Source organism: Copadichromis virginalis, linkage group LG12, assembly GCF_057382275.1.
Source record: "Copadichromis virginalis isolate Kocher_CV1m ecotype Utaka linkage group LG12, C_Virginalis_male_GT1.1, whole genome shotgun sequence".
In the NCBI taxonomy this organism is placed as follows: Eukaryota; Metazoa; Chordata; class Actinopteri; order Cichliformes; family Cichlidae; genus Copadichromis; species Copadichromis virginalis.
This window is the reverse complement of record NC_140629.1, coordinates 25,022,097-25,083,044: the sequence shown is the minus strand read 5'-3', so window position 1 is coordinate 25,083,044 and position 60,948 is coordinate 25,022,097. Positions and strand designations below refer to the sequence as shown.

Genomic DNA, 60,948 nt, shown 5'->3' with positions numbered 1-60,948 from the left:
ATATATACAAAAATGTCATTTTTATACTGGATATGGCAGAAATACATACCTGTATATACACTTTGCCAAAACAAAATCAGTCTGGAGTTTAAGTGACGCATCATAAGCATCGCTCTCAGATACAGAATATATGGAGCAGGTGATTAAAGCCTCCCACAGAGTCACTGATATCAGTAAGATGAGATGTCTGCGAAGAACCCAAAGGATACTAAAAGACAGTTCTCACCCCAGCTGCAGCCTGTTCACCCTGCTGCCATCTGGCAAGTGATACAGAAGTATCTGAAACCGCTAAACTCCAGACAGTTTCTCCTCTCAGGCTCTGAAAGTACTGAGCTCACCCTGTACACTTCACAAGTAATGGCTTTATTACTTTATCACTTGTCTGTTTATTCACTCATATTTAGTTTTCTGGAGGCATGCAGGGGCTTCATTGCAATTTCATTATGCAGCCTTGTGTTACACAATTAAAATGAGGCTTGAATCTCAAACTCCTCTGTATTAGCTCATTTGTATTAGCTCACTGATTGTTACAGCTGTAATCGCAACTAGAGAAACAACAGTCTTCAGAGAATTTCTCAAACATGTCACCAGCTCAAAATCATATTCCTGAGCAAACCTCACTAAATAGCTAACTGATCATCTGCAAGGGAACGGCTTATTCTGAGTTTCACTCAGGATTTAGAGTGTCACAGAAACAGCACTCGTGGGTGTTGCTAACAACCTTCCTATGGTCTGTGACAGTGGATTCATTTCTGTAGACCAGAGTGCAGCATTTGAATCATATCTATCTGTCAGACTCCAACCTACTCATGTAAATGCGGAGTCGTCTTCAAACATTAGGGTTAATTATGGAGTTCCACAGGGCTCTGTGCTTGGACCAAGTCTATTTACATGATACTTATTTCCTTTAAGCAGAATTATTATAAAATATTCATTCATTTCATTTCATTCTCTCCCACAGAGATTCTTTTCCTCTCTTTTCTTTCCTTCACCCCAAATGGTTGTGACAGGGGGGTAAGGGAGATTTTCCTTCTCACCATCTCCACGTGCTTTTTAATTGGAGGTCATCTGATTTCTCTATTTTTGTCTTGTTATTTAGTTTGTTTGATATTGTAGGTTCTGTAGCCTGCGATATAAAGCACACTGAGGCAATAGTTGTGAGTTGGGGATATATAAATACAATGAATTTAATTAAATGAGGAAATCTTTTCCCTTTTTTTTTGGCTGATCCTTAAGGGGTCACCACAGCAAATCGTCCATCTCACCCTATCCCTAGCACCCTCCTCACACCAACCCTCTCCATCTACTCCTTCAATACATCCACAAACCTCCTCTGTGGTCTTCCTCTTTACCTCCTTCCTATGTACCCATGTGTAACTCTGCACCTTAAAGCAAGAGATGGAGAAAAATACATTTGCAAACACTTCAAAGTTAAGCAGTTAATAAGAATGTGTTGGTGGAAATAAGGGCATGTCACTATTTTAACAGAGATATGAACAGTTTCATCCTTTGAATAGGCGTTTTATTATAGTTTAGTGAGAAAGAATGACACAATTTTGAAAGCTGGTAGGGAGCCTGAATTTTAGTAAAAGACAGTTCAGCATGGTAGATTCTCATCATCTTCATTCGTGAGACTTCATGGGCATTCCTCTGACTCAGTACACCCCCTCCCTGCTGAGCTGACAATTCCTTTTCTAGAAACTCTGGCTTTTATCCACACAGCCTTAGTACAAACTTAACATCCTCATATCAGCCTTTCACCTTTTTTCCCCTGCACCCTTTTCAAACTCTTCCTTGTTGGACACAGAGCCACTTCTAGTGGGGCTGAGCGACGTAAACACCAGTACAGTGATAAGCCTCGACTTGTTCCGTGCACTTCGACCCAGAAACATCTAAACTGTATATTTCACAATTATCATCAATGAGGTATGTTAGCGTTCCTGCAGAAGGAAAAGAAGGTTACCTGAGCTTTGCATAACTGAGGCTGGAATGGAAGATGTGCGTAAAACCAAATAGATTTTCCAGCTACAGTTACACCTCACACTAAATAAAAACATGTGTCCACTTTCACCTCATGATACCTTTGCTAATTTTAGAAAGGTAATTCTGGGCGTGGTTGTGAAAATGCAAAACAGCAAAGTTCAATTGCACTTCTCAGAAAGAATGGCTGTAAATACTTCCTCAGAAAATTGATTTACCTGTTTATTTGTCTCCATTTCTCTTTTCAAGAGGTTTTTTTTTTTGTGTGTGGCTAGATCTGTTACACAAGAGTGACATGATTTCAGATGGCTACATGCTATAACCACTTATTAAGGAAGGCTGGTTGAAAAAGTCCCTGAAGGTTGCGAAATCCATTTTTATAGACCACAAAATGGTTGCAGGTCGTAAAAGAGATTCATACATATCTAACCAGACGCACTCAGTCCAGCCTCTGCGGCCTGGCGCACACACACACCTACAGTGATCGTGACTCATTAAGAAAGTCCCACTCTCTGCTTTACAGGAGATCCTGGCAGTGACTCATCACAGAACATTCAGGACGGGTTTCACATTTTGGGGATGAACGCTGCCGGCTCTACATGTGGAGGAAGCAAGGAATAAATGTGTATTCGTGAAGGTATCTGTCCGTTTGTGTGTGAGGAAGCTGCATCATCTGGCTGTTACATGACAGTTCTTTACATTTCACCCTTTCACTTTGTTAAACTGAAACGGGAGTAGCTATGATCACTCGGGAGATTAAACCAAGGCAGCGCATGTGGTGAATGTGGATTTTGTATCAATTAAGAAATCTAAAGTCATACTTTTAGCTGAGTGATGCCTTGAGTTTCTCCCAAATTCACCCATAAACCAAAAGTATAAGAACATCAGTAATTAACTGGCAGGACTGCAGTGTAGGCACCAGATTTTCTAAATAAAACCACCGAAGTTCATCCCGATATAAGACATCTATCGTCCCATAACGATATAAATCACAAATTTTTTACATTTTCTGTAAATTCTGTGAAAATCGGGCAGCTCGACCCGCATGAAGTGTTTCCAGCTGGGCTTCGTGTACCTGGAGTCGAGTGTTTTAACAGATGCATGAAACGATACATTTTTAGACATAAGTTGTAAAGGCCGCTGTTTTCTTTGTGAGTATTTATTACACAGCGGTGCTGCGGGGAAAAGCCTGTTCTAACGTTTGAGTCTAAGGTTTATTTTTTAGCATCTGGCGGCTCTTTTTTGCTTCTCATCCATAAATACTCGGCATAATCTTTCACGTGATTCAGTTTATTTTGAAAAGTCTCAACAGGATCTTGAGCTTTATTGTGAAAAGTTTATGTGGAACAAACAAGCGGACACCTGATGGTTTTACCGTCATTGTTGCTAATGACAACGCATAAAAACAGGCGCTTGTCCATCCTTAGTGTGGTTATATTAAATATAAAAGAAAGAGAGAACTTTAAGAAATTAATATAGCCACTACAGTGACCATCAAAAAGATGAAACAATATTACTGTAAACAGTTTATTTTGCGACACCACGAAACAAACAATAGCGTAAAATGAAACGATAGACGTTTTTATATGTTATCCGATATATAGCGTTATATCGAACAGCCCTAGTCCAGATCCATCCACTCGTTGTTGTCGACTGATATCATACCACACTTGAAGTTAATCCATTCATTTGTGTGAAGCCTTTTTTTTTCTAAAATAAGAAAACCTCTGGCTCCTGGTGAAATGTTGATGTAATCCTGGAGGGTAATGTGCAAAGTAAATGACATTGCCACCAGTGGAGCCATAACACAGCATGGCTGAACACCAATCATATCATCTTGGGTCTTTAAATAATTCATTAGATTTTTCTTGTTGATTCTTGTGGAGCATCAAGGGCCTCGCTGATGTGTTTTTGATGCTTTGAGCCTCACAGAGTTAATATACAACGCAGCACATCGGGTGTTGGATACAGAGACAATACTTGTTACTGGGTCCTAATGACTGTAGTCTAGAGAAGAATAAACACTCCAAGGTTCTCTGCACACCAGTCAGCTGCTGTTTTTAATTGCTTCATGCACAAAGTATTGAACAAGCAAGTCATAAATTAGCTTGTTTTTACTTGGGGGCATTTCTTGGAAGCAACTCACGAACAACATGAGCAACCACATCTCAGGGGTCCTCTTTGCTTCACCCAACTCAAAGATCTGCTCAGTGACTATAGAGCAAAAGCAGTGGGAACACTGACTCAATCAGCTGTTGCCTTTTTGCGCTCTTCCACCATTAGCCACAACATTAAAACCGCAGACAAGTCAAGTAACATTGCCTTATTAGAATGCAGAGTTCACTTAAGACACATAAAACCCACCTAAACATTGTTGGAGGTCAAGCACAACACGCATTGTCCTCCTGGGAGAGGCTGCTGTCAATGTGTCAATGCCACAGCGCAAAGAATCTAACCAGAGCCAGGTGCATCAATCCGGCCACCAAACTGCTCAACTCCCAATCCAGTCAGGCATTTATGGGAGACAAGTCTCATCCTGAAAGGATTTTCTCCAGCTTTCCTAATCCAGAAACCACATGACACCCCCAGAGGTCCCTTGTGCCTGACCCAGTAAGTCACAATAGGGGTCTCACACTGTGTTAGGCAGCTGGTTTTAATGTTGTGGCTGACTGGTGTATAGCTATTAAAACAAAGAGAGAAAAACCAGGAAATAAAGACATTTGGACAAGACGACAAGTGCAACATGGGTTTATTGTCAAACTGGTTATTAAGACATGAACTCAATTAATGCCATATCAAATCTTAAACTCCGCTGTAGTAAAGTGCAGATTCACATCAAGTTGCCCTGGGTGTCCTCAATACATTTGCTATGTCTGCTTTTTTTCTTTTTAAACTGTAATATGAAATCCTAAGAATTATGAAAAGCCCTTTTTTAAAATTTCCAACCCACACATCTAAAGCTAATGTGCAAATGAGATAATTCACAAAGCTTTCCTATTCTGTATGTAGAGGCATCCTCCCACTCGTGTCTTCAACTCCTCACACAGCTGGATGACAGCTGTATAAGACAAACAGATCTACCCTTGCTCTGCTCTAGTTTGGAGTGTAGGTGTTGTCATGAAAGGTCTTCTGCAGTGATTGGTTGGTTGATATGTTGCTGCACGCGAACAGTGGGACAATGTTTACCCAAACGTTTTTTTGGGGGGGGGATAAAAATTATTAAAGAACGACAGTATTTAAAGGTCGGCCATGTATGAATGTTAAAGAGGTCACTTCTGTGTACGAGCCTGCACTCGCCAGCGGTTGTGAACTGTTAGTTTGGCCGCTGTGGTTTCTACTGGCAGTCACGTGCATTGTGGAATCTCCATGAGCGCCACTTCACCAAAATTCCCATTGTCAACAATTTGTGTAAAGTCAAACAAAAAACAAAAGCAAAAAACCCACTCTGCTTACAAGGAACGCACCGTGGGGGGGCACTCGCATTTCTTTCACACACACGCACTCACGCAAAAAAAAACAAAAAACAGTTGCTCAAATTCATTCACTCGTCTTACAACAATCAGTACAATGTTTTTTTGCACCCCTCTCCCCCTCCTTTTTGAGTGAAGTAGGTGGATACTGAAGAAAACGGCAGCAATGAGGTAAACACAAAAACTCATGAGAGATATTGCACAGACAAGTGCCGGCACAGAATACAACAGTCTCTCTTTCCAACAGCCTAGCCTGTGCATAGAAAGAATAAAGCACTTATGGTGTTTGCACGCATTAAACCCTTCTTGTAAAGCTTTGTTGTACACTTAAGTGGGAACGACAAATGAGTCTCGAATCCACAGCACTTGGCAGATGTCCAGATTTGCATGACCAAAAACTAGGTGTATTTGTAAAAGTACAAAAGAACTAAAACAAACAAAAAAAAAAAAAATTCTAATGACTGAGGAAGGGTCCATGACTGTTGGCAAACCAAAAATATTTTTTAAAAATAATAATAACAACCTGAACTCCCAGTATATGTAGAAATGCCTTGAGACTGAGAAGACGTGAGCAGGCAATGTTGAGACTGGGTTGCAGCCAGCATGGAGAAAAATCTCTCAAGTTTCATTTAATAAATAGAAGTCGATGAATATGCAAAAAAAAAAAAACAAACAAAAAAAAAAAAAAAAACCCTCAAGCAAAAATACATAAACCCCTTTGCTCAGTTCATCCAGAGATGCAGCTGTTTGTGTCAATGTTGCAATCCACTCCTGATGCATCCCCAAAAAAATTGGGCCAGTTAATCCAAATCATTTTAAGTCCATCCTGGTTAGTTGAGGACTTTTTGTGTGCACTTAATTCTTCCAACAAGTCCATACTCTCCATGTAGTTTGAATTTGCAAACCTAACCCACATAATTGTCTCTGTTTTTCAAGCACCCTGTGGGTGAGGCGTTGAGATTATGTTGCTCCTTTTCACACTTTTCCCCGTGCACCCATCCATTCTTCTCCACTCCTTCACAATCATTATCTGTGGAGCAAGACGAAGGCCTCCAGTTTCTCTGGGATGTTTCCCCGGTAGTCGAGGCCGTGCTTGATGATAGCCCTGGCGGCTAGGCACTGCAGAGTGGTGTGGTTAATGGGCTGGATGACATTCCTGGCCAGCTCCTTCTCATCCAGGAGGTCGCAGGCCGTTTGCTGGAAGGCGTTGGTGCTGTCGAAGTGAGTCCCGCAGGAAATGAGCAGGTTCATGATGTCAGGGTGACCGTTGGATGCCGCTATGTGGAGGGGGCTGGTGGATACAAAGATAATAGATCTGTAAGAGGATTATCCTGTACAACATACAAGCACACATGTCTTCTTATCCACTTTCTGCCATTTTCCCCCAGAACAAATCTAGGTGAAAACTAAAAGCTGGAGAGTGTGGGTGAAACAGAAGCGCGATATTTAAAAACAGACCTGTTGTCATCGTCATCTCGACTGTTGACATCTGCCCCACACTCAAGTAGGATTGAAGCGACCGTGAGGGAAGGGAACTTGCAGACGGGATAACGGCCCACGCAGGTAGTGTTGCGGTCGACTGCCAAGTGCAGTGGGCTGAAGCCATTCTTACCACATGGGTGGAGCTTCAGGAATCTAGAGATGCAACAGTGTCAGAATGAAAGGCAAAGAATTATGAATATGAACAATAAGTTTGATTAAACTAATGTTTTTTTTTTTTAAATCAACATTACTGACAGAATTGCAAAAAGCCTGTGGCAAAGGTCAATTAACATCCTGCCGGTTTGCTAAAAAAACGGTTGTATATGTGACTGAAAGGAACATTAACAAAAATCACTGTCACAGGAAACTTTTAGACCCTTCCAACTGCCATATTGTGTACAGAGACATATGTGACCTTTATAAACAACACTGAGGAGATTTTCAATAGGAACACACCTATAGATGGTCTCCTTCTTGAAATGGTCCTGCTCTGCAGTACATGGCACCTTCTCTAAAAGACAAATGAGGTGGAGAATAATTGAGAGGGCCTTGCTGAGCTGAGCAGGGTCAGGAGGCATTGGTCCACTTTGTTTAATGGCTCGTTCAATCTCCATCACACTCTTGGACAGTATCCCCATCAAGTCCTCAAACGACACCGATGTCCCCAAGAGCCCCTTGGCCCTGTCCTGCAGCATGAAGGAGAAGAGCTCAGCGAATGACAGCAGGCTGGAGGAAGTCATGGGACTGAGGGGGTCCAGGTTGCTTTGTTGCATGTCCAGCGCGTACTTCCACAGATTTATGCAGCGTTCGAAGTTTCCAGAGTCAGCATAGACGGCACCACGGTAACGGATGTAGTAGGAAGTGTCTGGGTGTTGTGGACCGAGGATTCGCTCTCGGATGAGCAGAGCCTGCATGCGCATCTCATCTGGGTCAGAAATAAGTCCATCCAGCTCTTCTGCGTTTGTTACCTAGAAAGCAGATTTAAAAAGTAGCAGAGTGACTTGTGACTTCAGCACCAAGACGCATATCGATATATGGGTCTTGGATTTAATCTATATAGCTAATTAACAAAGTTTTAGGCTACATCTCCAATACTAAAGACCAGAGTGTAACATTAAAGGTTTTCCCCAGAAAAATGAAAACATTTACTTTTTCCATCTTGATATCAAAATGTGACATCATGTGAAAAGAAAACCTATTTCAAGAGCTTTAAACACATTGCAAGCCCACTTTAAGGTGGTGCTGGGTAAATGCACTCACCTCTCTAGCATAATCGTATGCCATGATCAGCTGCTTGGGTTCCGGCTTCTGGATGATGTTGTTACTGTCCATGTACCTCAGATCCATGGCTCTTTTCCAGTATTTTAAAGCTCCAAGCAGATCTCTTTTTTTGTCTACAAACGTAGCTCCCAAGAGCTCCAGGGCATCAATGCGCTCTGTGTGCCTCGTCTGCAGAGACAAAATATGTGATTTATGTGATCCTCACACAACTCTACACAAACAAACTTTAACTGTAGGTGACAGGAAGCCTGACCTGCTGATGCGTAGTCAGGTAGTCTACAATATTAGTATGGCCTGTAACACTGGCAGAAAGTAAGGGTGTCATGCCGTAGCCATCCTGCTCCATGGTTGCGCCATACTGCAGTAACATCCGCATGATCTCCAGGCTGCCTGACTCCGCACAGTCGTGAAGCGCCGTGTTGCCTGTGAACAAAGAAGACGCATGTTGTGCAGTGAGTTAAACATAAGACCTAGATTAGCTCACAGAAGACTAGCAGGAATTCAGTTTGCAAATCCATGACTACATCCATCCTATTACCTTGATATAGACTTAAGGAATTTCTCTCTCCATGTTATCATAAGCTGGTAATTAAAAAAAAAAAAACATTTAAAAGGCTCAATGACTGATGCTAAAGTTCTTATGGATGCTACCACTTTACATTTATTTATTCCATAAGATGAGTCATATTCACTTTTTTTAGCGGTTTCATCAGTTTTAGAACAGAAAAAGAGAATCAACTTCTACAAAGGATTTGAGCAAACAGACACACATCACATGAAGTATTTTTCAGCACAACACGGACAAAGAAAAACAACAACAACAAACAAACCAAAAAAAACCATGCAACACAATAAAAAACTAACAAAAAAACAAATAAGCAGTTCAAAAGACAAAGACAAATATGAATGTCTAACTAGGAAGAGCACAAAATGCATTCTTTAAAAGTTTAATCCATTTAATTTAGTTTCCTTTTAATTGATAATGTTCCATTCCAGGGATACCAGAGATCTAGTTTAATCCAGTTTAGCAACAAAAATAAGACATCTCTCCACCTTGGGGGTTTCCCAGGAATTTACCAAACTCAAAACAAGGAAGTACTCCCAATCACACTTCTGTTTAACTCCATTCACTACTGAGACTAAATACAACTATTAAGAGTCAATAAGAAGAAGACAATTAGTCACCAAGCTTCGAGTACCTTGGTGTTATTGTGGTGCTGAATTTCAGAGAAGCTGTTCTGATAACAGTTTCTTACAACTGCAAACTTACAGAGTGAAAATGCCTGAAGCGCGCTTAAATTAGCATATCAGACCACCGTATGGACCTATGTGGTTCACCATTAAGGAAAACACAGGGCCAGACATTTGTACAACAGAAAAGTCTGAGAAACTCCACTGGTTCTTTGGACTGCAGGACGTAAAGGTGAGTCAAGGGCAGATAACTTCCATCATGAATTGTAAGAATATTTAGGGATGACCACAAACTTCCAATGCCACATTCCTCAGATAAAAGGGAGAAATTGCACTTTGTAAGGTGAGCTAAGCTATTGTTAAAAAGAAAAAAGGGAGAACCTATTACAAACAATTACAGTGAAAAATGAAGTTCCACCAGCAGTGTTTTCAGTCTTGACTTGTTTGCCTTCGTTGGAGGGTATGTCACATTGTCAGTGAAACCGTGCAAGAGTCACACAGTGGTATTGTAGCCAAGGAAAAAAACAACAACAAAAAAACAATAAAACAAACCCACAATTTGAAAGTACAAAAAATAACATTCAAGATCACTCATGGAGCAGAAGCAGGACCATTTCCACCACTGCTACATTTACTCAAGTCTGGCATGTTAAAAGTAGGTCACTCAGTCCTGAAAAATCAGGTTCAGTTTTCCCCAAAGAGGAAGGGATCTACAGACACACACACGTGCTTACTGAACTTTGAGTCCCATAAAGATAAGTAAATCCCTTTGAGGAAATTCAACACATGCCATGACTGGGAATTATAAACACTTCAAGCTCACCCCCCTTTTTTTTTCTTCTGGTTAACAGTGCGTTTGTTTTTCTTTCTGCTCTCTGAGGCTACTCCACACTCAGTCAGATGAGACCAAACAGGGTTAGTTTGGGATCAACCAGCAGTTATATTCTTTGGTTTCTGCAAACATAACATTTCTGGACAGAAAACTGCAGCAGCAGCAGCAGCGCTACAGTTTCCCCCCTCAGTTAAATATGTACAAGCAAAACTGGGTAAACAACAAGAAAGCCATGTTTATACTAAAAAATGGTTTAAACTGACGTTTGATTATATAATCAGTGTTTTAATGTGGTTTGGATAAATAACACTGATTGGAAAAACTTCAAGAAATGATTTAAGATTTGTTTGTCTGCATTAATCGATTCAAGATGACACCTCACCAAACAGGTTATTTACTGAAAGTCTTTCATGAACTGAAAAGTGATGACTTTTCTGAGAAGGAAGTGAGCAGGGCACAACTTCTGAAGCAGTCTAGTCATCTGTGATTATTTTGTCAGGACTGTTTTTCTCCTCTAACTTGCTCACTTTCCTGCCTAAACATAAGCTTTATTCTTTTTGAAAAGTTTCCAGTCATATCTAATAATAGAGATTTACCCTCTTATGTCAATACAGCTGTTTTGTGAAAAGCAGTGTAGAGAGGGTGGTTTGTGCCCTGCTCTTGAGTTTAGTGCTAGTCACAGGAAATTAAGTATAAGCTTCAACTATATAGTTCTGATCACACAAGAGCTAAAAGTAGGGACTTTAATGTGCCAATCTAGGTAGGTATCCAAAGGTCTGTGGTTGTAATTCACTGTAAAACCGTGAATTCAAGCCTACCAAAGCAGCCGTTTCCATAGAAAGAGAAAATAATGAACATCCTGAGCAGTTAAGTGCTTTTATTTTTAACCACATGTATAAAAGACAATGATCTTAAAGACAAATTCTTATTGTTCCTGTATTTAGAAAACACCATCCAAAGTATGAGCTTCCAGACACACCCTGACACACACGCACGCATCCAGGCTGACGTAGCTAGCTTGCAACTTTCCACTGTGAAACCAGAAGTTCATGATTTGCTGTTGAGTCATTTCATACAGGAAAAAAAGCAATTGCAAATTAGTTAATTTTGTCATCCGATAACAAACCCTATATTTGGATGCATGCGTGTCACGTGCATTTTGCCCATTTGTTGCTCGATTTTCTCAAACTATCTGCTATCGGCTCAAAAAAAAAAAAAAAGGAAAAAGAAAATAGGGCTTATCATCCATGTAGTCAACATTTTACTGTGGAAAGCTTTTTACAGACTCACCTTTGATGCTTTTCCTGTTGACATCTGCCCCTTTCTCCAACAGGTACTGCGCTATCTCCTTGTGCCCCTTGTAGCATGAAATCATGAGACAAGTATGGCCGTGTCTGTTGGCTACTTCCAGGTCAGCATTGTGCTCCACCAGGTATTTCACAATATCCAGGTGGCCGTCAAAGCAGGCCGCCCTCAGGGGCGTTGAGTTGGTCAGCGTTGTGCTGTTGACAGAAGCTCCGTGACCCAGCAGGGACTGGACTACCTTCAGATGTCCCGCTGCCGAGGCAGCCCAGAGAGGGGGCGCCCCCTCGATAGTCTCCCCGTCAAAGTTCACCGATCCACCGACCTCGACAGGAGCACTGCAGCACTCCAGCAGATACTCCACCAGGTCCAAGTGGCCGTACCGGGCAGCCATCAGGAGCGGGGTGGCCCCGTTTGTCTTCTCGCCCATTAACTTGGTCACCTCGTGCCCATCTTTGTTCTCCAGCAGCTTCTGAAGCAGCCGGAGCTTACCATCTCTGGCTGCGTTAAACACCGCGGTCTTTAAATCCATCCCCGAGACTTAAATTCACGGTTTAATGGTAGTTAAAAAAATGGCAGCGCTGTCTGTCAAACAATGGGGTCGACGACCCGTGGATGTGTAAGGTCGCTGTGGACAGGTGAAGCTTGGCAGCCTTTGTTTATAACAAGCTTCGACTTTCTAGCTAACTGTTAAACCAATGCGCTACCTTTTCTTGTTGTTGGGGATTAAAATCCGCAAATAGTTCATGACTTTCTAAATCTCCAGCTTTAAAAAGTTGACACCACTTAAATCTTAATCTATATTACTAACTCAGACGTTTTTAGCCCAGTTAGCAAAAGTGGCTAGTCAACTTCCTCGATCCGTTTAGCTAACCGACTAGCTCCGCTTAGCCGAACCACTCTTCACCGCTGCTCATCCACTGAGATGTCCGCTCCACTCGAGAAGCCCTTCTTCCTTAGATCTGTCCCCTTCGCTGGTCATTGTTCCCCAGCATAACGTTACTCCTCAGTGGGTTATTTATATTTGCTTTCCAAGGGCCGAAGCGTAGAAATCCACCCCCACCCGTTTACGCTGCTGCTGCTTATGCTAGCTTAGCCAGGAAAAACGACGTTCAGTCAAACAAGCGAGGGGATATCCCCCACTAACCGTGCCGCGTTTCTCTCTCACAGACACACCTCGTCCCCTTCCAAAAACCAACAGGCGTTACCACAAAAACGGCAGGTTACCAGTCGTCCACACAGCCGCTCAACAAGCTGGCAGGTCCGCCAAAGGAAAAGAAGGTAAACAGGGGAGGCTAACTAACCACCCACGGCTCAACCGGATGATCACGACTCGGTTTGTGTCAAATCACAAACCCGACGCAGTCTTTTTTTTTTTTCTCCAGTGGAGCACATGATTGACAGATGGACAGCCAATCAGAGAGCTGGAAGCCCTGTTACGCAGACAACAACAAAGAGTTAAAAGAGAGTGTTTTTCAAGCACCAATGAATTTTCTTACTACCATAGAAAGAGAAACAGAGGCACAGGAAAGACTCAAATACTGCACTGATAGCTGAGGAAGACACACGGTAATGCACATCCTCAGCAGCTTCCAGAGGCAGTTTGAAATTAAAGAGACAGCATGAAAAATGATTAAAAAAAATTATATTAATGACTATACTTATTTATTTATGTATGAAGTTATTCATTCAGTCTGATCTTTTATTTTTCCTTTAACTTATTTGTTAGGGTTAGATCAACTATTGCAATAAAAACGCGGGACTCACAGTCATTTGGAGATTCCAGTCCCACTAACATCTGCATCAATACCCTGTAATACATTAATCATATATTGTATGCTTTATTTATTTAGTTTGCAAATTATTGTTTTTTGTTAATAACTGTAATATGCTTGGTCAGGACAGTGAGACAGGTTGATGAGGCCAGACAGGATTCTTTGTTGACACTGATGTTTGCAGATGACATTGTGATCTGTAGAAAACAGTAGACAGTAGAAAACAGGTGAAAGAGAGGTTGGAGAGGGGGGAGTTATCACCTTTTTTCAAGCATTTGTCTTAGGTGAATGTAACTGACATGTATAGATAAACCACAAGGCATATAAATATACAATCATACTGAAAGTAAAGTTAAGTCACGTTTTCCTATATGGATATATATTTAATAGAATAAAATCTTGTATAACAATTTTTCACCATAAACTTAATGGGGATAGGTGTCTGATGAGTGTAGTAGCATATAGTTATTTTTGTACACATACCAAGGTCTTGTAATCATATGTAGATGTATGCATACATTTTACTGTATATAAACAGAGAACGAGTCCCTATTGATCTTCTAGTTATATAAATAACATCTACCACCTTTTTATTTCAACTTTTCTCACTTTGATTATGCACATCAGTTTGCCAACAGTACAAATGCACCAAATAATACTATAACTTGGGATATAGTTATAGTTTATAATAACAGAACCCAGAAAACATATCAAGTGTTCAAGCTGTGTTTACCCCTGCACAGCATCCACTCTTCTTTGACAATCTGTAAATATCTGTGAACTTATGAGACCAGGTGTTGGACTTCTGGGAGATGACATCTGTAAAAGTCCCATTCATGTCTGATTCTAGATGCTCAACAGTTCTGGGTGGGTCTGCTTTTTCATATTTATTCATTTAGCTGCAAAATGTTTTCAGTTGGAAAAAGGTCTGGATTGCATGCTTGGCAGTTCAGCACCTGGACTTTTCTACTATGATGCCACGCTGTTGTAATAGCGGAATTATATGATTTAGTCTCGTCTTACTGAAATATGCTATGTGCAGGATCCATCCATCCATCTTCTATTGCTTAGCCAGGTCTGGGCCATGCGGACAGCAGTTTCGGCAGAGATGCCAAGACCTCCCCTCCCCAGCCACTTACTCCAGCTCATCCGAGTGAACACCGGGGCGCTCTCAGACCAGCCAAGAGACATCATCTCTCCAGCGTGTCCTGAGTCTACCACGGGGCTTCATCTAGAGCTTTTCCACATTCTACTGTGAATAAAATGCAGGTTTATGAGTTTTTCTACACAACATTCTACACACTTCCTAAAGATCGAGCTGTGTGTAAATTTGTTTTTTAAAATGAGAAAAATAATTAAATAAAGAATAAGACTGCATGTGACAAAGGAAATAAACGGAGTCTTGACACCCCTGACCTAAAGGAAACCATGAACATGCTTTAGAAAATTGTGATGGCCTTGACAATATCACCCCCCTCAGGATAAAAGAAGCATGAGCAGATTGTGTTATCTAGAAACCCAACACCTCAATGTACAGTTTATTAATTAATGGTGACTAAATAAGTGCAGAATTTAACATTTAAACAAAAAGTTTATTCATCCATCCCACAATAACTTAACAACTTCCCACAATGCCTCGGAGCTAAACCTGTGCAAATGGAAATGCCAAAATTGCACCACATAAAACATGGCGACCTCTGGAGAGAGAATAACAGATCAAATTGATTGTTCTTGAAGTTTTTGTTGTTTTTAATCACTTCTATCCCAAGTAGGACACTTCTATAAACCTGGACAATAAAATGAAACAAGCTTTTTTGGCTTCTTTCAGTGGGATAATATTTGTACACTGAATTTTTTTTTCTTTTCCCATCCCTGACTGAAAAGGTTTAACATATAACCACAATCTTTTAGCTTTCGATCTGTTCTCATCTCTTTTCATATAGCTGTGTATAGTAAAATTATGTAGGTTAAAACAGCTTCTTTATACTTGTGCTTTAGCCAATGTCTATGTGAAAGAGATACATTTACAGTAAGATGTTTGTAAACCACAAATAAAGATCCACGTGATTCCTGCCTGAAAGTCAAACCACCCAGGTGAACTAAGCCCATAAACCATTGCATGTGACCTACACTAGTACAAAAAAACTGCTCACCGAAATTTGTAGTGAAACCCCTAAAAATAAACATGCATGTTTAAGATTTCTTTCTGCACTGCTAAATAAATGTCAAAAAAGGGTGAGATGAGAGTTTTGAAACATCAAATTATAACTCGTATTCACTTGAATTATCTTCTATTCAAGCAACAATTCTTCCGACCACACAAATGTTACAATATTGTTGTACAAAACCAAATGGACAGCGTCGGCTCAAAGAAAGACAGTGACTTAAGGAACTGGTGCACCTCTAACAGCTGGGATTGCCACTTAACAGACAAAACGATGCGGTTTTAAATACAAGAATGAGTCATTTCTTTTTTGTCTGCCACAGAGTCACACATGTAATAATAAAAAACAACAACAACAAAAAAAACCTACATCCCATATGTTAGAATTTATGTTGCACACTTAAACCGATCAATATTTCCCCCAATGTAAAAGAGAGCAAATGGAAACAAAGCAAAAACGTACTTTTAATTTATAGAGATTTTCTTTAAGGAATTAGGTTTGCAGTCACTCGTGGTATACCTTCTGCACTTTAATTCAATCCTTCAACCCAACAACCACCTTATGAACAAAGGGTGTCAAACTAATATTGGATTAAAGGACTGCTTACTCTCTGCAGAGCACAGCAAACTCCTTTCTAACTACTATCTAAAATGGCAAAGCCGATCAAAACAAAAAACACAACATCTACCATTTCTCACTTAATAAAGTGAGTTTTAGTAACACAGGAAAAAAATGCAACAGATTTTTCATAAACAAATCCAACCTTCGCACTGAGAGTGTGGCTTTTGAGAGCTAGTGCAGATAAAGACAAATATCTGCAGTATCCTTATAATATGACTACATTTAGTCCCAGTATCCACTTGGGTGCTTATTTCAGAGCAGTTTGGGATGAAAATTGGAACAGATCATGAAGACAGGGGTTAGAAAAGGACACATTTAAAATAAGAACACATTTAGAAATCATTTCAAATATTCAAATGACTTAAAGTTTTTCTTTAGCTATATGGCCGGTGCTTGAACTGCTTCAAATACAGATAGTTACAAGCAACACAATCAAGTCTTCCTCCTGTTTTTTTTTTAATCCTCAAAAACACTTTTAACCCACAACTATTTTTTCTCCTCAAGACTAATTTGCATAAAGTTGTAAGAACAGCTGTACTGATTTAAGAGGCCGCATCAGATTGTAGGACCTGGCCGCTTGATATGATTCAATTACAGATCAGCGCGGCTGTTCCTATGCACTCCATGCACACAAGCTCAAGAACAGACAAAGGAAGTGATGAGTCAGATCTCAGAGGCTGTTATGAGCCCACACGCGTTGTCGTGGTCTTCTTGTCAGAGAAGAAGCTTCGCAGCAAGACCACCTGGCTGATGCTGACCACCAGAAGGATAATGGCTTCTCCGATGGACCAGAAAGCGACGCGGGTATTGAGGTCCTCGGCGCGACTGCGTCCCTGGGCCTCACGGAGGCGAAAGTGTGTCTGATAGTCGATCACCGACTTCAGAGCCTCATGGATGGACACGCAGGCTGACTCCATCTGTAAATGGTGAAGATTGGAAAACAAAACTGATTTTAGATTTTTGGAAGATGGCTGAAAATATTTACTAAATTCATCCACCAGGAACATTAAATCTGCAGGGCTGACAAATATGAGTCTGTCACTTAAGGGAGGGGTGGTTCTTGTATTTATATCATTGGTATTCTTTTGGCAACAGTGGTTTTGGCAGTGCTTTTTAATTATATTTCCTTAGCTAATATTACAGTAGGCAGATGATATTTTGTGCTTTTTCTAGTCTGTCTGAACAGACATATATTTCAGTATTTGAACATCCCACATCTTGCTGTCTTTTTCTGCCTTTAGTTTTGTGCCTGATAAATGACAACCATCATTTACTTAATCTAATGAAACACAAAAAGGTGATAAGGTCAGACATTTCCAGAAGGAGGGGACTAACATCTGCAACATTTAGCAGGAATTTTCCCCCCATTATTCTAAAAAGAATGACTCCAGCTCAGCCATATTTTTAGGATGTAATCAGCTTCCCTGAAGTAATTGCACAAAGTTCAAACGGTCATTTTCTGGGTTTGTCTGGGTCTCTCCAAATGTCTTTTTTTTGTTTGTTTAAAATCGTTCTTTGGTAGATCACTGGTTAGGATCACCGTCTTGCTACATCACCAAATTTCAGCCTTCTTTTAGTTGATATTATCTTGTGAGAGTAGCCACAGTACTGAGATTTCATTTACAGATAAAGCTTGTCTGGTGACCCTTTCTATCTGAATAAAATAAACAAACTCTGCAAGGTGGCTGCTCTGCTTTTTGGGGGTTATTTATCACCAGGATTTATTTGCTTTTAATTTAAAGAAACTGTGTTGGTTCATTTGTGCAACCAGGATGAAGACAGGGTAACCGTTTAGGTTATTTCGCCCTAACAAATACAATGAAGGAAACATCAGTGAGAGAAACAGGCAGTTAACAGGTTTATGTGTGCATCCTCACAGTTTACCTGAGTAAGAGCAGTGACTCTGTTCTCGTTGGGGAAAAGTGGAGGGTCATCGCCAACCTGGAAGTCAAAGTAAACTGTCTTATGGGTGAAGGTGGAGAACTCATTGCTGAAGCAGAATTTGTAGGTGCCGTTCTTGGCTGCTGTGAAGGTAAAGCTGTCATATTGCTTCTTCATCTCCTTATAGAGTGTTGTGCCATCTGGGTCCTCCAAGCGGCAGTCCACATCGTAATGACCACCGGTCACCACCTGGGAATCGAAAGCACAGAAGGAATGAGTAACAAAGCCAAGGAGGGGTAGGATGGATACTGACAAAGTGTTTTTAAAAATATATATGGATAGCGTTTTTGCTTACAGGTCAGATTCTTTATCAATTTCATGTCTGAGTCCTACACATGTTTTCAGTGTCAGTGCAAATTAATCTGAACACAGTGTAGAAACAGAGTTTAAAACAACTGCCCCAACATAAGATAAGACAACCTTTATTAGTCCCACACGTGGGAAATTTGTTTTGTTACAGCAGAAAGTGGACAGTGAAAAGTTATATATCATCAGATTGTTATTACAGGCTAATTATGCACACAATTAAAAATAAAAACAATCACCCAGATTAATCTTCATTTATTGCACTTTTTCTCTTTTTTGGCAAATACACTTGAGGCACCAGTATGTGATTATTGCACTTTAAAAATAACACAACACTATGATCCTAATGCATACTTGTACAATAATTCCCCACTCGACCTGTGGGCTCGTCAGCCCTTGGTATTTCTCAAGCTTCTTGTATTCCTTCTTCTTGATTCACTTGGTATAGCTACATCCATCACCGTGGCCTTCTTCCTCTGATGGTCCACCATGTGGACATTATATTTGATTGGTTAACCATCACCAGTTTGTTTGTCTGCATCTGGAGGTCTAAATGGATGTTAGCTTGGGTTACTCTCAATCACCTTTGGGGTGTATCCCATTTTGACCTCCGGATTTCCAGACCATACTCGTCAAAGATGTTCCTGTATACGATGCCACACACTTGGTTATGGTGTTCAATGTATGCCCTGCCTGCTAGCATCTTGCACTCTGCTGTTATGTGCTGGATTATCTCTGGGGTATCTTTGCACAGCCTGTATGATAGACCTCGACCTCTAAGGATCTTTTGCTACCATGAGTAGTGTTTCTGTGCCGTCTACCCTGTCAAGCTTTAACCAGCCATTGGTAGAATCTTTCAATATCAGCCACTTCTTGTGTTTGTTATACACCCTGCATGTGTGTGTGTGTGTAGTTCTAGTGAAATGTTTAAGGCACATGTCACAGATAATGAACAAGATCATTTAATAGTATTTATTACTTATAACTAGGCCTGCTGCTACCTGGACACCTCTTATTAAATTTAAATATTTACCTGAAGATCTTTCAGGTAGAAGTACAGTAACTGAGTTGGTTTACATTTCTAATGTTTATCAGACATGCACATGAAGCTGTTCATGTCCCTGGGTTTTCATCTTTGACGCCTGATACAGATTTCAAGGGGACAATCTATACTCGATTTAATTTGGGGGGGAAAAACGACAAGGATGATTCGCATGGATGGGAGGGATCGAAAGAACAGACACGCACCTGGAACTCCAGGGTGCATTTGGTGCCCATGATGATGTCTTCGTAGAAACACTGTTTAGCGTTGTCTGGCAGCTCAAAAGTTAGCTCGGAGCCGAGCACCCACCCACAAAGCAGCTGGGCCCAGAGCACCTGAAGCAACACCCGAAGCGATCCGTGCATCCTGAAGACTGAGAGCCGACAGCTTCTAAGAAAAAAACTGTAAAAACAACAGATTTAAAACTAAAACCGTCACCGAAGGTGGCGAAAATACCGACAAGGAAAACCCGGACACTGATATAAGCGGCTAGCTGCTAGCTTAAAGCTAACTAGCGAGCTAGCTGGTCTTTATATTTTAGAGAAAGAAAGAAGCTCGGGATTTGTAATATGTTTCAATGGTTGCTGTGTTGTTGTTTTATTAGGATATAAGTAGTAACAGGCGTTAAAATAAATCCAAATATTTACGATTTTAGATTATGTTTTACTTAGAATTACCTACTCACCCCAGTCCTCACCCGGATGCAACTAATGCTAAGACGCGTATTACTAACGACACATCTCATTGGCCGTCATCCGTAAAAGCCCGCCTTTGCTTGCTCTCACTGGTGGAAAAACATAAAAGGAGGAGCCATTGTAACATCACGTGGGCCACAACCACGTAAGTGTGAGCAAAGCGTAGCTTCCCTTTTAGTACCTGAATCCAGGGCTCCAACGTGGCCGCCGGTTAAAATGAAAGTGAAGGCAGTTTGAATGGAGTAGAAATGCTGCTTAAGCCCTATCGGTATAGCATGGTGGTTACATTTATGTTACTTATAACCAAATTTCATTAGACACATTAAATGTTTCGTAACAATTTGGGATATTTAACCCCTATGACAGCGTCACACTCTGGCAACAAAACATCTTTTTTTGTTTGTTTGATTTGTCTTGTTTGTTTATTTCCTTTTGTCTTTTTTGTTATTACACTGTGCCTTAAGTTTTATATTCATTTATTTTTATATAATGACACAATATATAAGGAGTAAGGGGGTGAAATAATCTTTAAAATTTACCTGTATGTGGATGAATGTGTGAAGAAGTATATTTGGTTGTTGAAAGGAAAATTTTGATTTCATTTATTACTAGAAAAACATTTTGGCTCATTTTCTCAGTTGCATTATGGGTTTAGACCACTTTTCCAAACTACTTTGAGCTCTACTTTGGGTCCTTTCTGTATGGTGTAAAATGAATGCCTGACTTAAATATTAGTGGATAGTTTTCATTCACAATATGTAGTAGACTTGATTTTAAAGGTTATCGTGCCAGATAATGATCTATTTTCCCTGTGTGTTTAAAACAAATATATAGAAAAAATTGTTTTTAAAACATTTTTGCTGGAGTTGAACATTGCAAAGTAACCCCTAAAATCATGAAAAAGAAATATTGCTCTTGAGTACATATTAGCATTTCTGTTGTGAATTGTAAGAATGAAAAACAAAAACAAAACTATATCATTCTATTCATAGCAGGCTTACCTTTTAAATGTTCAGGACAGCTGTCTTCAAACCCTTGCACTTTTCCACTTAGAGATGTTATAGATGGCAAGGAGCCAGACTTACATCGATCCTCTTGCCTTGCAAATAAAAACTCTCCATGCCTTCATTATACATTTACATCCCATCCCTATAAGCATTTATATTTATCTCTCAATCTTTATGCCAACAAAACGCACACTGAAAACCATGCCAACACCCACAGATGTTGTATCATTTTAATATTCCCATGACACAACGCCCCTCATAATGTACGTTGAGTGCATCTTCCTGATAGTTGTGAAATTGCATCTCACCCTGAAAACAAGCTTCACATGAACATGCAGTGTGTATGCAGTGAAAGCAAAACAAGCCACAGAAATCAGTTAGATGGATTTTATGGTTGGGTTATGGTTAAGCAGGAAATAAAGCAAATGCATTATGAAGCAGGTGTCGAATGAAAGGTATCAAAAACAGTCAAAGGTTAAGAGGAAAGACTAGAGTTTAATTAAACGAAAGTGGGAGAAAGTAGGTGTGGAGAAAGGAATGACTTTTTCATCAGACACACTGGAACATCATTAAAATATTCAACTGTGGAACAGCTTTGCGTCTTTCACTTTCACGCCCCCCCGCCGCCTTTTCTGAACGTTGAAATGATTGGGTCGACGCTCACTCCATACCACTTGGGGCAGTAGTGCGCCAAATAATCGAAAGCCAGCTGTAAATGCGCCTCAATAAAGAAGAGAAGAGGAGCGCCGTAAAGACAAAACAAAGCCACACATTTCAACGAACAGGCGCTGGTCGCTTTTTTATTTTTATTTTTTGTAATCAAACAAATTTCATTCATTATTCATAACGATTACCGGCAATATCAATAAAAGGCTTGCATCATGCCGAGTAGTACGTCTTTGCTGGAGGCCGATGAGGGAGAGTCCGAGGTCCCACCGCCGCTCCTGCACGCTTTCGCCGGTATGGGCCTTGACGAGCAGCACGGCGCTCATAGCCAGACGCCCGAACTAGCTGACGAGAGCCTCCCCTTTCACCACCTCCCGCTCTCCCATTTCAGCCTCCTCGGTACGGTCCTCGACTTGAAGCCCTTGCCACTGCCTCGTCCGCCCTCGGGAGACGAAATTAACAAAACGGCAGCGGCTGAGGACGAGCCATTAGTTGCAACCGATTCCTCGTTGCTAACGCAGGCCCACCACCGCAACCAACACCTCCTTTCTGGGCCGGCTAGCTCCGGGATGGAGCACATCGAGACTGTGTTGCTATACAACGGAGACGAGCGGGACGATCCTGCGGTCGGCGGCGCTCTCCCGCCGGCTAACAGCATGACGATGCTACCGTCCGGCGGGTTCGGGGAGCCGGATTACGGAGAGGCCGAGACATCACTGTTGAACCGGCGTAAGAGCGTAAACACGACCGAGTGTGTGGCCGTACCGAGCTCGGAGCACGTCGCGGAGATCGTTGGCAGGCAGGGTGAGTCGCTTTCTTTTTGACTGCTTGTGGAGCTAACGTTAAGGTGCTAACGGAGTTTAGACTAAACTTTGTGGGGAGAGTTAGGCAGGACCGAATTAAGGGACAAAATAAAGAAACTTGAAGAATCGCGAGTTTATCTTCTAATTAATTAAAGGCGTGGAACAGAAAAGCAACGAGATAAAACTAAGTTATAGCTTAAAAAAAAAATCGTCGCGAAGAAAAGTGGCATAGTCAGCTACTAGCTTAGCATTCCTCCCCCTTCAAACTGGGTCAACAATAACACCCTCGCCCAACACCCTGAAAAAAGTTTACAGCTAAAGTTTTATTGGTCTCCGGAACCCACTCTGTGGCCTCGGTGCAGTAGCTCGCCTATATCACGGGTATGCTGTCAGTGAGCCTCCCCGTAGCCGTGTTTCGCTGAGCTAAACCAGCCTGGGCTTTGTCTCGGAGGAGAGGGCACCATTCTTTTGCCACATCAGCTGCAGGTTATAGTTAGCTCCGTGACATAACCGATATGATTTCAGCTAAACATCCCCTCGCTGTTCTTAGACCCTTATATGTGGTCTTTGTTTTATCTAAACTTTACATAGATGGCTGGACTCGGTTAGTGGGGCAGTGTGATTATGTTTGAGAGTAAGTTGGGGGATGGTGCACAGACTGCGGTGTTGACAACAACAGGAAATGGCTCTGGTAATGATGCTGGACTCTCAACCACTGCTGAATGGAATATTAAATTTATAAGCTATGCAACTTTTATGTGGCATTAATGACTGGAGACCTGTGCTGTAGTGCTTGTGTCATGATCTTTTATTAGTTCATTAGTTTATTAGGAGATGCAGAGTTTCAAGAGTTCAATGTTGAATCTGTGAAGGTTAATGTGGTTCCCTTATGTGTTTTTTAACTTGCCCATGTGACAGGCTGTAAGATCAAGGCACTTCGAGCCAAGACCAACACCTACATTAAGACACCAGTGAGGGGGGAACAGCCAGTCTTTGTTGTGACGGGGCGTAAAGAAGATGTGGCCATGGCTAAAAGGGAGATCATGTCTGCGGCTGAGCACTTTTCCCTTATCAGAGCCTCTCGGAACAGGACCGGCCCTCTTACTGCAGGAGCCAGCCTCGGGACTCCGGCTTTACCTGGACGGACTACCATTCAGGTCAGCAAGCTTGACTTTAAATGAAAAAAAAAAAAAAGAAGTCATTCAGGGGTTGAGAACAACCGTTAGGATGACTCTGTGTTATTAGTGTCAGTATCTAGGCAAAATTATTGTATAAATAAGGCTCTCTGTTGTGTTTTGTATTTTAAAGTGTGTGTAGCTAACCTTTATCGTTTTAACTGTACAGGTGCGGGTACCATATCGTGTTGTTGGGTTGGTTGTGGGTCCTAAAGGTGGGTATTTAATTTGTATTGTTTGCATGTATGTAACTGCTGAAAGTCATAGTTTTAAAGAAAGTCTCTAAAACAAAAATCAGAATTGCCCTTTAGCTTAATTATATGTTGTTTTAGCATAGATGGCAGGAAAGGTGTGAAACATACAATTTAGGACAAAAAGAGTCAGAAAAACAAATTTCATGTTAGTAGATGCAGACTAAAAGTGTTTTTTGGATGATATAGGCACTATGGGACTGTTCAGTTGTGTAGCTCTGCTATCAGGCCCCACATCTAACGGCTTTCTGTTTCTGTGTTGTCTAATGGATATCCTGTATTTCTAAAAGCCTCTGCATCTTGATATCCATCAGCTCAAGTCCAGAAGATTCCCTGTCGCTCTCAGCTAGTCTTTGTACACATTAGCACCTGTGTGTGGAAAAAGCCCTGAGGCTGATTATGATTTGCTCACTGTCTTTAACTCTTTGCCCTGTTGACATTACCAGCTGTGTGTCAAATAGCATGGGCTGTTTTTTTGTTTGTTAAACCAACCAAACTTGCGATAATACCTGTAGAGGAAGTGGTGACGTGTCAAAAAAAGTCACTGGAGTTGAAAATTTAGGATGAAACACTGCGTCACACAAACACAGAGTCGAGAGGTGTGCTGTGGAGTATTTACAAGCATCAAAATGCACTCTAGGATATTGTTCTCGGTTAAAAACACAGTATTGACATTTGATAAGGTTTCCACACTGGATCTGAATTCAGTGTTTTGGTCAGGTGGTGTGGATTTCAGCCAGATGAGTCAGTAGGCCAGCCTGTAGTTGAGCACTGTAATTACTGCACAGCTGTGCTGTTTCCATTTTCAAAGCAACACACACAATGATTAAATAGATCTGAGTGTGGGGCGCTGGTTTGACTCACTGGGTTGAGCAACGGTGATGCATATGCTATAAGGTTAATGCTGAGGCCCGCTTTTGAGTTATGTCTTTCTCCAAGCTTCTCTCCTGTCCTGTCCAAAAAAAAAAAATCTATAAAAAAAACAACAACCAAGAAACAAGTGTAACTGCCGTAAATGCACAATACTGTCGTTTAGAGCAGGGCGATATGACCAGAAATATTTATCACGATATACATTTGAAAATTTGCGATAACGATGTAACTGACGATATAATTGACACTAGACAAAATACTTTACAACTCCACAACTTTATTTGTGCAAAAAAAACCATCAATGTATTTTCACTTAAACAAGCAGCTGTTTTTTTATGTGCATTAAAGTTATATAAAAACTTAACAGTGCAAATTCCTTGCTGACAGTTTAACCAAAAGGCATTTCCAGTGGAAATTGGCCGACATATTCTCAGCATAACCATGTATAATATCCACGAAACTTAAAAAGAGGTTATACACACACAATACGGTAATATTATGTTGAAGCGCAGTACGTATCACTCCGCGAGACTCCTGTCTACGATAGCCGTAATGCTCCGACAATCCATCAAGCGGTGCGGGTTCGTAGCTTAGCAAAGTCGTACTAAAACATTCGACAGATTTTCGAGTGCGGTGTACCACATAAAATCGTTTCGAGGTCAGTAAACACAACCAGAATTCATACATAAGGCACATGGGATTATAAGGGGCACTGTCGATTTTCAGGAAAATCAAATGATTGATTTTAAGTGTGCCGTATTTTCCAAACAACACGGTAATAACGACGGCCCGCTAGCATGCGCTACCAAAAATAGTGCTTTGTTGTGTATCTGACGGACGAAAGCTAAACCAGTTCCACACCACTGAAGTTGCAGCATTTTTACAAACCAATTCTGGTTCATCCGTTTCATTTAACGATCCACTTTCGCTCTTCTCATTCTGCTTTTTCTGCCATGTGTGTATGTAAACAAAGGCACTGCACATGCGCGTTTTACCATATTCTATCGTGATATTTCATTTTCCTATCGTTGCCCAAAATTACACCGGTATCATCATGAACGGTATGATATAGCCCAGCCCTACTGTCGTTGTGATTAAAATCTTGAGTATTTAGCTGTGACTGCAGTTTCTGTGTGACTCAGCTTGGCCTATTTTGTCAGATTGTCAAGCTGCAGTTGTTAAAAGACAAACAAGTACACAGAGCTGTTAGTGATGCAGTCTGAGATTTTGATGGACTATTATTTGATTTATGAGATTTGTACCACCAGCTACTAAAAATTGTGTCCATGTGCCATTTGTTTGCTTTACATTGGTGGCTGCTCATATTAAACATGGACAAAGTTTCTGATCATGAGGTTAAGGTTAGGTGACACTTTTGTTCAAGCACTTTTTTTCTACTCTTGTATCTGTGTGACGTCAAAGGGGGGAGGGGTATATCCCCAATACAGCAATCTCACTGCTCTGACTATGAGGACCTAAGCCCCGCCCACGTCATATTCAGACTCTTGAAAATGTGAAAATGAACATATTATATCCACTTCAAACTATAACCGACAGTCATGTTGCAAAGTGAGCAGAACGTTGATTGAGTCTTTGTATTGAACATGTGTCTCTCATGTTTTGAGTGAAAGAGCTGGTCTGGTCATATCTTTCAGGAGCAACCATAAAACGCATTCAGCAGCAGACCCACACCTACATTGTGACGCCGAGCCGGGACAAAGAGCCAGTGTTCGAGGTTACGGGCATGCCGGAAAACGTGGACCGGGCGAGGGAGGAGATAGAGGCCCATATCGCCCTCCGCACCGGAACCTGTGGGGGCATCGAGGCTCCAGGTGTAGACAACAATGACTTTCAGTTCAACGGGACAGATGTCAGCTTCGAGACATCGGCTGTTTTGGGAGAGGCCGGATGGCTTCAGGCAGTTGCATCATCACCAGGCGGCGGTGGCTTGCTGCCACTAAACATCAGCGGTACTCAGCGAGTCAATAGCAATATCAACAATGGCGCCAGGATGTCTTCCAACTACCGCAACGACAGCTCCAGCTCCCTGGGCAGCGGCACCAGCTCAGCCGATTCTTTTTATAGCAGCGGGAACGTCAACCGACTGGCAGACGTCAGCCCGACCGGCCCGTTTAATGCCAACGCTAACAACAACAGCAATGGCGGCAGTGCAAGTTTCTGGTTTGGCGAGGGCCTTCTTCCCGTGGGGTCTGAGGAGCTGGTTGGGCTGGGAGGTGGAGGCTCCTCCTCAGGATTTGACCCATTAACCATTTCCACTGCCCATTCGTCACACCCTACTGCACAGCCACACATCTGGAGCCCCTTTGTGGACCACCAGCCCCTCCAGGCCTTTGATGCTCTTCAGTCTCAGGTAAGAGAAATTTAACAGCTGCAGTTTTATGGCCTCCTGTGCAGTTTTATTTTAGTCTTTTTATGGTCAGCAGCGTGCAGGGGGAGTTTGATATGCAAATTGCAGGCTCAGAACTGTGATTTATCACAGATGTGCATTTATAAGGATTTTGTTATAACATTAGAAATCCCTTAAAAAATGATGGTGGATATAAAACTTGGTAAGCTAAGTTAATATGTTGTTTCTCACTAACTTATTTGCCTGCATAGCTCAATTTTAACATAAACTTTTTGATGGTGTCCATTTATCTAATCTTCAACACCTATGATGTCTCCAGACAAGCCAGCCTGGGACACCCCGGCTCTCGCCAACCTTCTCTGGGACCGATGCCCTGGAGCATCCTCAGGCCCAGCGTGTTCACCGGGGACCGTTTGGCTCGGCCGGGGCTCTCGACGCTCACAGGTTCCCCTCTTACAGCTCAGCCTTCTCCTCCTCAAGTGAAAGCACCGCCTCCTCTTCCTCCCCTCCCGAATCCTCGCTCGCCTATCGACTGGGGCTCGGATCAACAGGGAGGGGACAGGATTTGTGCGTCCAGTGTATGAATAACCAGGCGATCGCCGCCTTGGTTCCTTGCGGCCATAACCTCTTCTGTCTAAATTGTGCCACCCAGATATGCCAGGGTCCAGATGCTGTGTGCCCTGAGTGTCTGTCCCCAGCCACCCAGGCCATTCAGCTTCACAATATGTGATTTTCTTCTTCTTCTCTTTTTTTCCCCTTAATTTCCTTTATAACTGATTAGAGATCAGCCTGCCCAACACTTATGGTTCATGACGTGTGTGTGTGTAGGGGAGGGAAATACAAAACTGACCCCAGGTCAGTGTCTAAGTGTAATTCTCATCTGGCTTCCTTTAAGCTGGTGAAGCAGAGTAGGTGAATAAGGAATGATGTTGATTTAGGGCCGAGGTTAGGGTGCTGAGCCCGTTCACGTGCCTGGTATTGTGAAGTCTTCTTCCTTGATTGATCAACGAGAGGGTTCGAAACCCTCTATGTAGCATTGGGGGGAGGGTGGGGTTGGGATAGATATATTTTTTGATTCATATTTTCTTTTTTGTCCTTAAAATCTTTAGTTATTGTTATTTTTTTGTACCTACCTATAATTTTATTTGTTTTAAATTGAGTTTGAATTCTATTGGCCTTTTTTGTCTACATCTCAAACGTTTTTTTTCCTTCTTTAAAATACATTGAATTATGGCCAAGACCCTTTGCCTTTATTTTAAGTAAAAAAAATAAATAAAAAAAAAAGTAGAGGCAAATGAGTTTCCATGAGTTCCACATGTGACTGTATAACTACACTATTAAGGAAAAATAGTGTTCTTCTTGTTACTTAAAAACAAACAAACAAAAAACCAAGTTAATGCAGTAAATCTGATACAGCGTAGGTCGTCTTTTCAGAATTCATGTTTCCCAGATGATTGGTGCAAATATCATCAGGCTACCGGCGCACACCTGCGCGTCTTTAAAAAGGATGTTTACATTCAGTAGGACTTGAATGAGAGGTTTTGAGTACTGCTAATATAATAACAGTGTAACACACACGGACACACACCCGCGGCGTGTTTTGACTTTATTAACTACAATTTGAAAGTTGTCGCACTCCAACGGCAATCTCTCGTTGCCTCATTTCTTTATTCTTTTCCCAGAATAACACCGACAAGTGAGTAACTTTTTTTATTACTTTTGGGGTCGAGATACCACTTCAGTATCGCCACGTTGCTTTCCACTTATACTTACAAACTGTTTACGGTAAACTTGTGCCTAATTCCACTCTGAGTGTAAACAGAAGTAAACCGGTTCAGCGGACACATGGCGTTGCTCTCTTTAAACAAACTTGTGGCCTTTTTTTGGGAAGCCAGTAATGAATTCACAACACTATCTTCAGATCCAGATTTTCGGGCTCAAAAGAACACAAGCTGACAGACCGAAGTCTTAATATATTTGTCGAGGTTCAGTCTCCCAAGACGCTCCTCGCTGGAACAAATCTTGTCTCACGAGGACGCTTTCTTTCGCTTCCTATTTTCCCAAGCTGATATCGAGTGTTGCGTTCATATTTTTTGGCACCAAACTTTCTTATTTTGTCCATTTCTGTTGTCACATTTCCCCACCCCCACCTGAGTTTATTTACTTCTAATTTATATGTCCGTTACGACCTTGTATGGAAACAAAGTACTGTCTTTCAGCCAAAAACAGATATGCACAGCTTGTACCTTTGGAAACATTCCTCCTCCCTGTTGTTAAAGTATTTACTCTTACTTAAATCACACCTGGGAGCAAAAAAGAGATTTTTCTGAAACTATGAAGACAGCTGTGATCTGGAACAAATCCCTGTACTGTACAGGCAGGCTACTGATTCTTTTCTTTTTGTAGACATCTCAGTAATATCCTTCTCTTTCACTTGAATGTCGACTCGTTTGGACGGCTCCACCCCGTGGCTGTCTCTTCACAGCTTTTCGGTTGGAAGTCAGGAAAATGATTCCAATGGGATGCAAAACTGAGATGAAGGCCGCTCGTTGCTTCACTTTTGTAATCCCACGTCTCTTCTGCCAGGCCTATGCAAAATTCATCTCAGCACGAAGCACTAAGTGAAGCTTCTCGGGTTTCAAACAAACAAACTTTGGGGTTAAACTTGTAGACAGAAATAATCCGTCTGTTTATTTTAGTTTTTTATTCCTATTACATTTCAGTTCTTTAATGAGATGTTTTAACGGTACACACTTCACCTTTAACCAGCTCAGTTGCTTTTGTCCTGTGCACTACTAAGCACAGAGCTTCCCCATTATCATATCACACTATTGACTGGCCGGGACAGGCATGTTATCGACTTTCCTCTCACCTTCTCATCTCAAATCGTAGCTTTAAATATCTGTGTCTTTAGACTAGTACAGGACAGAATGAGCTCACGGACACTTTTAAAAGGGGGAAGCACTGGAACGAGTTCAGCTCGGACTGCGCTCGCACTACATTAGGTCAGTGCTGTCTCTCTGGTGTGTGGACACTGGATTGCAGTCCCTCTAGCATTCCAGCTGTAAACAGTATTTTGGGAGTTTTTACACAGCTTTGCTCCGTTTCTTTTTAATATCCATCATCTTGGCTTTCATAACAAAATGCAACCAAACAAGTCCCGCTTCTGCCCCCCTCTTTGGGTCATCCATCCGTCCCGTTGTATTCTCAGCTCTACGATGAGCCGATCTCCTTTTAGTCTTTCTCTCTCTGAGGGAATGCAATACACTGTCGGCCCTCAGTTTATTGATATGAATCTATTTACATTTTTGTGTATGTATTATATAATGTTACTGTTAATGACTGATAAATATACAGAACTTATTTTTATTTTGTTACATTTCATATATACATAAATATATATATCTTTAAAATGTTTACAATAAGATTTTTGTAAAAAAATGTTTCTTTTTTTTCTTTAATTTTCTGAGTGATTAGGTGAACGAAGAGTTGGAAACACAGACATGTTTCCACGCAGGAGAGTGTCAGTGCTGTCTGCTTGTAGTCTAGGTATTAGTTTACAGTATTGATCATAATAGTATTGATAGCTGCCGTTTAAACCTAGTGGAAAATGGAATGTGCATCACGAGCATGTCTTCATAATTTACCGCCAATGTAAAGCATCACACTGCAACTGTAAAAAGGCCAAGGATCCAAGCTGCCTGTCATGTCTGTACACCACCAAATTAAGAACGGTATACTATTAAAATGTATCTTAGATTATCTCTATATAAATACATATATTGTTAAGCTGTACCAACAGTTCAAAGTATTTGCTAATTTTACTACTTTTGTTATGTATATGTAGGGGGAGTCTTATGGCATATAAATTCTTTCAAATTGAGTCAGGAGTTTAAAAGCAGACTATATTTTATAACGGCCTTTTAAGTTATTGTGGCCAAAGCACTGATATTATATATTTGCTGTAAAGAGAATTTAAGAGTTTTATTTTTCTGATATTAAAGTTACTTAATAAAGACTGTTTCATTTTAAGCCATCCCAGACTGCTGTCATTTTTTTCTTTTCATATTTCCCGTGGGATTGTTTTCACGAGGAGTTCAGATTTCATCAGAATTACAACATACGGGAGGATGTTTTTTGTGATTGAGTGGGAAGGTTCAGGTGAAATTTTAAGTTATTATCTCAAAAGTTCAACTCAGACTTCTAAGTAAGTTGAAATTTTGGAACGCTAACCTTGAAACTCTTATGAGAAGGGTTTTTTTTTTTTTTTTTTTTTTCCCACCAGTGGCAGAAATAAGCTTTCATTTTAACAGGTATTCCTGACGAAAGCAGCACCACACTCCTCACTAGTGAGCATTAATGTCCCTCAGGACCTGCAAAAATTGAATTATTGGATCAAGATTGCAGAAAAAAGAACGATGCAAAGTGCAGCCTTTGAAAAAAATATTGATATGGAGTTGGGTAAGCGTTAAATAGCACGAGGACTTTGTTCTTTGAATTCTGCTGCTCAGACTAGGGTGAAGTTAGAAATTGTGATTAGAAATTCCAGTTTGGAAACACAGCACATAGTTGTTGTTTTTGGTTTTTTTTATAGATTCAATAATTTGCCGCTCATCATCTCTGTAGATAAAGCAAAAAAATAGAAATACAGTGTGTGTGTCAGTGTTGGAGCGTTTTTTACATCCATTTTTATGGCTTTCTCTACATTACTTTTTCCATATGCTTTACAGTAGCCGTAGGGATTTTTGTACTTGTTTCTTTTATTTATTTCACACCACTCAAATATCCAGCCTTGTACAGAAAGAAATCAGATATTAGAGGCAGCACGACTGAACGTAAGATGTACACGACTGCTAACGGTTTTCATCAGGCAGTAAATTTGAAAAAGCCCACCCACATGTGCCTTCTATTCTTTTTAATTAAACATCAGCTGAAGTGCACGTTGTTCTGCTGGTATTATAAAGAATGTGTGTATTTACAGAATGCTTGTTGCCCCAGAGGTTTTGAGCTGTGACAGTTGGAAAACTACACGTGTAAATAAGGCAGGGTCTGCTGTGTCCTCTGACCTCATGGATGTCCTTTAAAAATCATTTTCTTGATTTGTTGTCCAAATGTCTTCTGTGACAAACGAACATGGAAAAAAATGGGTGCAACAGAGCAAAAAGAAGAATGAGGGGAGATATGAAATATAGCAAAAGTGCATTTGAATGAGGGGGTGGGGTCAATATTTACCCACTTTTCTTTGCAAAGGGCATCTCCAGGACACAGGTGGGATTCAGGTATGGGCTCTGAGTGGATGGGGTATTGAAAATCTTCTTTGTTGAAGTCATTTTTTTGTTGATTATATGCTTTAACTTGTTACAGCAAAAGATAAAACTGTTCTTTATCTTTAGATGTCTTCTTGTGTTAAAACTTCTACCACCCTGACTAAAGCACAAGTCCCAGCAGAGGAAAATCAGCCCCAAAGCATAACGCTGCCACCGTGATCATGATGTCCCTGTGATGTGCAGTGCTGTAGGAATTATGGCTACAAAGTTCAACATGGCCCCACATGCTTTTTAATAACCTGGTGTACACGGTTGCAAAACGTATTCAGGGTTGGATGGTTCATGTCTTGCCACTACAGCCCATTTAGTACACGACCATTGCTCGCCAGAAATTCCTGCAGCTCCCCTAATGCTGCTGTAGGCCTCTCAGCAGCCTCCAGACCAGTTTTCCCATCAGTTTTGGAGGGATATCCAGGTCTTGGTTGTGCCATATATATGTGTCTCCAATGATCGTGTGCCATGGCATACCCACGCACCCTTCTCTTGATTGATATATTTTTCATTACTTGTTTTATAAAACATTTGTCTCAACTCTTCTTTGTACACTTAAATCACCTCTTAAGATCAGAGGAATTATCAAAAGTGGAGCCAGTAAAAGTAGCAGCACTGAAACAGACATCAGCTGAGCTTTTCAATCCTTTGTTCTTTGTTGAAATTCAAAGTGTTCTTCTAACTTTAACTTGAGCTCTGGTGTAACTGTACACTCCCGTGTGTCTATCCAGGCCTTTTCATTAAGGATCACCTCATTTAATAATTGCTTTCTTATGTTGCTGTGAAAAAAAAGAACAGGACACTGTGTAGAGAATATCAGGCCATTTTTAATTATAGACTCTCACATAAGAAATACAGGTAAACTTTATATCTGCAATTTGTCATAGTAGTCAGCATCAACTCATGTGAGCTGTCTTTTGGCTCCTATAATAACCGCAAGTTATATAAAAACATCTGTCCACCTTAAAGCACAACATCATATAACGGACTCTATTCTTCAGCATAAATTCTCTATCCTGTTTCCTGCCATGCAATAGATTAGATCCATAATAAGAAGTGTCAAGATTTTAACATTTTTGAACACAGCTCTTCAAAATGATGGTGACATAATGCAAACAGGGATGAGGAAAGCGAACCACGGCTTAGTTATGGTTACTTGTTGGGTTGTGAAGATCCCTGTGAACAAAGAATAAAAGGACAGACGGACATTCGTGAAGAAAAATCCTTTTCATGAAGCTATGACTGAGCGGAAGTTTGTGTGTTAAAATAACAAGCGTGAGTTGATGGTTGCGAGTGATCAACATGTGACAACTTGCATCAAACAGTGCAACAGAATCCATCAGACGCGCTTTTCTTGACTAGTTTGTCACACTTCACCCGTTTCAGGTTTCAACCTGCAAGCGAAGTGGTCGTTTATTAGAGGTGGACCGCTAATAACCAGAGATTTATGTCTTTAAGGTGCCTTTTTTTAATAGGACGTGCTAAAATTTTTACATGAATTCATTAGATCATTTGAGTAAGTTACGTCTATGCAGATTCCCTCTATTTGCCTTTACTACAACACACAAACATCAGTACACAGCAGGTGCTGGTTTCTACTCTCTTCTGATGATAATTTGCATGTAATGCAGAGCAAATGAATCACTCCATTTTAAAAAGGGCTTTCTTTGACATTAAAATTCATGCAAACACTGACATGCATTTCGAAAGCAAAGTTATTTACATGGATTAAAGAGGAAAACAAAACTGCAAATCAAAAGAAGAGGAAAAAAAGTCTGATAAGCCAAAAGAAAAACTAAGATGTGTTTAAATGAAAAGTGAGAGGGCAAAAGGTGTCCCAATGCTGCATACAGTATGTTTTCATTACAAAGCATCACACGATGCTGCCTGATCACAGCCCTGCGTTAGCTGTAAACCAGCCTATTTGCTCTACTGTTCATTCGCCACCTCAAAACAATGGTTATTGAATTAAATCGAGGAAAAAAAGTAAAGTGCTAAAAATTTACAAAGAAAGGTAACAAAAATAAAACCAAGAAAATATATCAATATTGCTGTTAACCGCCTTAAACTCTCCTTCTCTTTGTGGGTAAACTACACACAGGTGACCTGGATAAGTGGGCTGCAAGTCATAAGGTATTTAAGTGCAATTAGGTCTAGGCCTTTAAAATCCAATTAAAGAAACCTCAGCTAACAGAGGTTGAGAAACAGCTGCCAGTGACTGGACTTTCATGCTGTCATGATCACACATTTATACCGTTTCTCAGTATTTATCGCTTTGGTTTGCCAAAACAAAGCCTGCTCATTATTCTGCAAGCACATCACAGATAAAAATCAGCAGTCTGCCTCTGCTCTGCTCATCTTATCGTACCCAAAGAATCTCAGCTTTTCTCTTTGTGTTCTCAGCACAAAAGTGAGGAGGTACAGAGCCCGAGTATCATGGCGGCATTATGGAGGGTGTATCTGAAACCGATGGGAGGCGACCATGGTTTAAAAGAAGACTGAATGATCATCTACAAAGGCCTCTTGCCAGAAATGAATCATTTGTGTATGCTTATGTGAATTTTGTTATGTGCAGTGTGTGTCTGGTGTAAAGCATGTTGTAACGCTGGTTTTGAAGTGCTAAGCTAACAAACGTTATTACTTATTTTTCAGTTATTCTTGAGACACCAAACGTCTGCTGGGAAATCTTGACTCTGAGCTTTTGTACGAATGTTACTTTGACGCCCATCTAAATGCAACATCTAGCATGACAGAAGGCTCTTCTAGTATGATAAAACACCCCGCCACAAGATCTCCAATCCAGATGTTCTGCTCATTGCACAGAACACTGTATAATAACTGGTGAAACTAGGACATCAGGACACCCATGGGCACAGACTTGCACCTATCACTTGAAGTCCAAACCTGTACTTTGACAACACCACACCAAAAAGCAAACAAAAAACCCCAAGTCCACAGAGATGTTTCAGTTAGGGAGCTGGAAGCAGTCTTCAGGCACGGGGGCATGTTGTTTTCTCCTGCAACATTTGTGGATGGGTGAGAATCGAGCTGGTGTTGAGGGGTTTCCCTCCTCTGAGTGTTGGGGATGCTGCTGCTTTGCTATTCAGCCTGACAGCTGAATGAACCTGTGCCTTTCTCCAAGTGTAAAGCAGTCTGTAACAGTTTAAATAAAACTTGACACAACACAAACCAGTAATACACAGATGTTTTTGCCTGCGTGTGATTTTAATATCCGTCAGTAGTGGGGTGGTTGTGTTGGTGAACATTCCAGTTTAATGGGGTCTGCAGGTCAACCTTGTGCATGTTTGGTGATTTATACTTTGAAGCTGTGTGACTTTAAGCCATTCCAGTCATTCCAAATTAAAGCCATCTATCAAAAATGTGGATAAGCATTTTTAATAAACTGCTTCCGCTAATTTAGTGTCACGAGCTAAAGTTAGGGCCACAGTGGACAGAAGGTGCTTTAAACACACCTGGAAGTATTTATTCATGTGGGACAGCTTCAGTTTCACCTTCTCTACCCAAAACAATTCACAGAGGAAGACTTTCCATTGCCACTGTATACTGCAGCGACATGCTGCTGTTACAAAGATCTCAGTCGAGAGGCTGTGGGTCTGCTATAGGCATAGTGTGCAGAACCTCGTCCAGTAACTGCAGAGCTCTATGCAGGTGGATCTCAATCCAGCAGGGGGTCTCCTTGATGCTCTGGCGTGGGTAGTCAGGCCCCCAGCCTTTAACAAAGCTCATCCTGAGAATACATAACCTCCGCAGGTCGTCCACACCGATTCCAGCTGCTGCTGACAAACCTGACAGGAGACAGAAAGACACAATTAAAACCACTGTGACAAAAACAAACCAACCCAAAATGCATCCCTCAATCAGGCAATTTTCACAGATGAATTCGGGACAATGTTGGGAACAAGTCTAAAGTATCCATGTCTCTGTACCAGAGCACAGCAAGGGGGATAGTGTGCTTAGTACACAGCCTGCAGGAGGCCAGAAAACCACTAGCTGTAAACTCACTGGACTATCAGAAGCAATATCCCCAAAAACTCTATGAATAAAAGCAACCATAGAGAATTCAGTATCTGAGCTGACTATACAGTGGGGCAAAAAAGTATTTAGTCAGCCACCGATTGTGCAAGTTCCCCCACTTAAAATGATGACAGAGGTCAGTAATTTGCACCAGAGGTACACTTCAACTGTGAGAGACAGAATGTGAAAAAAAAAATCCATGAATCCACATGGTAGGATTTGTAAAGAATTTATTTGTAAATCAGGGTGGAAAATAAGTATTTGGTCAATAACAAAAATACAACTCAATACTTTGTAACATAACCTTTGTTGGCAATAACAGAGGTCAAACGTTTCCTATAGGTCTTTACCAGGTTTGCACACACAGTAGCTGGTATTTTGGCCCATTCCTCCATGCAGATCTTCTCGAGAGCAGTGATGTTTTGGGGCTGTCGCCGAGCAACACGGACTTTCAACTCCCGCCACAGATTTTCTATGGGGTTGAGGTCTGGAGACTGGCTAGGCCACTCCAGGACTTTCAAATGCTTCTTATGGAGCCACTCCTTTGTTGCCCGGGCGGTGTGTTTTGGATCATTGTCATGTTGGAAGACCCAGCCTCGTTTCATCTTCAAAGTTCTCACTGATGGAAGGAGGTTTTGGCTCAAAATCTCACGATACATGGCCCCATTCATTCTGTCCTTAACACGGATCAGTCGTCCTGTCCCCTTGGCAGAAAAACAGCCCCATAGCATGATGTTTCCACCCCCATGCTTCACAGTAGGTATGGTGTTCTTGGGATGCAACTCAGTATTCTTCTTCCTCCAAACACGACGAGTTGAGTTTATACCAAAAAGTTCTACTTTGGTTTCATCTGACCACATGACATTCTCCCAATCCTCTGCTGTATCATCCATGTGCTCTCTGGCAAACTTCAGACGGGCCTGGACATGCACTGGCTTCAGCAGCGGAACACGTCTGGCACTGCGGGATTTGATTCCCTGCCGTTGTAGTGTGTTACTGATGGTGACCTTTGTTACTTTGGTCCCAGCTCTCTGCAGGTCATTCACCAGGTCCCCCCGTGTGGTTCTGGGATCTTTGCTCACCGTTCTCATGATCATTTTGACCCCACGGGATGAGATCTTGCGTGGAGCCCCAGATCGTGGGAGATTATCAGTGGTCTTGTATGTCTTCCATTTTCTGATGATTGCTCCCACAGTTGATTTTTTCACACCAAGCTGCTTGCCTATTGTAGATTCACTCTTCCCAGTCTGGTGCAGGTCTACAATACTTTTCCTGGTGTCCTTCGAAAGCTCTTTGGTCTTGGCCATGGCGGAGTTTGGAGTCTGACTGTTTGAGGCTGTGGACAGGTGTCTTTTATACAGATGATGAGTTCAAACAGGTGCCATTCATACAGGTAACGAGTGGGGGACAGAAAAGCTTCTTACAGAAGACGTTACAGGTCTGTGAGAGCCAGAGATTTTCCTTGTTTGAGGTGACCAAATACTTATTTTCCACCCTAATTTACGAATAAATTCTTTACAAATCCTACCATGTGAATTCATGGATTTTTTTTTCAAATTCTGTCTCTCACAGTTGAAGTGTACCTCTGGTGCAAATTACTGACCTCTGTCATCATTTTAAGTGGGGGAACTTGCACAATCGGTGGCTGACTAAATACTTTTTTGCCCCACTGTATCAAACAGTTGTGTTCTTCTGTTCACCTCCGTCAGGTAATATCCAGGAAAAGTCTTCAGGTGAGCTTACAAGTGATTCTCATCAACTACAAGTGAAGCTATTTATTAAACTTAATAGTAAGGACATTTTAAAATCAAAATATGTTTTTCAGATGATTGTTTTTCTTATACTTAGATGACAGTAAACTCAATATTGTGAGGTTTTGGATGTACAGACACTCAGATTATGTCTATATGAAAAGTAACACATCCAAAGATTTCCAGCTTCAGTTTTGGAGTGGGGTAGTCAAGACTCTACTGAGCAGGAGTCCATAAAATCATTTTGATTTAATTTCTGTTCATAGCATCAGTATTTGCAGTTGCTATATCTTACTAATAGCAGGAGCTATCCCTCCTACTGATCCAGGTCCAGGTATATTTCCAGCCACAGCTGCTGCTTGAGCTGCTGCTGCTGCTTGAGCCGTAGCAGCCTGCTGTTGCATCTGTCTGTGGCACTGACGCAAGTCGAATACCTGGTGGGACAGACGACACTCTGAATACTGTTTTTATTTACATTTCTCAAACCAAAATATATGAAAGCTGACAAGTTTATTACACAGGAAAAATTGCTGTGGACTGAAACCTGTGGCCTCACCTTGATGTAAGCGCTGGGGTAGATTTTGTGAACTGCGTCACCGGGGGCTCGGCCCGCCTCTCTGTCCAGGTAGTAACTCTGAACAAACACAGCATGGTCACTGAGGCATCGCACCCACACATCTCCCTCGCCTTTACACTCCAGTTGGACCCCTTTACCAATGTGTAGTCTGTCAGAAAAGAAGGAAAACATGAGAAAGAGAATGAACTGGAGTGACTTTCCCCAAAACATGGTGTGCACTTCCTATAAATGTCAGCTTTGCACTCAGAAATTACACATAAACAAGGCCTTGATCCATAGATCATTTCAAAGGTAAACACACAATGTGATTGTCATTTTTGATGTGGACACATATTTACACAAAACAAACAGCAATTCCAAAATCTACTTTCATTCAGCCTCAGAGGTAAATGTTTGAAATTATTCCTGTAAAATTCATGTTTATAGGAGACTCCAGCTGCCTCCTCTGATATTCCTCTATTATGCAACTCCTCACTTCTCTAAATCTATAGTTGAGGATGGCATGACCCACAGAACACCCATTGTCACATTTACAGGAAATACGCAAGTTGTCGCTTAAAATGTAGCAAAAAGTGCCAAACGTTATGTTTCAAGTCAAATGACTTCTCATGCCAGTAGAATAAAGGGTCTCTTTAAGTAAACAGGAAGGCATAAACGGAAGTTATAAGAAGAACAGATTCTTCTGAAATTTCTACCTACAGTCATGTGAAAAGACATTATTTTTCTCTTGGCAATCTTACTGCATCCATATGATTTAAGAGGGTACGTAGAAATTCATCAAATGGACTTTATTCTTTGATCACCAGCAAATGTGACCACCTTGACAAAAGCAGAAATTTTGGAGCATCCAGGTTTGTGACAAGACAATACTAAAGAGGACAGACATCAGCAGTGATCTTAGAGAAACAATTACTGCTGTCCATCAATCTGGGAAGAGTTGGAGGGTCATTTCCAAACAAATTGAAGTTTGTCATTCTACAGTAAGAAAGACATTAACAAGTAGAAAACATTCAATAGAGCTGCCAATCTTCCCTGGCCTCAAGGTCAATGCTCAGAGAAACTGCAAAAAAATAAAACAAAACAAAAAACCCCACAAACATATCACTCATCTAAGCATGATGTTCAAAACAGTGTGGCTTGTATGGAAGTGCTGCCAGAAGAAAACATCTCTCTACAAAGAACACGGCAGCACGGATTCGTTTGCAAAGTTTTATATGAAAAAACTGCCAGATTTCTGGAAGATTGTCCTTTAGACTGTGGCTATAATCCACAGCACCACATTTGGCATAAAACAAACAACATATTAGCACAAATACCTCATAACAACTGTCAAGCACGGTGGTGGTCATGTGAGGATTTTGGTGTGTTTTGTAACCACAGGACCTGAGCACCTTGTTCTAAATGAGGCAACCATGAAATCTCCTGTATAGCAACGTATTCTAAAGTCAAAAGTGAGGTTATCAGTAGGACAACTACAGCTTGGCTAAAAGGTCGTCATGCAACAGGACAATGATCCCTAGCACAGCAGCAAATCTACAACAGCATGACTGAGATGTGGATTTGGCCCAGCCAAAGTCCAGACCTCAAGACCAATACTCAAGAAAACCAATACTTAAGAACACCATACTCAAGACCTGCTTTGACAGGACCTTTAGAGATCTACACATAAACAAATGGCCACAAATCACAATAAACCGAATCAAAGGTGTAAAGAAGAGCACGCCAAAATTACACAATGATGTAAGAGACTGATTAAGTCACACAGAAAATGATTACTTTGAGTTATTGCTGGTAAAGGTGGTTTGCTGGTAAACAGTTGACTGGTGTGGTGCATTTGGTTTTTCACGTGGCTGTATGTAACATATGGTACTGTTCAGTTTCAAACATTTAACCAAAACTGATACAACTAATCTGTAAAAAATAGGGATGGGTATCGTTTAGGTTTTATCCGATACCGGTGCCAAATCGGTACTTTTGAAACTGTGCCGGTGCTCAAACAGTGCTCAAAGAATGGAGAACACCAACTTTGTCCAAAAACCTCTCATGTTCAGCTGGGTTTTTTGTAAAAAGATAACAATGTTAGCCTTTTCTGCAGCTATGGGGCATATATGGTATCACTCTTGGCTGGAAGCAGTGCTTAAACAATGGAAAAAACACAAACTTTGTCCAAAAACCTCTCATGTTTAACTGTTTTCCACTTTTTCTTTGGTCATTTTAGCCTTTTTGGCAGGGTGAAGGGAGTATCTGCCATCAAACAAGAAGACAGCCGCATGTAGCTATGATGATGTTTGCTAGTTCACCTTACCTGCATTAATGTAATAACGTGGTTAGCCTACTCAACGTAAATTACACACGAACAACATTAAGCTACTCACGCAGAGAAGAACGGCTGCTGCTGCATCATCATCCTCATCATTTCTGCTACACTGGCAGGGCTAGGGGCCAGGACTCTATTCTTCGGGTTTTTGGGGGATGTTGCTCTGGGTCCGATAACAGGCAACCCACCCGCAGTAGATGTGCACGGAGTGAGGTCTCGCAGCAAGCTATCAAATACAGCGCATTTCTCGGCTTTAAAAAAAAAAAAAAAAAAAAAACCTCTATGCGTCGCCAGGTGTTTCATTGGATTTGAGGTGTTACCTCCTTTGACAGTATCACAGTATCAGCTTAAAGCACTTGTTGCAGGCTGCTGAGTTTGCATATTTTGCTGTGAAGTACAGCCATACATTTGACCGCTTCGCCTTGGGCATTTTAATCTGTAGCTCTGCTCTAAAAGAACGTACGTACCTGGACCCGCCTACTATCCTCGGAAACGTAAAATGATTGGCTAGAATCTAAAGTGTATCACAGCTCAGGAAAAAAAAAGCACCGAAATGTGCGCTGCTTTTCAGTCTGGTTACTACCGTTTATGTCAGAACCGGTGCTATTTTACCCATCCCTAGTAAAAAAACAATACAAAACAAACAAACAAACAAAAACGCAAACCAAGCAAAACACGTTAAAATCTCAGTTCATTATTCTTGTTGGTGCCTACCTTGCTCTCTCGATAGCCTCAGTGCGATGTACATTACTGAGCTGGCCCAAACAGAACCTGTCACCGCCTGAGGGGTCCACATAGCCATCTACAGTCACTATGGGGCACGAGGAGGGCACTTTAAATGTCTCCCCAACCTGAACATCCATCTCAAAGTAGGCAATGGAACACCAGTAGTCAGGAGCTGAAACAGAGGGTAAGAAGATCTCAATAATTTCACATCAATAGAAATAAACCAGTTAATTCTCAAGGCTACATAAACTTTCTTATCTTTGAGTTATATATGTATACCGTAATTGTCGGGCTATAAGCCGCTACTTTTTGCACAAGCTTTGAACCCTGCGGCTTTTAGTCAGGTGCGGCTTTTCTATGGATTGTCCATGATTTTTGTCATATCGTAAGACGATTTGTTTTGTTTGTTCCGCTGTTGTACGGCACTACGTTGCCTGGCGGAAGGATCGGGGTTCAAGAGTGGTATGTTGGTCACATGTCTGTCCGCCAGGCAACATAGTGCCGTACAAGTAGCGCGAAAAACAAACTTCAAAGTAGTGCTACGCGTTCAGCGGGAGTCGTGGATGATGAGCGGCGATAAACTTGCGAAAAGCAAGTTGTGCTCAACTCTACCGGTGGATTTTGACAGCGTGGAAAAGTGTGAAAACATCCACGATCACCAACGGATTTTGAAGGGCTGGACTGCTGCATGATGAAGAGGAGGACACCGCCACGGCCCTTCAGAGGGTGTTCGACTCCGACACTGACAATGACAATGAGGATTATCTTTGGTTTTGAAAGTGACAACGAAGGAAAGAAGCTGAGAGTGGATGACGAAGCCATCCTGAGCCTGTTCGTTTCCGACACTGGAGAAGAGGACTTTGGTGGTTTTAGTGCGCAGGAAGATGATGGTGAATGACTGACTTTTCTTCTTGTTAAAGCCGTGTCACTGCACCTGAGCCTAAAAGGTAGTCTGAATCTATTTTTCTGGTGTGCTGTAGGTTACTGTTATGTACTACATTTGTTACTCATTTATGAAGCACAGCACATGTGCAAATATGTACCCATAACTTGTTTTTCAAAATATTAATAAAAGGGGTGTGTCTCCAAACAGCCATCTCTTTCCTGACAATTCGCTTTGTGCATATTCTCTTACATATGATAAGTCAACATTGAAACACCTGCGGCTTTTAGTCAGGTGTGGCTAATGTATGTACAAAACAGGATTTTCCCCTGATTTTAGCTTGTGCGGCTAATATTCAGGTGCGCTTTGTAGTCCGGGAAATACGGTATATAAATCTATAATGAAAGAAAAACCAAACTACATTTTACATTTATAAAAGTGTGATGCTTTCAAATCAGACTTTCTATTGTATTCACCCCTGAAACAGGGTTTGTGTATTTGGGTGGGTGGGCTGCGTTTCCTCACCTGGATGATTGGATATAGGAGGCTGAAAGGCGAGCTCATTGTGCACTGGCCCTGAGAAAGAGAGAGATGTCAGCAATCACCTGCTCTGCAAAGAAAAGTCTGTGATTTTATAAACAGTTACAGCTGTAGTGTCAGTGTGTACCTACAGTAGTGTGCTGGATGTGGTATAGGAGGGTGATGCTGTAGATGCCCGTTGCTGTGGTGGGGTATGGTGGGAGTGAAGCCGTTCCTGGGCCAGGCGGAGGTGGGATCTGAGGAGAGAACGAAAGTCAGATCTGAAGCTGGACAGACAAAGACAAGGAACTCCAAAAAGTGCAACACACTTTCAAAGACGAGAAGCAGACTGTATGAAACGTTCACACTGACAAGCAAGTTTACGAGGTGATGTTTTATGACTGTATCTTACTGCCTGATCCAGCAGCAACAGCAGGAAAGGATGCCGTTGAGGCAGAGGTGGAGGGCTCAGGGGGCGGGAGCAGAGTTGGAGTTGGAAATGATTCCGACGGTGGTGGCCGACTACTGGTTGGGGGATGCTGGATGGTCTGAAGGGAGTGGCTGCCATCAATGGAGGACACACTCTGCTGTCCGTCAAAATCAAACTCATCCTTAACGATCATGGATGAGCTGTGCCCGGCGGAGCTGTTTATGGTCAGTCCTGATAAGTCTGCACACCGAGAGAAAGGACAGGTGGAACAGGTCACTGGCAGCACCAGATGCTCATGGGTATGCAGATGTGTGTAAATATCACAACACTTAAGGCGGCAAAGCAGCTGTCAAACTACAATCTGTGTTACAGACCAGAGTTATTATAGTTTTGTGTTTTTTTTAAATTAAATTTTGATTCTTGTTTTTGATTCAGTTTAGTTTTTATTTTTGAAAATGTTTAGTTTGGGCTTATTTTTGTATTAGTTTCAGTTTTAAAATATTATCATATGGAGGGCATATGTTAGAGACAATATTAGAAAATCAGCACAGGTATTACAATAAACACATAACCTTTTATCCATCAATACCTCATCAGGCAAGTATTACCTTTTTTTTTTTTTTTTTTTTTAAACAAAACTACCAAATGAATGAATAAAAGCGAAATGCTTCACAGTAACTTTGTACGTCCACAAATGTGTTTTATTAACTGTTGGTAGCCAAATTTGTAACTCAGATTATAACTGGATCAACTGCAAATCTTAAATGAACCTCACCAACATTACTCACCTATACCAGGAGACACCACCCTCTCATAGTGATAGGGGTTCACGCACACACAGTCACACTTGAGGTCAAAGGCAAACTGGCAGTATTTCACGTGCTTCAGTTCATTCTTATGCAGGTCAGGCCAGCGCCACAGCCGTGCATAGATTACATGAGGGAAGCCTTTACGTCCAGCCACCTGGGAACAATGAGAAACAGAAAACAGAGTTAATTCATTTATATTCTTGCTGCAGAAAAGAACGCCTATTGTCAACTTTTGTGTAGCTCATTGATATTTCTCAAACGGAAACCGATGTTTTAATAGTTTAACTGTATATAATATCTGTAAATACAATACCATTGCATTTATGTGTCACAAATTATTATGAATGCAAACAAAGAAAAAAAAAAAGGAAAACAAAATCATTGACAATTAACAATGTCAAATAAATGAAGGTACCGTAATTGTCGGGCTATAAGCCGCTACTTTTTGCACAAGCTTTGAACCCTGCGGCTTTTCTATGGATTGTCCATGATTTTTGTCATATTGTAAGACGATTTGTTTTGTTTGTTCCGCTGTTGTACGGCACTACGTTGCCTGGCGGAAGGGCATGCGATCAGACACACAGTATCGGGGTTCAAGAGTGGTATGTTGGTCACATGTCCATCCGCCAGGCAACATAGTGCCGTACAAGTAGCGCGAAAAACAAACTTCAAAGTAGCGCTACGCGTTCAGCGGGAGACGTGGATGACGAGCGGCAATAATCTTGCGAAAAGCAAGTTATGCTCAACTCCACCGGTGGAATCTGACAGCGTGGAAAAATGTGAAAACGAAGGAAGGAAAGCTGAGAGTGGATGACGAAGCCACCCTGAGCCTGTTCGTTTCCGACACTGGAGAAGAGGACTTTGGTGGTTTTAGTGTGCAGGAAGAAGAGAAAGATGGTGAATGACTGACTTTTCTTCTTGTTAAAGCCGTGTCGTTGCACCTGAGCCTAAAAGGTAGTCTGAATCCATTTTTCTGGTGTGCTGTAGGTTATTGTTATGTACTACATTTGTTACTCATTTATGAAGCACAGTACATGTTTCGTACTTGTAATTACCGCTACTTGTACATATACCTAAAAAGTTATGCAAATATGTACCCATAACTTGTTTTTCAAAATATTAATAAAAGGGATGTGTCTCCAAACAGCCATCTCTTTCCTGACAATTCCCTTTGTGCATATTCTCTTACATATGATAAGTCAACATTGAAACACCTGCGGCTTTTAGTCAGGTGTGACTAATGTATGTACAAAACAGGATTTTCCCCTGATTTTAGCTTGTGCGGCTAATATTCAGGTGCACTTTGTAGTCCGGGAAATACGGTACATACAACCTAAAGTAAGGCATAAAAATTTCCTCTTTTTTTCTTGGAAGTCCTTCTTACATTAGCAGGAGGCAAAAAGAGTTCTGACTGGATGAATTACCATTAGGTTAGGGCTGCCACAAACGATTATTTTGATAGTCGACTAGTCACCGATTATTTATGCGATTAGTCGACTAATCAGATCATCATCCACTGGACGTAAAACTACAGCTTATTGCACCAGCAGCATCTGCTCTTATATAACTATCATTAGCTTACAGCTTTAAGTGTTACAGGTGCTAACTAAAAATAAAGACAAGATGATAGTTTATTCAATTTAATGAAATTTGCAGATTGTTTCGGTGAAGTTTAATGAACTCCTTGCTATCTAAAATATAACAGGACACTGGAGTATATTCTCCAGCATCTCACACTTTTGATAATCAGCTGTCTGCTTGACGTTTATTCAGCTGTGTAAAAACTATAACTTTAATCTCAGACAAACCGATTTACTCAGGAACAAATAAAATACAAAAAAAAAAAAAGCCAAACAACAACATTTTTAATTTATCTAAGTGACTCATATATATTTAACCTGAGTAGCGAAAGACGGCGGTGGGTTTGAAAACAATTTGCCGGGAGTCCGGTGTTCTCACCGCGCTAGTGACCTAGCCCCCGGCTAGCTATTGAGCTAGTGGGTAACAGACGTCTCCAAAAACGTCGGAGCGCTTTTGAAAATATGTGGTGTCCTGATAAACTGAGCCGATATTTGAGGTTTACACAGCTACATTCTCGCCTGAAAATACGTTAAACGTTTATTTTCTGACCCAGAAAGAATAATAAGAGTAATATTAAAACTAACTAGCTGCCGCCATTGTTGGAAACTAAGCTGGGCCGCGCTATGATTTCTGGGACACAGCTGCTTCTTCTTCTTCTTCTTCGGGGTTTAACGGCAGCTGGCATCCTTGTACATGCAGTGCTGCCATCTTCTGTTTCAGTCCGTTATTACACTCTTAAATCCTGCTACTTATTCCTGCATCTTTTGGGATCTTACAAAGCTTCAAACGACGCGTCGACTATTAAATCAGTCGTCGACGATTTTGATAGTCGACGTAATCGTGACTAGTCGACAAATCGTGGCAGCCCTACATTAGGTATATGTTCACCTGTGTGTCGGCATGTTTAAACGTGCTAGTAAATGAGTGAGTATGTGTGTTTGTAAGCCTTTAAAAGAAAATGTGGCAGGTGCGCTCAAGAAAAGCGAGCATATCAGGATTCTCTGAGGTTTGCCCTGCACTTTGATGTGACGTTTCCTGCTGCAGATAACAGACGTTCTGATGGAGTAGATGTTAGCATACAGTTTAAAAGCCCTCGGGTCAGTGGATCAGCGTTTTATTGGCCCATGTATGTTTTTTATGGGCCTCTGGGGAAAAAGAATATATTCATGCAATTTTCAAACTTACATGATGACAGTGCAAAACCATGACATAGTCTCCACCGTGTTTTACAGATGGCTATAGATTTTCACTGTTGTACCTCTCTCCTGGTCTCATCTGTGTATATCAGTGACAATTTGATCCAAAAATATCAAATTAAGTTTCTTCCCTCTCACCTGTTGCCACTGATTTTCCGCCCTAGTTTCCCTTCCAGTGACACCATTTCTGGCAGATGGCTCATCTTAAGGGCCATTCCTTAGTTTAGTTTTAAGGCCTGCCACATATTTTGTCCTCCTCTTGTCCAGTTTCCTCAAATTTCTTTAAGAACTCACTGCACACCATGCTGAGATCTGCCAAATCTGTTGGATAATAGCTCTTTGCAAATTACCTTTGCGGTGCAGAAATACTATTTTTTTTCTGACAAGCGGTGCTATCTTTGGCAATTTTCATAGATGTGTAAAACCTCATGACCACTGATGTATTAAGCAGAAACAGCCTTTATATTTAAATACCTGCAGCCGTCCATCAAGTGTCCTCTGAATGGTCACACACTTGCTCGGGTGAGCCCCATTGGTGGTGATAGCTGTAATGAGAGAGTCAAGTTCGTCTTTTTTCTCCTTCAGCTTCTTCACCAAGCTCTCGATGGCGCGCTTGGCAAACGTCTCGCTCTCGCCGCCCTGCCTGTGACACATGAGGCTGTGTACAATGCTAAGGCAGGCATCATTGCTGGTAGGAGTGTTGGTGATGGACATCTCGGCTAATGTTTTTCCCACTGCGGCTTTTTGACACGGTTTCACCTCATTGTCAAGATGTTAGGGCAGAGAGACTGTCACAGTTCAGCAGTGCTTCTTAATGAGACTGGTGACAAGCTCTGGAAGTAAAATGAAAAGCAAAAAAATAAAATCAGTTTAGCTGAAAAGCTGATTCAGCTTTTCAGTAATTTTGAAACCTCTAGAATAGATTATGGTGCTGCACAGCTCAGTAGGTAAATATAAAGACATAAGACAAAACATTTTAACAGCATTTTTTCCTGTTGAGTTACTGCCTTGTTAATTCAAAAGACAGATTAGCTTTCCAGGAAAACAAAACAACAACAACAACAACAACAACAAACAAACAGGATTTCTGTTTTGAGTCTGGGTGGCTGGCAGCAGGTGTGAACCAGAAACTCTAACCTTATAAAGAAAAAAGAAGTTTTTAGCCGCATAATGACAATGCTAGCTCACCAACAACCAAATGACATGTCGAAGCGGCCTTCCGTATATCCACAGCCGAGTTTAGAAACTCCCGTAGCTTTTTATTCGTGGGTAAAAATTAAGTTTGAGTTGTTGTGTTCGCTAGCTGCTCAGCTAACTAGCGGCGCCAGTCTGGCTGCCGCTTGTTCAGGAGGAAGCTTCAGGAAATTACTCCCAATTGACAGACATAACCGGAAATGCGCGCACAATCTCTTCAAAATTAAAGGTTGGGCACTCAACAATGGTTTGGTCTACAGGCGCATTAAAAGTTGGTCATACAAGCCACAAAGTATTATTTTCTTTTCAACACAAATTCAGAGGGATCAAAATATATATTAGGTGCATAGATTAATCGCCTTTGCCTGTAATTTTATTTTGATGTGCTTTCACGGATATAACTGCTTTAATTAAAGCCAACTCTCTTGTAGTTCTTGCTACCCGATACCAAAATATCAGCTAGCACAGATGACTGTTGATAGCAAACTACGTAGCGTGCAACCGTGAGGTTAGCAGACATGTTTGTTATTGTGGCAAGTTCCGCCGCACACGACATCAAGCAACAACGTGATCACTCACAAGTAGTAAAACACTCTTTGGTGAGTAAGGTCTTTGTAGTTTAAAAACACAAACTCGTTTTTAGTGTTTCAAACCTTCCACTTTACGCTTACCTGGAGTTAGCAGGTGTAGCGGCTAACAGACGAGCCCTGTCCCCAAGTAGCCGTGCCGACAGGGGCCAGCGATGGGTCTGTGCAGGTCCTGCACACCGCCTAGGTTATCCTTATAATTTCCAGCAGGTGTTTTAAGGAAAAACGGGGAAAAGCTCCGACGTCCGTAAACCCCTTCTTTATACTCTATAGAGTGAAGCGGGGATTAAATCAGAGTCAAATCTCAGATTTCGTGGAAACTCACGACTGGTCTGCTCACTCCTCTCTAACCATTTCCTTCAGTGGCGCGTTGCGCATGCGTAAAGAGCGCCAGCTCTCGTTCTCATAACTCATGATTTTAATTTTACTTTTAGCTGTATTAGTACACCTGCTGCTATTACAGATATTGTAACTAATTATTACTGCTGCAACTTCTCACTACATCAAAGACCTCATGATTTCTCTGAATGCATTTACTTTGCCTGCCCGTCTATTACTCTGACCTGCACCTGGCGTGTTTTCTCTCCGTTTTGAAAACTTTAAAGTAATATATTTACATTTCTTTCTGTGTCAGAAGAAGGCCCTACAGATATAGATGTTTTTTCCCCTTTTTCTTTCATATCATCAACTTTCTAATAAGTGGATGACCTGCTCTGTCTCCTGAGCTACAGCTATCCCAAAACCAAACCATATGGGGTATCTTGAAATTTTGGGGGTATTTCCACTGCACTAGAGTGCTTTAGAGGTGGTTTTCAACAGGTCTCCAGTATTTGCGTGATTCTGGACTGAAAGGTTTCAGATTATTTAGCTTTTGGGCAACAGTTAAGTTTGTGCCTATCTTTAAAACAAATGCTGCAAAACTCAGCTACAGATGAGAAAATACAGTAAAATACTTATATGAGATATAATTTTTATTTTATTATTTTTGTTAGATTGTCCTTGACTGAAATAGAACTTTATAAATCATACATTTCCTCAAGGTATGTTTGTATGCAGGATGGCTCTTTAAATAAGGATCATGTGGAAACATTTGTGCTCAGTCAATATTTGATACTGATACTGTCTAGTAAGAATATGTCAGTTTACACATTTCTGCTTTCTGCTGCGCTCTTTAGGGGTTGCCATAGTGGATCGTTTGCCTTCATTTCACCCCATCTCTGCCATCCTATTCTGTCCTCTGCATGTCCTCGTTCACTACATCCATGAATCTTCTTTGTGGGCTTCCTCTTCTCCTGCCTGGAAGCCCAGTATATCCACAATTCCTTCTCTCCACATATCCAAACCATCTCAGGCTTGCCCCCTTAACTTTGTTTCCAAATCGCTCAGCCTGAGCTGTCTCTCTCATATACTCATTTCTAATCCTGTTCACTCTAGTCACTCCCAGCGACAATTTCAGCACCTTCAACTCAGCCATCTCCAGCTCCACCTCCTGTCTCCAAAAAAAAAAAACATAATAACAAGCCTTATTACCATCTTGTGACCCTTCCCTTGCTGCTATTCTCCTGTCACAAATCACCCCTGACACTGATCTCCACCCACTCTGCCTTGCCTCCCGAACACACCTTTCCCCTTCCTTTACCTTAGGTGAGCATTAGGACCACCACAGTGTTGGCCAACAACACTGGAGAGATGGAGACTGGTCCAGTATGGAAATCTCAGTTTTTTTGCTGGATGCCCTTCCACACTGTTGACGACTACTTTCCTTTTTTCACTCACAAGAAATAATAATAATAATAAAAAAAAAATCGAGACGAAAATTTTCTGGAGAGACGAGAGCCAATCAGAATTAATTAAGTTGTGTAGAGAGGCGGAACAAGTTTGGAAGTGATCCAAACAGAAGTAGTCTCTTGCTACAGCAAGGTTAGATGTGCATAATTTGATCTGCTGCTTACAAACAGGGTGCAGAAGCTCCCATGCACCCTGTTTCTCAGGAAAATGCGGCAAAATGTCAACGCCCGGGAGGAAGAGAAGAGCGGATGGGGACCAGGTAAATCTAAGAGACTGAAACCAGCAATAAAAGATTTACAAATACACACACCCATATGTTAGAAAGAAAGTTACCTGAGGGTCTAACATTTACAATGAGGCAAGAGGTCACTGTAATTACATATTTACATACAATCTAACACATACCTTACAATCTCTGTGTCATAGTGTTATATATCTTTAGTCAGTATAAACATTGTTAACACAGGGTTGCAGTTACTGCAAACACGATTCTCAGCAGAAGGAAATGTTTCGTATTGATCTTCCAGCGTTTAGTGAAACATGAAGGTTTTATTTTAGCTGCTCCTCCACAGCTGCTTATTTTATTTACACATTATTTTCCCCTCTGCGCTTAACGAGGTGCTAATTACAGACGTGAAAACATCTGCTGCGGTGTTTATTTGGGATGAAGAGTAGACGCTGTTTATCTTTGATGGCACGCTCATTTTACCCTCTTCACGTTAATGAGAGCATGTTTTGCACACACGCACGCACACACACCAAAGTTTAAATGCCCCACTGGTTACCCATTTGTCCCAATTACAGATGTGACTATTACCCACTGACAGGCACACGATGATGATTAATTATCAGCTTTGGTAGCTAATGTAGTTGGCATGCCCCCATAATATGACTTTAATTGTCTATCATCTTTCTCTTTGTTTCCCTTTCTTATCACCCCCTCACTGAGCTCATTGTCCTCTGATCTTTATTCCTAGCAAATAACCTTGACTGAAGAAATTGCGAGGACAATTATTTTTTAATTCTCAGTGCCTCCCTTTTCTCTGTTCTTGTCAGTTGCACTTTATTCCAATTTCTCACTCTTAAGTGATACTTCTTTTTCTTCCCCTCCCACTGTCCATGAGCAACATGATAATTAAAAATCGCGACCTCGTTATTTTAGTTTCAGTCACAATTCATGAATAGAGGGAGCACCAGAGCTGAAAGGGAAATGAAAAACTGATCTAGAAATATACACACTCACACACGGCCTGACTTGGCTGTATGTTGTTTAAGTCCCATCACTTACCAGCAGAGTGCAGTAACCACCAGCCTATAAACCACCAGCTCTGCTCTGTGTCCACCTCCCGACGAAATTTATGATGAATTTTGTTGGTTCATTTGCTGTGACAAATATGTGTAATGCAAGCTCTAAAAATAAAATCTCTTTGGGTTCCACAGAACTTGAATAAAGGCTAAAGAAGTGCAATCAAATACACATATCCTCATAAACCAACAACAATGCTTCATTGCATTTATAGTAAACTTATGTACTATAAGTTTACTATGCGTTATGTAAAATGTATTTTAATTTACGTTCAAATGGCATAACAAAAAGTGTTTTGTGAATATTTTAAGCATTAAACCAGCACACATCACGGATGCCACTTAACGAATTCATGCCACAAGCTCACAAATAGCTCAGATGCACTGAAAGGCAGCAAGGTCTGCACCATTACACCGGAGACAGAGCATTTCAGAGGTGAATATTATCATTCTAGTGCCTTAGATATTTGTGGCTACATACATTCTAACTGGAAATCCCTTTTAACCCTGTAACGTTACCTTCCATGCAATGTGATGTGCACCTCCAGAGAAAGGTAACTACATGTCAGATGTATTTAAGCCTGCAATGTCTGAATGGAAGAGGGGTTTCTGGTTGCATTGTAAGGTACGACACAGATTTTTAAATTAGGCTTTGGTGTGTGGGCTTTACGCTGTGCACCCATGGTCAAAGCTGTAAATAAAACAGAAAAGCAAGACAGGTGATGTGATTATCTCTCTGCCGAGAGGAAAGAATAAAGGGACGAGGTCATTCACCTCGTCACTGCTTGTTCACTTGACTTTGACCATCAGTCCATTAGCAGCAGTTCTCCTGCTGCACCTCCATTCACCAGTCTATCAAACTCCTGAAGTTTGCAGATGACACCACCCTCATCAGGTTGAGAAGGTGATTGGCTGGAATCTTCCTTCCCTCCAACACCTCATTTGTGTGGAAAACATGGCAATAAATGCACTTCTGATTCTGACGTGCTTTTGTCTGCACCCTGTCCCAGGGGAACAGGTTACATCCTGTGGTTATGTAGAAGGAGAGTCGAGGTACACTGTGGACAGGTCACCAGTGTGTCACAAGCCTAACACAGTGAGACAGAAAACCGCCCGCACTCACATGCAATTTAGAATCACCTCTGCTGACCAACTGAAGGAACTGCAGCTTCAGGCACTTCTGCTCTGGCTTCAGTTTTCAGCCTGAGAAGTTGCTGCTTGTTGTCACACTGTCTTCTGTCTCCTGCTTTTGTTCTTATGTCTTTCCATTTCTGCATCACTTCTAAAAGACCTTTTGATTTAAGATGAAAAATTGTGAGACATGATGTACAGATAATGATGTCTCTCAAGGTTGTTGAGATAACGCCTAAAAATTTGCAATGCTTCTTGATTTCAGACAGCTGTGTGTCTAATCATGTTTCAAACTACTGCTTGTGGCCACTAATTATGCTGTCTGAAGTGACTCGTGACACGAGGAGATTCTGTCATCTGTGAACTAGATTTGTAATTAAGCTGCCGTTGGCTGAAATTGCTGTTGATTGACACCGCATGTTAAACAGTGTATTTCACTTTTAATGTCAAGGATAAAGACAGACTGCTGTGTTTGAATAATGTAAGAGGACCCTGGGTAACGTTTCCCTTCATTCATGTATTCATCCTACAACTTTGCTTCTGCTGCTTCCCGTTCCCTGTCCTCCATCGAACCCCTCACCTCTTCCTCTGAAGCCTGAGCACATCACACGAGTGGGGGATGTATTAAATCTGAAATCCTTCCACCTCAGTGCGATTGTGGAAATTGTGTATCCCTGCGGGAAGTAAATGCAGATTGAGGGATGGGTACATGGAACGAGGAGAAGTGAATGGAAGAAGAGATGAATTTAGTGAGGAAAGGTTGGATTGATTGGGTGGTATTTAGAAGATGGATGGAAGATGGTGAACACGAGGGAGAGAAGGAATGAAGGGATGGATGTGAGAGGAGGTGTGTGTGAGACGAATGAGCTGTCCGTTTGAAGATAAATCAGAGAGGCAGCGTAGTGAGGAGCTCTATAACTACATGCACACACACACATATACAAACAGATGCGTGTGTGCGCACGCTCATGTTTTGACTCACACACATGCAAACACAAATACACTGACTGACTTACTCCCTCGTGCACATTCTGCCCCACGGCGAGGTGGTAAAAGGCCACGGCTGATTGGATGCTGGAGGCTGATTTTGCCCCGAGTGGCAGAGCAGGGCATGTTGGGATGTTTCGATACAAATGCAGTCATCCGTGAAGGCATGAGGTAGGTCACCCCTCTTCTCTCTGTTTCTTTCGTCCTTCCGATTTTAACATCTCTTTCCTTCCTCACGTCCTCATTCTCTTGTTTCTTTCTCCGTCTTTGTTACGTTTCACACATTTCACCACTGGGCTTTTCAATGACGCCCTCTGTTCCCATCTATCCATCTTTCATACAGAGTGCTTTCTCTCTGGGTAATAACTGCAGCTCTCACGGCTCCTCAATTTTTCCCACTATTGTTCTCCTTTGTCTGGCCTTATCCATTTCCATCTGCCCTCCATATCCATATCTCTTATATAGCTCCCCTGTTCTAGCTACTAGCTGCTCGCCCTCCATCTTTCCTTGCTTACAGCTCCCTAACGCATGCAGGCACGCACACACACACACACACACACACACACACACACACACACTGTATCCCTGCAGTGTAGTGTGCTAACAGAATAATTAGTCGTGCTTGATGTCTCTGACAGCTCTAATCCTTCTAAATGGCCACCACATGCCTCCCCTCATCTACTCATGGTTAGACACGCACACGCGCGCACACACACACACACACGCACACGCGCGCGCGCGCACACACACACACACACACACACACACACTCTTGCTCTCTCATGGTTGTAGATACACACACATTCTTGCACCGCTTGTTAGAAACCAAAATCTCTTCCATCTGTGTTTAAAGCATTTTGGGATGCTGTTTGTTAAAGGTTTTCTTCTCTAATAGCTAATTCAACTGAAACAAAAAGTTGGATATGTTGGGCAAATGGTAGGAGCCACCCTCCTCAGGCTGGGAAGCAGACAGACTGCATAATGTTGAGTAAAATTTGGTCCTTTGTGGAAGGACGTCAGAGATGAGTGCAGATTACTTCAAAAGAAATTCCACCAGATTCCGAGATATTTTTTTCTTCGTTTGCAGCCAAAAGAACACACCTCTGATAGAAATCAAAAATGTCTAAGAGAAATCAAACACAACACTTCTTGATAAAAATCTAAAGACTTGATAAAATGTTATGTTAGAAAACCAAAGAAGGTGTTTGTAAAAGATTTACCAGCTCTAAAAGAAATTCAACCAGTATGATTATTTTCAAGTATTTATTGTGTTTTTCTTTTTCTTTGAATTTAAATGTTTTGTTTGCTGCACGTCTTTGCCATGAGTAAAGTCAAAGTTATTAAAACAACCCAGATAGGGGACAACATGGAGTCCAAAGTGCAGGGGATAAATAAATAATGGACTAAATCATGGACTGCTCCAAAAATTAAGAAGGATATTCCAACAAGAGGAGATGAGGAAACAGCAGAACTCCAAAAGAAGGGAATGGGAACAAACCCTGAGACAGACTGGCGACCTCTCGAGCAGCTGGGTTAGGGTTCAGCTCTCCAGCGCTGTGATCTTGAATTAGATAGTGGTTAAGAAGATGAACGCTCGACACTAAAACGCAATGGACACAGAAAGGTGAGCATACAATCTAACAATGAGACACAACAATCGGAACAGTAAAGTGAAAACAGCACATCAGAAAAGTAACTAAAAAGAAATGACTAACAAGCAAATGTGAGAACAGAGATGAGGGCGCAGTGGAGGATAGAAAAAACAGGGAAACACAAAAATGAGTAATTCATCATGAATTTTCTTTTATTTGTGGTATTTACCCCAAAATTCCTTGGTGCTGCAACAAGTGGTGCAAACAAAGAAGCACTTCAGAAAAGTTTATTTTAGTTTCTCTAAAAGAGCTCAGAAAGTGTTTGTTGAATGTGTTGAATGTTTTTGTGACTCTATTGAGAGTTTGTTTCTGTTTGGTACGCTTTGTGGGTGGTAAGAAGCTCACTTGGGACACAGGGATAAATGCTATCAAGGCAACACATCAACCCGTGATGCTTGGATTGCTCTGGGTTCCTCAAGGACACTGAACCTCCTCGAAATTGATTAGCTGTATGTGCTTCTGAATATTGTTTGCCTAAGTCTGCCGACGATGCCTCTGGCCCCAATGAACCAGTCAACATCATACTGGGAAACATATTAGCTAATTGTATTATTGCGCCGTAGTCGACTGTGTGTATCAGGCCGAGGGATGCAAACCAATGCTGTTACGTCAAAGGTGTAGCTGCATGTCTTAGTAACTCATAGGATTTCCTTTGGTGGGCCTTCACAGCTCACCAGATTGTGGTATTAGTGCCATACAGGGAGTTTCACACAGGATGTTAAATTCAGTCTGCTGGCTGGTGAACTGATAACGGTGACACCAACACCTCTCCAACCTCCTGCAGTCTTTAACCCCCAAACTGGACTGCTGTTTCTTTTTTTAGTGGTAATTACCACTAAAAAAAGAAACAGCAGACCAGTATCTTAAGATATCTACTATTTATCAAATAGATGTAGATAAGAGTACTTCTTGTTAGGACTCTAGATTCTCCTAAGCTGTTTTCACACATACTAGCTTGTCCCGAACATTATCTGATAGACTGGATGTCCAGAAAAGGTAATGGTAAAAACCAAAGAAGAGCATATCCGCATGGATACTTCATACCAACTGTCAAACATGGTGGTGGAGGGGTGATGATTTGGGCTTGTTTTGCAGCCACAGGGTGCCTCGCAGTCACTGAGGTGATGAACTCTTTATACCAAAGTATTCTACAGTTAAATGTGGCAGGAGCTGAAGAGAGCTGTGCATGAGCAAATGTCCACAAACCTTTAAGAATGTAAACAAGTGGGCCAAAATTTGTCCACAAGGATGTAAGAGACTGAAAAAAAATCACAGAGGACATTATTGCAGAATGTAATGCTGTATTTTTTATTAATCTTATATTTTTTTTACTCACTTCTTCCATTCCTGGTGATCTCTGGCCCACTTATCAACCAATCGGCATTCAACCAATACATTATTATTTTTACTGTTAGTATTATTATCATCACTACTGATGCTGCTACTACTAAGAATCAGAATAACTTTTCATGTTCCCGTGAGCAGATTAACCCACATTTGGTACTGAAGTTAACACAGGATTAAAATCAGGACTGTAACAGTGTGAGAGAGCTTTACTTGTGCACAAAGATACATATGTGAGTGTTTGTTTGCTGCTTCAAACACTTGTGGTGGTGGAGTTATCCAATCCCCTGTAGTTATTTATTGTCTGGGAGTATATTGTACTTATTTATCTATCCAGTTGTGACTATAAGCCTGAAGCCTGTAGAAGCCCTGTGTGTGTGTGTGTGTGTGTGTGTGTGTGTGTGTGTGTGTGTGTGTGTGTGTGTGTGTGTGTGTGCCCGCACACATGTGAGTAGGCTCATTCTTTGTTGTGGAACATGACAAGCATCATTACAGCGCTGAACTGAGTCAACATGGAATAAATACAAATAGCTGTGTTCACTCTGTTTCGCTCTACTACACAAACACACTCTAATGTGAGTGTTGTTTGTGCCTGCATTAGTGCATATTTGTTTACTGTATTTGTGTGTGTGTGTGCACTCTCTTTGTATGGTGAACCTTGTATTGCCATGATAGGAAACTGAGACAGAGATTTCCCCAGAGAAAACACCGATCAGCCAAAGAGAACCACAGGTAAGAAATGGAGACCCCCCCCCCCCCCCCCCCCCCCCCATCATGACATGCTAGGTAGACTGGTGAAGAGAAAAGTAAAAAGGAAGGAGGCAATAGTTCTATTGAGACTGAATGAACTCAATCAAAATGGAAAAGGGACAAAAAGAAATAAAAAAAGCAAAATACAAAAAAAAGAAGGAAAGGTGTGGTTTGGAAAGATGAAATGATTTGGCGAAGAACAGAGAGAATGAGAAAGGGTGTATAACAGAGCTCCCAAAGGAATTCCTACCAAAATCCTTATCCTCAGATGTTCACTGGTGCTATTTAAGTTGCACTACAGCTCCATCAGGTGTCCATCCCCATCCTGACTGGATGTGATATAGTAGAAAAACATCCTCAACCAGTCCCTTTTACAGCAATCACATTCGGTTTCACAGATTTAAATTTACTTTGTTGCTATAGTCATTTTATTTAAAGCACAGAGATTAGCATTTAATGCCTTATGTAGCTTTAGATATTTAGATTTCTAAATAGTGTATGTAGCATGTGCAGAAAGAACAGGAGCAAATAAACGTTTCCGTGATTCTGACACTATTTGCTGCATCTATTTCTAGTTCTCTCTTAGCTTTTCAGCCCCACCTTTTGTTTGTTTTTTGTTTGTTTTTGCTTTTGTTTCTTCATCCTTATCGACCACTTCTTGCACATTAAACTCCGTTCTGCAAGGTGCATGAGCGCACAGCGAAGGCCAGAAGAGGGCCGGTTGGAAACTGAACTGAACTGGAACACTAGTGGCGGCCATAGCATCATGCTGTTACATGGAATAATGAAGAAGGAGGACTACCTCCAAATTCTTCAACTTCACCTCAAATCAACAGCTAAATGGTTGAAATGGTTGCAGTTTGTTAAGGGACATTTCACGAAATATTAGTGAAGGTGTATATATTTGAGCCTGTGGGAATTAGAGATAATCCAAAATAAATCCAATCTTGTGCACCCAAGTCTTATTTTTTAAAGTAATGCTGTACAATAATTCCACCTTGGAAGAAGAACAGTTCCCATAATTACTATGACATTCATGCCCATAATGAGTGTGAGCATGAAACCTTTGACCCAAGCTTTAGGTGAGGAAAGAAACATAGACTGACAGGTAAAGTGAAAACTTCACTGAGTCTCAACTCCCTCTGCACCATGACACAGGCTAATATTGATAGACCAACACAAGAACATGAATTGCTGTTGGGAATGGATAACGGTTCTGTTTGTATTAGTGTGCTGTCCATAATCTATTGACCAATCCAAGTTAAGTGGGTTTTTCTGTATGCAGGTGAACACTCCATGTGGAGACCAAAAAAGGAACTGAATTTGCTGAATTACAACCTGCAGCTAGGGTGCGACAAATATTTTGCATTTTTATTTTATTTATTAGCTTCTTAAGTTCATATTTGTAAACAATGCCTGGTGCATGGAATCAGTTACCACTTATCCAGATATTGTGGTTACACAGGAAGCCGAACAATGACTGTTGCCCACAGAGGCTAGCTTTTGTGTTGTGATTTTGTCCGCAGGCTAACAAAGCCCTGACAGAATGACTTGAGTTCATGATCCAATCTGATCAAAGCTTTCCGAGAATACCGTTCAGCCTTTTTATGTATACGGCTGCAGTTCAGCAGCTATGAAAATAGCAAACAGGAGCAAGTGTGAGTGAGAGATCTTATCAGTCAGCTGTTTAAATGGGTTTGCACAGTCAAATAATAAGTAAGCGAGCGCACACAGGTATGGTAATCCCTGAAGCAGCAACGTCAAGAAAAGACAAGCTAAACAAAGAGATGAGACATTTGACCAGCAGCACTCACAAAGAAACAGAAAGAGAAAAGGCTGAAGTCAGGGTTCAACGGTGGTTAAACAATTCACAAGACAAACATTTACGCAGTCAAACCATCTTCAAATACACTTTCTTTTTTCTTCTTCTTTCTTTTTCAGGATACACAAAGGCAGTCATGCGTCTCTTCTGATGTTCCCTCGCGCACAGTGTTACAATCATCGTAATCAGTGACAGCAGCAGTTTTTAACTGAAAGGCGTTTGCGCACAGTCGCCTCAAAATGTAGCTTGTAACAAACTACTCATAGACAGTATGGATGGACAGGTAGTTTCCGGGTCGTCACATCCATGTTTTTTTGCAAAAAGATGGCGATGGCCCAAATGCTCATCTCGAGGCTTCAAAATGGGACTTCAGAAACTAGTTGGTGTAGCTACGTCCATCTTTTATACCATCCATGGAACTACTTTAACTGTAACTCAACAAAAAGTTCACATGAACAAAAATAAAAGCGAGTGTTATAACTAAGGCTACAATGCAAAACTTTCACGGTGAAATAATGAAACATTTCGTGTGAGTAAGATTGAGTTCAGTTTACAAAAAAAAACCCAGTTTTTAAAAAAGGACTAAAATGTGTACCAGCCACAGAGCAGTCCTTTGAGTCAGTCCTTGTTTCTGTGTGATCAGTGCAGCTGAAGGCAAATGTCACTGGATTGGTAGTTGCACAGTACTTTGCTAAAACAAATGTTTTCACTTGCATTGCTCTCTCCCTCTCAATTGCACACACTCTTTCTTTTTGTGCCTGTGTGTGTGTGTGTGTGTGTGTGTGTGTGTGTGTGTGTGTTTGAGGCCATTAACTCATCACATGTGTAAAGTGAACATGTGACCACACACACACCGTATGCCCCTCTGTGTCTCAGAGAGCTGCATGTGGAGATCAAACACTGGTTCTGTCATATGGTTTGCATTAGGTTCAGTCTTCATGTTTCATCATAAAACTTCAGTAAAGCCAGACGCACACACACACACAAACACACATATGCTCCCCGTGTCAGGGTGTTTGG

At 41.3% G+C, this 60,948-nt stretch overlaps 4 protein-coding genes across 6 annotated transcripts; 1 reads left to right on the top strand and 3 right to left on the bottom strand.

Annotated features, from left to right (window-relative positions):
- Positions 1 to 4,712: 4,712 nt before the first annotated feature.
- fem1c (fem-1 homolog c) lies at positions 4,713 to 12,922 on the bottom strand. Its single transcript, XM_085475632.1, has 6 exons — positions 11,527 to 12,922; positions 8,467 to 8,636; positions 8,193 to 8,381; positions 7,389 to 7,900; positions 6,909 to 7,085; positions 4,713 to 6,741 (listed from the first exon to the last, which is right to left on the bottom strand). Exons 1-6 carry the CDS (start codon positions 12,068 to 12,070, stop codon positions 6,477 to 6,479), a joined length of 1,857 nt encoding a protein of 618 aa, XP_085331758.1. The 5' UTR covers positions 12,071 to 12,922; the 3' UTR covers positions 4,713 to 6,476.
- A 3,593-nt stretch (positions 12,923 to 16,515) lies between these two features.
- tmed7 (transmembrane p24 trafficking protein 7) lies at positions 16,516 to 20,177 on the bottom strand. 2 transcript variants are annotated; one of them, XM_085475633.1, is made up of 4 exons: positions 20,066 to 20,177; positions 19,595 to 19,790; positions 17,984 to 18,229; positions 16,516 to 17,016 (listed from the first exon to the last, which is right to left on the bottom strand). In XM_085475633.1, the coding sequence occupies exons 1-4, from the start codon at positions 20,131 to 20,133 to the stop codon at positions 16,780 to 16,782; spliced, it is 747 nt and encodes a 248-aa protein (XP_085331759.1). In that variant the 5' UTR covers positions 20,134 to 20,177; the 3' UTR covers positions 16,516 to 16,779. The 2 variants fall into 2 exon arrangements, with proteins under 2 accessions (XP_085331759.1, XP_085331760.1); XM_085475634.1 differs by having other exon boundaries at positions 20,074 to 20,137.
- Positions 20,178 to 21,775: 1,598 nt separating this feature from the next.
- Positions 21,776 to 31,262, top strand: LOC146697122 (RNA-binding protein MEX3B-like). Its single transcript, XM_085475631.1, has 5 exons — positions 21,776 to 22,560; positions 23,478 to 23,716; positions 23,904 to 23,949; positions 26,514 to 27,229; positions 27,546 to 31,262. Exons 1-5 carry the CDS (start codon positions 21,972 to 21,974, stop codon positions 27,954 to 27,956), a joined length of 2,001 nt encoding a protein of 666 aa, XP_085331757.1. The 5' UTR covers positions 21,776 to 21,971; the 3' UTR covers positions 27,957 to 31,262.
- Positions 31,263 to 33,351: 2,089 nt separating this feature from the next.
- Positions 33,352 to 49,512, bottom strand: LOC146697121 (SMAD family member 4-like). Of its 2 annotated transcripts, none has more exons than XM_085475629.1 (10): positions 49,234 to 49,512; positions 47,843 to 48,201; positions 44,571 to 44,745; positions 43,765 to 44,022; positions 43,505 to 43,609; positions 43,359 to 43,409; positions 41,939 to 42,122; positions 38,887 to 39,055; positions 38,626 to 38,764; positions 33,352 to 36,350 (listed from the first exon to the last, which is right to left on the bottom strand). In XM_085475629.1, the coding sequence occupies exons 2-10, from the start codon at positions 48,080 to 48,082 to the stop codon at positions 36,139 to 36,141; spliced, it is 1,533 nt and encodes a 510-aa protein (XP_085331755.1). In that variant the 5' UTR covers positions 48,083 to 48,201; positions 49,234 to 49,512; the 3' UTR covers positions 33,352 to 36,138. The 2 variants fall into 2 exon arrangements, with proteins under 2 accessions (XP_085331755.1, XP_085331756.1); XM_085475630.1 differs by lacking the exon at positions 49,234 to 49,512 and adding an exon at positions 48,557 to 48,728.
- Between the last annotated feature and the right edge of the window lie 11,436 nt (positions 49,513 to 60,948).

Bases quoted from the DNA above. Each gene is read 5' to 3' on its own strand.
- LOC146697122 (XM_085475631.1), top strand. From the start codon at position 21,972: ATGCCGAGTAGTACGTCTTTGCTGGAGGCCGATGAGGGAGAGTCCGAG. The intron at 22,561-23,477 runs GTGAGTCGCTTT...CCCATGTGACAG, and splicing joins GGAGATCGTTGGCAGGCAGG to GCTGTAAGATCAAGGCACTT. The intron at 23,717-23,903 runs GTCAGCAAGCTT...TTAACTGTACAG, and splicing joins CTGGACGGACTACCATTCAG to GTGCGGGTACCATATCGTGT.
- LOC146697121 (XM_085475629.1), bottom strand. From the start codon at position 48,082: ATGTCCATCACCAACACTCCTACCAGCAATGATGCCTGCCTTAGCATT. The intron at 43,610-43,764 runs GTAAGATACAGT...TTCTCTCCTCAG, and splicing joins TGTTGCTGCTGGATCAGGCA to ATCCCACCTCCGCCTGGCCC. The intron at 43,410-43,504 runs GTAGGTACACAC...TCTCTTTCTCAG, and splicing joins ACCACATCCAGCACACTACT to GGCCAGTGCACAATGAGCTC.
- tmed7 (XM_085475633.1), bottom strand. From the start codon at position 20,133: ATGAGATGTGTCGTTAGTAATACGCGTCTTAGCATTAGTTGCATCCGG. The intron at 19,791-20,065 runs GTAATTCTAAGT...TTGTTTTTACAG, and splicing joins GTGAGGACTGGGGTGAGTAG to TTTTTTTCTTAGAAGCTGTC. The intron at 17,017-17,983 runs GTAAACTGTGAG...CACCATTTACAG, and splicing joins GAGTCACTGCTCTTACTCAG to ATGGAGTCAGCCTGCGTGTC.
- fem1c (XM_085475632.1), bottom strand. From the start codon at position 12,070: ATGGATTTAAAGACCGCGGTGTTTAACGCAGCCAGAGATGGTAAGCTC. The intron at 8,637-11,526 runs GTGAGTCTGTAA...CTTTGTTCACAG, and splicing joins CAACAGGAAAAGCATCAAAG to GCAACACGGCGCTTCACGAC. The intron at 7,901-8,192 runs GTGAGTGCATTT...TCTGCTTTCTAG, and splicing joins CATACGATTATGCTAGAGAG to GTAACAAACGCAGAAGAGCT.